The sequence below is a fragment of the Pongo pygmaeus genome, chromosome 8 (genome assembly GCF_028885625.2).
Source record: "Pongo pygmaeus isolate AG05252 chromosome 8, NHGRI_mPonPyg2-v2.0_pri, whole genome shotgun sequence".
NCBI classification, from domain to species: Eukaryota; Metazoa; Chordata; class Mammalia; order Primates; family Hominidae; genus Pongo; species Pongo pygmaeus.
In genome coordinates, this window is record NC_072381.2 from 138822486 (window position 1) to 138885388 (window position 62903).

Here is a 62903-nt window from a genome sequence, read left to right on the forward strand (position 1 = left end):
CGGGGCTAGCGCGGTCTCCTCAGCGCATCGCAGCGAAGTCGTCTTGGGCGCGGGTTTCTGGATCGGATCGTCTGCCCGCGGGAGGGGCGGGACTGCTTAGTTACGGGGGGAGGGCCTGAGAAATCCAGGGAGAAAGGAAGGTGGCTTGACCTCATCTATTCGTGTCTGCATTTTACCAAGCGCCGACCCTTGTATCTCGTGAACTGAAACGCACCATCCTTCCCCGCTGATCTAACAAGAATCTACAGAACTCGGTCAATAACTTATTAGTAAAATATACATTTCTCATTATTAAAGAATAAAAGCTTTCAGCCCTGCTGAACACACATCTGAGATCTCAAGAAAACCAGACAAGACAGCTGACTCTCCCACATAGTCCTTTCCATAAAGGCGATTCCTAAGCTTAAACACACACAAAGCTGGGGCTGTCCCTCTTGAATCCCATGGGAAACAGGCCCCAAGATCAGGGAACCTGGAGTCGGGAGCTTGGGGTGCAGTCCGCTCACTGACACCCTCTCGAAGAGCACGCAGGGGAACCTGGTCCTGGGATGGAGTCTTTCTGGGGATGCCCCACGTATGCGCTGCCTGGAACCGGGTGCCCAGGGCAGCCAGCTCAGCAGGCCCCAGAGCAGGGGCAGGTGTGGCTGCAAGGGGCTGTGTATGTGGCCTCCTGAACACAGGGGGAGACCAGTGGCCACCTAGAGACACGTACACACACACGCACCCACAGGCACACAGCTCATCCCAGCCTGGTGCCTGCAGACAGCTGGGGCTACGCGTGGCCAAGGCAGGGAGAAGGAAGTGGCTGAGGGCATGGACAGCAGGAGCCTCTCAGGTAGACGCATTCCTGAGGTCAGAACAGCAGCTGAGCCTGCAAAGTCAGGGTCTAGGGCTGAGTGGCGCTAGCTGGACTGTGGAATGCTGGAACGCATGGGTTCTCTGCTGCAACTTCTCCAAATTTCCATACAGGCACAGGTGCCCCACCTAGGGTGCTGTGGGAGCTCCGGCTCCTTGCTTCCTCTGGATGGGGGGCTTCAGGGCAACCTTTGGGCCAACAGCACCCTGGGAGGAGGAAAAGATAACCGATGTTGAAAAACTACCTGCTATAAAAGGTATATAAAGGGTACAACTAAATTTTACGTCCTTTAACATTTCTTAAAATGTGGATTCTTGGTTCATCCACCAACAGCATGGCCCATCCACACAATGGCAAGTGTGGCAGTCACAGTATATACGGCTCACAGAGGACAGACTTTCTTCCCTGCGGTTGCTGGGGGAAAGTCAGGCACCACTGACAGCCGGGGTGAGCGTCTGCTGAGAAGTCCCCTGATCGCAGCACAGATGCCACAGTATACCCACTGCCGATGCCTTTCCCTTTTCTTTCAGACAGTCACCCAAGTTTATCCACAGATAATCAGAAAAAAACCCCACCCTCCAGGGCAGTGCCACTGTCAGCCCCATGGGGAGGCCGTGCCGTCTGCTGCACAGTGGACTCCGCCTGCTGTGTGCTGGGGCCTCACCTCAGCTGGACCAGGGTTGGCCACACCAGCCCCGGGTTTGACTGGGGGCACTGGGGGCGCGAACGTCGGCTTGATGACCTGGGAGGAAACAGACACAGCTGACATGGGTCCCCCAGGCAGTCCCGGCCCTAGCCTGGACATCACCTTCCCTGGACCGGGAACGAAGCTCCCCACAGGCCTCGCTCTGCCCCCCAGGGGGCCTGCAGGCTCCGCCCCCACTGAGCTCGCTACAGAAAAACCCTCCTGGCTGCTACTGCCCACAGAATAAAGCCCATCAGTGGCAGAATGCCATCCTGGGCCCACCTGCCCAGTCCAGCTCCGGCCACACCTTCTACATCCCCTAACCAACCCCCATATTACCCTCAAAGAGCTTTTTTCCTTTCCTTTTTTTTTTTTTGATTCAGGGTCTCCCTCTGTCACCCAGGCTGGAGGGCAGTGGCATGATGTTGGCTCATTGCAGCTTCCTCTTCCTGGGTTCAAGCGATCCTCCCGCCTCAGCCTCCTGAGTAGCTGGGACGACAGGCACAAGCCACCACACCCAGCTAATTTTTTATTTTTTATAGAGACGGGGTCTCCCTATGTTGCCCAGGCTGGTCTTGAACTCCTGGGCTCAAGTGATCCTCCTGCCCCAGCCTCCCAAAGTGCTGGGATTACAGGCATGAGCCAACGTGCCTGGCCTGAAGAGCTCTACAAATTGCCTGAATGTGGGGTTTTGGAAGCTCAAAGGCCAATAATTAGCTACTAAAACACGTGTTTCTTTGCATTTCAGCTTTCCCAGGGTAGGGAGGCTGGATGTCCACCACACAGAGCTTGGAGCTCACTCCTGGCTGTGTCACACGGAGCCTGGGTGGGCTGAGCATTTGCAGTTTTCAGCAGCTTCCAAAGGACCCTACTGAGCAGCCAGGGGAGGCCCGTGAGAGTGAAGAGTGAGTGACTTCCCTCCTGCACAGTTCTGCAGCCTCTGCCCCATCTACCTCCACGCCTGGTTCCTGCTGCAGCCTCTGCCCCATCTACCGCCACGCCTGTTCCTGCTGCAGCCTCTGCCCCATCTACCTCCACGCCTGGTTCCTGCTGCAGCCTCTGCCCCATCTACCGCCATGCCTGTTCCTGCTGCAGCCTCTGCCCCATCTACCCCCACACCCAGCTCCTGCTGCAGCCTCTCCCCCATCTACCGCCACACCTGTTCCTGCTGCAGCCTCTGCCCCATCTACCTCCACGCCTGTTCCTGCTGCAGCCTCTGCCCCATTTACCGCCATGCCCGGCTCCTGCTGCAGCCTCTGCCCCATCTACTATCACGCCTGTTCCTGCTGCAGCCTCTGCCCCATCTACCTCCACGCCCGGCTCCTGCTGCAGTCTCTGCCCCATCTACCTCCACGCCTGTTCCTGCTGCAGCCTCTGCCCCATCTACCTCCACGCCCGTTCCTGCTGCAGCCTCTGCCCCATTTACCGCCACGACCGGCTCCTGCTGCAGCCTCTGCCCCATCTACCTCCATGCCTGTTCCTGCTGCAGCCTCTGCCCCATCTACTTCCACGCCTGTTCCTGCTGCAGCCTCTGCCCCATCTACCTCCACGCCTGTTTCCTGCTGCAGCCTCTGCCCCATCTACCGCCATACCTGTTCCTGCTGCAGCCTCTGCCCCATCTACCCCCACACCCAGCTCCTGCTGCAGCCTCTGCCCCATCTACCTCCATGCCTGTTCCTGCTGCAGCCTCTGCCCCATCTACTGCCACGTCCGGCTCCTGCTGCAGCCTCTGCCCCATCTACCTCCACGCCTGTTCTGCTGCAGCCTCTGTCCCATCTACCTCCATGCCTGTTCCTGCTACAGCCTCTGCCCGATCTACCGCCACGCCTGTTCCTGCTGCAGCCTCTGCCCCATCTACCGCCACGCCTGTTCCTGCTGCAGCCTCTGCCCCATCTACCTCCACGCCTGTTCCTGCTGCAGCCTCTGCCCCATCTACCTCCACGCCTGTTCCTGCTGCAGCCTCTGCCCCATCTACCTCCACGCCTGTTCCTGCTGCAGCCTCTGCCCCATCTACCTCCACGCCTGTACCGCCACGCCCAGCTCCTGCTGCAGCCTCTGCCCCATTTACCTCCACGCCTGTTCCTGCTGCAGCCTCTGCCCCATCTACCTCCACGCCTGTTCCTGCTGCAGCCTCTGCCCCATCTACTGCCACGCCTGTTCCTGCTGCAGCCTCTGTCCCATCTACCGCCATGCCTGGTGACCATCACTTCCTTGGCCAAAAATCTCTCTGCCCCCTCCAGGCCCCCGTTTTGCCTGTCCAGACCCCTTCTAGGACTATTTCTGCAACTCACGTACAAGTCTGAAGTTAGACTATTTCTGCAACTCACATACAAGTCTGAAGTTAGACTATTTCTGCAACTCACATACAAGTCTGAAGTTAGTTCAAATAAAAAGTTAAAAAGGAAAGAGAGAAATAGAAAATCACTATTAGGGCTGGGCACAGTGGCTCACGTCTGTAATCCCAGCACTTTGGGAGGCCAAGGCAGGCAGATGACGAGGTCAAGAGATCAAGACCATCTTGGCTAACACAGTGAAACCCCGTCTCTACTAAAAAAAAAAAAAATACAAAAATTTAGCCAGGCGTGGTGGTGGGTGCCTGTAGTCTCAGCTACATTGGGAGGCTGAGGCAGGAGAATGGCGTGAACCTGAGAGGTAGAGCTTGCAGTGAGCTGAGATTGCGCCACTGCACTCCAGCCTGGGCAACAGAACGAGACTCCATCTCAGAAAAAAAAGAGAGAAAATCACTATTAGGCAAACAGCACAGAACAACTGTTGCAGCCAATATTCACCAATGGATGTCAAAACTAGTGGGTCCAAGCTTAAGGTTCAAAGAGTCTCAAGGTATCTCCCCCAGGCATCTGCTCACTATAAACAGAAGACAGGGGCTTTCTAAGGAAAAATCCGTGGACGCTGCTCCAACTAGGCGCTGTGTCAACATCACCCGTGACGGAAGCTGCATGTGGGCCAGGCCTGGGCTGTGCCCTGGGAAGGACATGTCCAGTGCTGCCCCCACCAACAGTTCACGGCCCTCATGCACACGAGGAAAGACGGGACAAACCCAGGCTGAGGGACTCTGAAAACACTGCTGGCCACACTGCCAAAGTGCAAGCTGAGGAAAGGCAGAGGGGCCGGGGGCTGAGTGCCTGGGGGGACCATGGCCGGAGAAGGGCGTCCGGAGGGAGCGGGCAGTACCGACTGGGTCGCACCGGTGACTTGGCGCCTCGGCTGTGCGCCCACACTGTGGCCATACGGGAGCTGACCTGGGATGTGGCACCACAGCCGTGCGCCCACACTGTGGCCATTTGGGAGCTGACCTGGGATGTGGCACCACAGCCGTGCGCCCACACTGTGGCCATTCGGGAGCAGGCCGGGCGAAGGGCATGCAGGATTCTCTAGGCTATTTTTGCAACTTTTCTGTAAGTCTAAAATTTGTTTAAAATTAAATGTTAACCAAAAAAAAAGCCTCTACCCAGAGGGCAGGGGCTCTCCTGCCCCAGGTCTTCCCTGCACAGCCCAGTCCTAGGGCTGACCACAAACCTCTGTGGAGGGGGTCCCCGGAGATGCACCGTGGGACCTCTTCACACAGGCACCTCCCCAGCCCCGGACTGCCCGCCACCGTCCTGCCCTCTCTGAGGACAGAGGTTGCTCACAATGTCCAGCAATGCCAAGTGGGCCTTGATGGTACCACTGGGGCCCCGTGCCAGGCCCCAGAGAGAAAGCCTGGCCCTTTCTGCTGCCCTAGCTGAGTCAGGGGCCCCAGGAAGGGAGCTCAAGGGCCCTTCTCCACCCACTGCCAGAGCGGTTTCCCAGGGCTGAGGCCAATGAGCTGCCCCCACGGGGTCCAAAAAGGGTTCCAAGGTTAGCCCAGAGGTGGGAGCCAGGGCACAGGGACAGGACCCCAACCCTGGGGGGACACAGAGGCCTGGGAGTTAACCCTCAGCATGCCAGGGCTCCAGTGATTCAGGTTTTGAGAGATCTTTTCAAAACCCCCAAAGCCCCCAAACCCAAGGGAAGCGCGGAACGTGTCCCGGCCCTGAGCCCACCCACCCATCTGTCCTGCAGGGCCCCAGAGAGTCCTCTTCTCTGCCAGAGCTTCAGCTCTGGGAGGGGCTTGGTGGGTGGAGCAGGTCTGAGTGGAAGGAGAAGGAGCCAGGACCCCCAAACCAGCTCCAACGCAGGGCAGGACTGAGCTCCTGCCTTCCTGTGGCCTTGCTGACCTACCTTTCAGTCTGATGTCCTCACGAGGCCGGGCTAACCAGCCTTCTGTGTATAGCAGGGGCCACCTGGGGATCCTTAGCCCCCGGTGCAGTGCACAGACCCCAATCCCATCAGGAAGGCCTGGACACCCTCAGACGGCTTGGCCGCCCAATCACCACTGCTCACCTGCTTTGGTGCCTGCCGGGTATAGACAGGAACTGGGAAGGGTGGGCTGGACACAGTGACTGGAGGCTGGAGGAGATAGGGCCGAGAGCCTGGGTCAGAGCTGGGACCACACCCTGTGCCCCTCCAGCACCCCCAGCTCCAGGATCCAAGGTTCCTGCCTCTTGTGTGTGCTGGAGGGGTCTGCGCGGCCATAGGGCCCCACCCCAGATGAGAAGCCCCACCCCATTCCTCCCCTCAGCTGTGTGATCCCGAGCTGGGGGCCGGAGAGCATTTGCGTCTCGACACTGTCCTCAGATGGGCTCTGTTGAGGCCAGGAAGCTTCCCTGGCCTTGGAGCCCCCAAGTTTAAGTTCAAGCTCAGATGCTGTCATGGCTCAAAGGGGTCTGGGAAGTGCCCACTCCCGAAGCCTCAGTGTTCCCAGCAGCTGCTCTGGGCCTCGGGGCCACCGACGGCCTGTGCGTGAATTTAATGAAAGGGCTCTGCTGGCCTCGGGCTGCACTTGGGGTCACAGGATGGGGCCTGGGCACTGCTTTCAGCCTCATGAACCCGCCAGGGGTGGTGCTTACAGCAGGGGGCGGCCTCTTAGGAGCCACCGAGGAGGCCCGGTGTCCGGCGGGCTGGCCCGGGTAGGTGGTGGGGACCGGCTCTTGGGGGCCCCTAGATGGGGCCGGAGCCCCGCCCTTGGCCGGCATGCAGCTGGCAGCCTGGTGGAACAGGGGGTTGGAGCGCCCCATGGTGGTCTTGGGAGCCATGTTCCTGGGGAGGAAGCACAGGATGCGTGGTCAGTGTCCGGCCATGGGGCCCCAGCACCACACCCGAGTCTGTCCCTCCCAGCTCCAGCCGACCCGAGAGGCTTCAGGGCGAGAGGTCGTGGCCATGAGACACAGACGGGCCCAGGAGACGGGGAGGATCCTGAAGAGGCAGGGACGCCCGCTCCATGTCCTGGGGGCCCCAGTCAGGTGGGCGGGAGATGCTTGGAGGCTGTGGGGCCAGTGTGTCCTGCTGTGTGGGGGTCTCCTGCTGTGTGGGGGTCCAGGTCCCTAGAGCAGGGCTCAGCAGGAAACTGGCGGGGTGCTCACGGGGCTGGGTCAGGGTATGGGGGACCACACTGGGCCTCTCTGGATTTGCCCCAAGCCCAACTTGCCACCAAAACCATGCCCTGCCCCAGCTTCGGGGGAAAGCGGAGTCCAGAGCGGCACCGGCTGAGTGGAGCCAGGAAGGGCCTTCAAGCTCAGCCCAAGCGGGCGGGGGCATCACGATGTCGGGCACAGAGGAGCCTGGGTGTCCATGCTGTCCACCGCGGGCCCGTGCTGGGCGCTCCTTCCTCCGGCAGCTGAGCACGGGAAGCACTCGCCATCCTCCATCATAGCCCCTGCCACCCTCTGTCACAGCCCCGCCACCCTCACCTGCTCCGGGTGCGGCTCCGGGCTTTGCGGTAGACGATGATGCCTGCCAGGGTGACCAGCACAATTGCCAGGAGCACCACAACCACCACCACGAAGATGAGGAGGCTCCCGGACGCTGTGGGACACACGGCCCCACATCAGGCAGGCAGGCCGCGACCTCAGGCAGGAGTCAGGGAGGTTCCCAGAAACACGGTCTTTCTCAGCACCCCCAGGCCGTGCCCTGTGGACCCCTCAGGGAGGACCCGGTACCTTACACCGGCACTCCCAGCTCACCAGTGACAGGTTGGAGAGCTTGGCAGGGTGGCCCTGGGCCACAGTGCTGTGGGCACGGCTGTGCCTTTGAGGCCTGATGCTCTGGACGACCACGTGCTCAGTGGCCGCCAGGGAGGAAATGCTGAGTGGCCTCAGGGCCCTGGGCCGAGGAGGGGCTGGAAGACACAGGCTGAGAACACTAGAGTCTCAGCTTACCGCCGTGCCCTGCCCTCGGCCGCTGCCTCCCTCTGGGACAGGGCTCTCCCCTCCTCACATCGGCCTGGGGGCAGACAGGCTCTGCCTACACCTGTGTGCCGACGCCTGTGGTAGCAAACTGGCACCATGAACACCACCAGCTTCCCGGGTCCGCAGCTTCTGCCTGGGCTCTGTTGGGGCCCTCTGAGCTTGCACCCCAGCCCCACCCACGCTGGCCAGGGAGGCCTACCCGCGTGCACCTCAGTCAGCAGCTTCGCGCAGTGGGGCGGGGCCCAGCCCGCGTGGCAGTGGCACTCCTGCTTGTGGTTGCACACCTGCGTGGACGGCTGGGCTCAGGGCCAATCCTGGCGTGGACCCCAAGGGGCCGTGGGGTCCGCGCCTCCAGCATGAGGGCCCCGGGCCAGCCCCACCCCCGAGGGCCCCTCGGTCCCCGCCCACGTGCGCCGACGGCAAGGCCCCTCCATGTAGCCCCCGCCCATTGCCCAGTGACCATGCAGGTTCCATCCATGGAGGCCACCCAGGCCGGGCCTCAGCCGACATGGGCTCCACAGAGACCCCCACGGACAGGACACGCCGGGCTCCCCCAGCTTCAGGCTCCTATGTCCAGAGCTGTCCCCAGCACCAGCTCCCTCAGAGCGGCAGCCTCTGTGCAGGGACCCCGTCCCGAGAGGCCACACATACCCCGTGGTTGTGGCACTGGGCGGAGCAGTTTCTGGATCTGTAAACGTGTAAGTCCTGGCAACGTCCTTTCCAGCAAACCTGGGGGTAGGAGGCATCTCTCAGGCAGCCGCTGTGGACCCCTGCCCCACCAGTGTCCCTTGAAACTATGGGGTAAGCTGGGGGTGGGCTGTGGTCACCACGTCCAAGGTGGCTGTGCTTCAGCCCATCTGCCGGCTGCCTACCCCCAGAGCCCCTGGGAAATGGCCCTCCTGGGGCACGTGGCCGCCGGCGATGGCCATCAGATGAACTGAGAACCATGTCTCCCCCCACCCCCCGGCAACCTTTCAGTCTCTACTAGAAGCGCGGAGAGAACTCTGTTCCCACAGCCTCAGGCAGCTGCCAAGCTCAGAAACGCATCTGCACCCACGTGGGGCACATGCCCGGGATGCCTGGGGGGTGGCGCGGCCTCTGAGCCAGGGGCTCACCTTCTCTGGTCCGCACCGGGTGCCCTCGGGCACTGGTTCATAGGCAGTGCCATCCTCTGTGGTGAGGGCTCGGCACACAACGTTCTGGAAGCACATGCCACGCCCTGGGGGCTGCTGCCCGCCCTTGCACTGCAGAACGCCACACATGTCAGCCCTGTGGATGGAGGACAGGTCATGGGCCAGCTTGCCCAGGCACATGCTGGGGGGCCCAGGAACCACAGCAGGCTGGGGCCACAGTGACCCACCTCCCTCCCACAACACGGTGCGCTTGAGCCTGGGGTCCACGGGTCCAGAGCAGACCCTCATGGGAGCAGGACCCTTTGCGGAGGCCCTTCTGGGGCTGACCGCGCTGTGGGAACATCACACGTCCTGGGCCCAGGGGAATCTGGTCTCAGAAGCTCACCTGTACCGGCTGGTCTTGCAGCCTGGTAGGAAGTCGTAGGAGAAGCAGGACTCCTCGGCAGCCTGCCCACCTGCGGGACCAGGAGCGGGTTAGCCCTGGCAAGGCCTGCAGCCACCCTGCCGGGCCAGCTCTGTGCCCACTTCACCTGGCCCCCACAAGGCCTGGCACTGCTGGGCCAGTGTGGGGCAGGTCCCATTGTAGCAGTAGCCCCCGGAGCAGGGCGTGCCGTTCTCCTGGAAGGCGTCTTCCGGGCACTCAGGGTGCCGGCCGTCACAGAACTCCTCGAGGTCACACATGTCCTTCTTGGGACGGCACGGCTCAGCAGCCGGCTTCACCTGGCCCAGCAGAGAACAGCTCACCATGGGGACAGGTCCACGCAAGCTGCCTGGTCCCTAGCGCCTCAGGGTCCCTTCCCACCTGCCAGCCAGGGGTCCCCGGTGGGAGGCTGCACTCACCCTGCACTCCTGGCAGCAGGTACCGTGCGCACACTGGGCCCCCTCAGCCAGCTGGCAGGTGGTGGAGTTGCAGCAGCGGTTCTGGCAGTCCTGGGGTGACGGCAAAGGCCTTGGCAGGCTGCACTGGGGCGGGCTGGGCTCCAGGGCGGACCTGGCCGCCTCCCCTGACCACTGGGGTACCCTGCAGCCACTCCCTCCCTGTGACCGCTCTGGACACCAGCGGAGCCCCCAGTTCCACGTGTGGCTGTGCAGTGGTCACCCTGACCTGAAGGGACAGAAGTTGTGGCACCCCATGCTGACGGGAGCAGGTGTGGGGCATGGACGCACCTCGGGGGGGCCGCAGTCGCACTGCTCCCCACGCTCCACAAACAGGTTCCCGCACACAGGGCCGCCCACCAGGTGGCTGAGGTCAGGGGCGTTGGCGAGGCAGGCCGACTGCGGCCGCTCCAAAAAGCTCTCCAGGTAGGCCTGGCTGCAGTCACTGAACATCCTGGGGAAACTGGAGCTGGGGAGGCGGGGCAGCATTGCGGGAGGCGGCCCGGCCCCTTCCCCACCCACCTGGCACCTCCAGCATACCCTAGCTCTGCAGGGCCCAGCCGCCTCACCCAATGCTGCCCGCCATGATGCAGCGGCCGGCCTGGGAGCGTTCCCGGCAGCGGCACCCCTGGACGTTCTCATCGTGGTCCATGCCCAGGTTGTGGCCCATCTCGTGGGCCATGGTGCAGGCCACACCCACGGGGTTCTTGCTGTGGTCCTGCAGGAGGGTCCGTGCTCTCAGGAACCACGGGGCCAACTCCCCACGCCTGCCACCCTCACCCCATCAGGGCCCAGGACTTGGCACAGGTTCCCCCAACACCACCTTAAAACATAAAATCAGGCATTAAACCTGGCCTGAGGGGAGGTGGCCTGCTCCAGAGACCTGGACCGAGGCTTCCCCTCCCCTATCCAGCTCTGGCCTCAGCCTGGCAAACCCGGGCAGGAGCCCCCTCACCTGGTTCACAGCCCCTGAGCTGTGGGAGCACATGGCAGACACCCTGGCAAACCCCACTGTGGTCCCGGTGAAGTCGACACCCCTGGAAGTGGGAGTGACACAGATGCCCTGGACGCAGCTCCCTCCCCACTTCCCTCCCACCCTAGCCCTGCTCTCCCTTCCACCCCAGCCCTCCCCACCCGCCCGCCCTCCCTCCCCAGCCCTCCCCACCCTGCCCGCTCCGCCAGCTCACGTGATGAGCTGCACGTTGTCATGCAGGTGCCGCCGTGTCACGTGCTGCGCCTGCCAGGCCAGGAGGTTCTCCAGTGTGACATTGGGGTCGGGGCTGACGTGGAACCTGTCCTGACTATTCCAAATCTCCAGGCCCACCAGGACCACACGGAAGTTGAGTTTCTGATATAGCTGGAGAGACGGTGGAGTCCTGGGGGTCAGGCGGGGTGGCGGAAGGTGCAGCAGGGAGGGTGGGTGGCGGAGGATGCACCTGTCCCACTGTGAGGTGGGGCCAGGCACAGGTGCCGGGCAGAGCTGGAGCAGGTGGAATGAACCCCATGGCAACACCCCCCCACCTCCTGCCAGGGGCTCCAGCACCTCTGCAGCCAGGACTGCTGCCCACCTTGTCCACATGATTCACTACCTCCAGCACCCGATGGCGGACGGCTGCTTCACTCCCCAGCATCTGGAACTGGGGACACGAGACCCTCAGGCTGGAGCCCACACACCCCCCATGCCCCCCCCACCGGCCGCTCTCCCACCTTCCCCACCCCCAGCACACCTCTGCATTGTCCACGACCACATACAGCTCCACGTAGCGGGTCTCTCGGGATGGCAGAGAGTCCTGGGGAACAGCCACAAGAAGCCAGTCAGACTTCTCAGCCCCAGGGCCTGGACCCTCCCTCAGGGACCCGGGGCCACTGTCCAGCCCCTGCCCAGTGCTGGGGGAGCATGGCCAGGCCCGGTCCAGGCTGCAGATGATGGGCAGCACCCAGCGCATGGGGAGCCAGGAGGACTCACAGGCCAGGCAAGCGGACACCAGCAGGACCGGCCAAACACGGGAGACAAGGGTGCTCACCCCAGGCCGAGGCCTGAAGACGGCTGCCATCCGGGGCCCCAGGAGGCTGCCCAGGCTTTCGTCGCTGACCCCGCAGGTCCCGGCCGTCTGCAGCAGGTGCTCGGCCTGGTACACGGCGTGCCGCCCGCTCTCACCACCTTCATCCAGGGGCTCGATCAGGTGCAGATCTGAGCCCACCTGGAAGAAACCCCTGAGGGGAGTGGGAGCCGGGTGTGCCGTGGGCTTCAGAGCGGCCTGGTCCTGCCCTGAAGGACCAGAGGCTCCAGTTTGCTGCCTATAGCTCCCCCTACCCTGCCACCAGCAGCCCCCCGCAGGTGACTTCAGGCCCCAGGGTACAGGAGGGTGAGCCTCTTGGGCTTGGGGTCCCCTGAGCAGACCCCCCTGAGAGACAGCAAAAGCCTGAGTGGGAGGGGGAGGCACCCTCTCTGCCTCCCTTCCCCACCCCCGCCCCAGGCTTAGGCCTTCCTCTCCAACAGCAGGAGCCCTGGTGTTCTTCCACCGCACCCACCTGAGGCCGGCACAGGTGCTGAGGCTGGCGGCTGAGTCCGGGTACCCCTCCACGTGGCCCTGGTAGAAGCAGTGGTCCTACAGGGAAGCAGGAGAGGGGTCCACAGGCTGTACCCCCATGGCCCCACAGGCTCGGGGAGGGCTGCCCAGCCCCTACCTGTCCGCCCAGCTGCTCCGCCCGACCCATACCTGCCCGCGAGGCTGCTCCGTCACCTCGGAGCCATTGGCAGCTGTGTAGGTCTCTGTGTAGCCGGAGCCCAGCAGGTCCCTGGAAAAGAAGTGCTGTGGCTGCCTCGGCCCCCTTGGTGCAGAGACGCTGGCCCAGAGGCTGGACGCCAGGGACACCAGTGTGCTGGAGCCAGGCCCAGGCAGGGGGGCCAACCCGAGACCCACTCACCTGTTCTTCCGCAGGTGCAGGGTGAAGTTGTGCCCTGTGGCCCCAAGGACATAGCTCACCTTCTCTGGGTGCAGGCCCTGAGCAAGGAGGGAAGGGATCAGGGTGAGCAGCCTGCCCGGGCTGTGCCCACCTCAATCCTGGCAGCCAGAGAAGCTCAGCTGGGGAGGAAGGGGTGCCGGCCTCCAGCCCCAGGTCAAGGCTCCATCCTGGAGGGTCCACAGCCTCAGGCAGGGTAGAGGGTGGAGGGTGGAGGGTGGAGGGTGGAGGGTGGAGGGTGGAGGGTGGAAGGTGGAGGGTGGCGGGTTGGGGTTGGAGGATTGCGGTTGGATGGTGGAGGGTGGGGGGTGGCGGATGGGGGTTGGAGGGTAGAGGGTAGGGGGCGGGACTGTGCTGAAGGTGACCGGCAGAGCCCAGCACTTGGGTAGACAGGAAGGACACGATGCTCCTCGGTCCTCCCAGGCCTGAGTTTCCCCATCTGACCATGCATGGGTAATGACAATGCCCTTTCCCCGAGAAAGCATAGGGTGGGGGAGGCATAGCCTCAGCCAGGCAGCAAAGGAGGTGGGTGGCGGGGATAGCACGCACAGGCCCCTCCAGCGACAGCTGCCTGCGTCCAGGACCCGTCCCTCCCAGCAGCTGCTGGACCTGGTGGTGCCTGCAGAGCCTCCTCCTCCACCACTGCGTCTCCAGCCCCCATGTGCAGGCTGGGGCTCAGCCTGCTGAGCCCCGGGACAGCCTTAGCTGTGCCATCGGCTGGATGAGCCCAGGGCAGCAGGCAGGTCAGTAGTAGGTTCCCCAGATGCTGAGGTAAGGACAGGGCTGGGGCCGGAACTGCCCTCCCTGGAAACAGGCACACAAATGCATGCCGTGCACATGTGTGCACACCCACCCACTCAGGCTTCAGGAATCACCCTCGGGCAGCCCCGGTCGGGGAGGGGGGCCATTCTCAGTTCCCAGCCCTGGGAAACCCCCACCAGGCCCCCCCATACACAGGAAGGTGTGTCAACTCTGCGGTGAGCCAGCGTCACTTCTCAAAGAGGAATTTGGCTCATCAGCCTTGCCAAGTGAAACTGGGGAGGGGCTCGGGGCCAGCACAACCTGCCCCTGCTCCCTTCCAGAGGCCCATAGAGTTCCTGAAGGAACGAGGAGGCTGTGAGCCCCCAGGCAGTGCTGGAGGGAGGAACGGAGATGGGCCCCAGGGGGCTAGAGCTGTAGAGGGCAGCCCCAGACGCCCACCTGGCCTCTCACCAGTTTCCGTAAGCTAAAGCTCCTTTCACAGAAATAGGCTCAGGGGCCAGCCAGGGACCCTCCCCAGGCCAGCTTAGACTCACCAAGTGGGAGGGCAGAGCTCGGCGGACTCGGGGTCCCGGCAGACGCCGTGGCAGCACCACCTCATACTGCTCCATGAGGACCCAGGGCCGGCTGGGGGTGATCGCTGTGGGAGGGAGGGTCAGCAGGCATGAGGGGCCGGGGGGCAGGGAGTTTCCTTCCCAGAGGCCTCCTGGGCCCTCAGATTCTGCCCCTTGCTGGGCTTGACCCTCCCCTGGGGAACTCACCAGATAGCTCGGGGACAAAGACTCAAGTGAGGGTTCTGTGCCTAAAAGACCCCAGGAGCATCCCCAGGCATGGTCGCTGGGCCTGTGTCCTGCAGCACCCACACACAGTGCTCAGAGAGCCTGTGGGTGCCAACGGGTGCCAGCGACTCCACAGGCCTCCAGGCTGTCTCAGATCTCTGGAGGGGCCCGAGGGCAAGGATGAACCTTCCCCCCAGGGAGGAGGACTCGGGCTGCCGACCTGCCCGTTTCCATCTCCTCCTCCATTCTTCCGATCATCTGATCGCATCTAACTGGGGAGCAGGAAGGGCCTCCCAGAGGCTGTTCACCTCCCAAGAACTGGAAACTCCCTGGTATCCGAGAGCAGAGGGCAGGGACCCAGCACGCAATGGGCAGGGTTTCAGAGACCACCAACCCCAAGACCCTTTGCTCCCGTTAAACACAATAGTGGACGTGTCTCCATGACCACATCTCCAACCTGGAGAGGCAGCAGGGGAGCAGCCAGCCCCCATCTGCCCAGGAAACTGGCGGGAAGCAACCCGGCCTCCAGCCTGAAGCTCCTCAGCACACCCCAGCCCAAGTCCCTCCAGGAGCAGGGGTGGGATCCAGGGGCAGCAGCCCCATGTCCTCCCCCAGGCAGGAGACGGGTGCCCTCAGCCCACACCCCTGCACTCCAGGCCCCAGCTTCGCTGCCCTCCCTTCCCTCCTTGGGTAAATAGTGGGGGTGGGTAGCCCCACAGGTGAGTCCCAGGAACCCAGGGCGCCTCGCGCAGCAGGTGAAGCGTCCTGCTTGGCCTGGCCCCGACCCCACTAACAAGCTCAGAGGCGGGACTTCCCTCTCACAGTTCACCTTTGAAGGTTCCCTCCGACCTCCCCAGCCTCCCCGGCCCGGGGCTCTCCACCCAGAGACCACTGTGCACCTGACGGCCCGCTCCCAGGGACCAGCCCGAAGCCGGGCCAGGGTGCGGGGCGCGGGCAGGCCAGGGGCTCGGGGCCCGCGTCACGCCCTGCAGGGAGAGCCACCCTGCCCCGCGCCGCGCCCGGGACGGTTCCCTGGAACCACTCACCAGGCAGCATCATCGTGCCCAGCAGCCAGAGTCCGAGGCCGCGCATGGCCGGGTCGGGGCGCGGAGGCGGAGGTGACAGCCCCGCGGGACACGGTCTAGTTACTGCGCTCCTGGCCGGAGGCTCTTTTCCGCTCGCCCCGCCCCGGCGCCCCGGCGCCCCGCAGCCAATGGGCCCCTCGGCCGGTGGGAGGGGCGGGGCGCGCGGCACCTGGGGCGGGGTCCGTTTCCCCTCCCCCCACAATCCAGCCTCCTCCCTTGCACAGGTGAGGAAACTGAGCCACAGCCTGTCCCAAGTCCGGCCAGCGCCCTGAGAGGGGGCCTCTCGGCGGACCGGGCGGCTGGAAGGAGGTGGCGCCAGGCAGGTCCTGGAGGGGAAGGGACTTGTGAGGGCCGCCTGGCGGTTTCAGGAGACGGGGGCTCTGACTTCCTGGGGAACAGAAAGCCCCAGGCAGGGGCAAGTCATGGCTTTATGGGCATAGGTTCAGCCCTGTGGGAAGCTCTGCCACCCGCCCCCTCAAGCCTGCGCCCTGTCCACCAGGCTGAGGCCTCACTGGAGTGGGAGAGGCATGGGCCCGCAGGTGTCCAAGTCGGGAGGGGGAGCCCTAGGTGGGGGGCCCAGCCCAGGTGATGGCAGGTGCAGGGGCCATCCCCAGCCTAAGATCCCCAGACAGCAGCTGACGCTGGCTGACGTGGACCAAAGCCTGCAGCAGCCCACCGTGGCTTGGCTCCGGCTTCTCCAGGCCTGCGGCCAAGCGTGCTTGCCCTTGGTAGCCACATTCCCCGTGGTGGGCTCAGCCTCGAGGGTGCAGGTTCAGGCTGACCCCACAGCTCCACAGACGGTCCACCCAGGACCCCTCCCTGGGGCTTTCACAGCCAGGCTTCCCTCCTGGGGTGGGAACAGTGGTGGTGGCAGGAATGGCAGCTCAGATGACCACACGAGGCGCTGCTCGACAGATCACATGGTGGTGGGGCCCTCAGGGCCTCCCTGGGGAGAGGCAGGGCAGGGCCAGCAAGGGGCTGGAGGGAGTCCTGCCTGGAGAGAGGGCACCGGGGCAGGGCAAGTCAGGCACCTGCACAGGCCTAAGGGCAGAGGACAGAGGTCAAGGGGCAGTGGCAAGAAGAGGCCGGGGCCTCAGAGGTTATCCTGGGAGGACAGGGAACCCTGAGGATCTAAGCTGGCCTGAGTGATGCTGTCACATTTTGTCTCAAAGCCATTCTTACCCTAATGTGAATGGCATGAAACGCAAGAAAGCAGGGGCTGGCACTGGGCCACAGGTGACTTCTGCTACCTGGGGGTGTGTCCGCTTGCCTGTGTGGTACAGGACGAGGCCCCCCAGGCTGCTGAGAGGCTCCCAGGTAGGGCTGGGGATGCTGGCCTGTGCCTGAGCTCATGCAGGTGACCCCGTTATTATAGAACAATGGCCAGCCAGCAATCACCCTTCCGTTCCTTGACCTTGTGGTACAAGTTACTCAACAGCAAAGTGCAAAGGCGGCATGCCGGTCACATCAGAGGCACAGCAAGGCCCCTGCCGATGCTGAGCTACCAGGGATTTATTCCTAAAAAGACAGGACCAGCTCGGGCCAGAACAGACTCCTCCCACGCTGAGGAAGTTCCACCCAGTCCCACAGAACACAGCTCTCGTCTCCAGCAGGCGCCGGGGGGGTCTGGGAGCCTGAACCCCACAGCCCTGGAGGCTTCCCTCCCCTCCTCCTGTCACCACCTGCAAACCCCACTTCTCAAGGCCCAGGGCTTCCCAGAGCCCAGGACACAAGACCAGAGGTTTCTGGGCCTCAGGGCCAGGCAGGAAAGCTAGCAGGCTCCTCTGCTCACGGGTCTGGCATTTGCACAACACTGAGACTATGACAATTTGGGTTGCTGATAAATGTGTTTACTCACAGGCCAAACCTGCACAGGCTGCAGACAAGGAGGAAGCAGTTTGTGGCTGGAGAGTTGGACACCCCCACACCCCCGCTCTGCGGTGCTCTCAGCGAGGCAGCCCCGGGCGAGAGCAGCCCACACCCTTGTTCCCGACAGGATCCTGTTCTAGCTATCCTTCCTCCCAACCTCGCCTCCAGGGCCCTTCCTCACTGCCCAAGGGGGCCGAAGTGCTGAGAGCTGAAGGTGACAATACATATGCAGGTCGGCAGGAAGGGGCAGCTTGGCCAGAATGTAGCCAGAGCAGACCAACCTGGCCGGGGCAGCCCTGAGGCTCCCAGGGCCCTGTCACACTGGGGATGGCTGTGCTGCCCACTGTAGCCCTGGAGGTGGGAAGACAGAGGGCAGACGACCGCCCGAGGGGGACTGGGTAGGGTGTCAGTCTGAGTAACTTCTACGTAACAAGGCGGTACCGGATAGGGCGGGGTGGGGGTTAGCCAGCAGCAGAGCCTGCCCCTCAACCACTCTTCAGTGGGTGCGTCCCACGGAGTGGGAGGTGTGGGCTCCCAGGGAGCCTGAGGGCTCTGTCTGTGGCCTCCTGCCCCGGACCAGTTGGAGCAGCAGCAGGAGGAGGGGTGTGGAGGCGGGTGAGTCCTCAGGAGAAGGAACGGGGCTGCCTCTGGGGCCGAAGCAAACCTGACACCCGATGCCCGGTGGGTTTCTGCAACTCCCTGACCGTTTCCAGAGGCTTGTCCCGGTTCCAACAGACCTCAGGGAGCCCGGCCCCAGCTCACCTGGAAGGATGTGGACACCAGGCCTGGATCTTACCCCGCATGCATCTTTGCTTGCTCCTGGCTTAAACACCATGTATTTCTACTTTGAGGCCAAAAACACCCAAAAAGGTGATAGTGTAATTTCAAAAAGAAAACAGATTAGCAAATCCAGGGAGACATCCACCCTGCCTGGGCAGCTTCTATAAAACAAAACCCAGCGCCTTGAGAAACAAAATGAGCTGAGGCGGTCATTCCTGCTTTATATTTAAACTGCAAAGACAGAACACAGAGCATTCGATTTGAAAATTCTGGACCCATTTGCACCAGTCCCTGCTGACCCCACACCCTTACTTCCTGTCGCAGCCAGGGCTCACTGTGCGGTGACTGCGACCCTGGGTGCAGGAGCCGGGGGCCCCCGCAGGACAGGCACTTGGGGGGCGGCCTTCTGGCTCCTCTCCGCAGACAGGCGCTCCAGGCGCTCCGTGTAGAAACCATTGAAGTCAAGCCTGTGAGGAAGGACAGTGGAGCTGGGGCGCACACCCCTTTTGCGGGTGCATGCTGGGCAGCAGGGGTGTGGAAGGACGGTGCAGCTGGGGTGCACACCCCTTCTGCGGGTGCATCCTGAGCAGCCCTGCTCCTACCATGGGGAAGTGTTCAGCTACAAAGACCATAAGAGGCCCTGCAGGGGTGAGGGTGAGGCACGCTCCTAACTAATGTTTCCACAGGAAGGTTTTCAGTCCTGTTCCGTCCTGCTCAAAGGCACAAACACAGGTTTCTTCTCTCCTGGCCCCAGAAAGTTGGGGCTCCCGTCACCCCAGCAGGGCCTGGCAATGGGGTCTGAGGTGTCAGGGGCTTGGAGAACCAAGCAGTGGTTCTCAATGCAGGGTGGCCTCAGAAACCCCTGCTCAGAAAATCAGAACATTTGTGGGGGGCACAGGGCACAGGGTGGTCCAAAAGCACAAATAGGCACCTTCCCAAGGACAGCACCCCCAAGGGCACCACCCCTTCCAGGATGGCAGCTTGGCCACCTGGCCCTTTCCCCCAGGCTAGGTGTTAGTGCAGCATGAGGGAAGCTGACCCAGGCCTGACCAGCCCCACAGGACACACACAGCTGCAGGGTTGCCAATGGGGCAGCCCAGTTGCACAGAATGTCACACCCCAGGGAGAGCCGCGCTAGCCTGACTTCAGGGAGTGGCACATGACCAGCACTAGCACCAGGACACAGACCTGCCCCACCTTCCGAAGGAGGCTACACCAGGTGGACCAGGGGAGGGTGCAGGGCAGATGAGGCCTGGATGCAGGGGCAGGTGCTGAGCTGGGGTGGCGCTGGGCTGGGGCAGGTGCTGGGTTGGGGCAGGTGCTCGGCTGAGCCGGGGGAAGGCTGAGCCGGGGCAGGCGCTGGGCCGGGGTGGTGCCCACCCACCTGGAGATGACGCTGGCCATGCCGTGCTCACAGTCACTGGTGCTATAGATGCTCAGCCGCGCCAGGAGGTCCAGCAGGTGGGCTGAGAAGTTCTTGTCAAACTTGTTGATGGTGGCCTCGAAGCCAGACACCAGCTGCGCAGCGTCCGCGTGCTCAGCCAGGTGCTGGAAAGCAAGCCGGGGCGCGTGAGCCATGCCCATCCCCACCGCGGGCCTTCCTGGCTCCACACCGTTCCCAGCAGGCTGGTGTCCTTTCCCTTCCTCTTTTCTTAAATAGAGAACATGGGTTCCATGATGTTTTCAGGGGACTCAAGGTAAAAAAGACATCAAAAAACATTCCTGAGAACCCAGCACTCAGAGAAAACACTCCAGGTCTCGTGGGATGAGGTGGTCAAGGCTCAGACCCCACAGGGCTGTGCCTCGAGCTCTCCTTTGGGGTCAGATCTACAAGCAAAGCACAAGCTTTCCCAGCCGCTTCTCAGCAAGGAGGTCGGGGCGCCTCTCAGTGTCCCTCACCTGCAGCCCCCACATGCTTCCAAACCCAACTCCTCTCTGCCAGCTCCAGCTCCAGCGTGTGAACACGGGACTGCCCACCCCACCACGCCACCCCGGAGCCGGTGCCGCAGGGCCATGCCTCCGAGGACATGCGGCCTGTCCGTGCCTGCTGAGAGCCTGACGGTTCTAACTCAGGACCGCACTCAGCAGGGACAGTGGGTGTGGTCCCTGCCCTCACCCGGGGGTCCCTGCACAGCGCTCTCTCTGAAGATCTGTGGGGGTTCCCTCGAGCCCGACTGGCTGAAGTGGGGACCAGAGAGCTGAGAAGGTTGTGAGAGGCTCTTGTGCTTGTGCTTGGAAGCTAATTTTAAGTCTTTTCTTCAATCCGAGGGGAGATGTAAATAAAAGGGGGGAGGTTTGTTCTCCCTGCATCAGGACGCTCAGGCTGCCGCCCCAGCCGGGAGGAAGCATCTCTCTCTGGCCAACCCTGGAGGCCACGCACCTTCCTGGCGAGCTCCTTCCGGGCCCGGTCCTCGGCCCCTGCGGGCAGCCCCGGGACGGTGCCATGCTCCAGCGTCTGCCCGCCCAGCTCACCGTCTAATTTCATGCTCTGTGTAAATTTCTAGGGGGTGGAGAGTCGCAAGGAAATGCTTCCGTTAGTTACAACCACAACGCTTTGCAGAAAAAACAAGTCCTGCAGGTACGTCACCCTCTGCACCTCTGTTGTAGCCTGCGGCTGGAGGAACACACAAGCATTTCTGAGGCTGCAGGGAAAATGACTTATCTGTGCCGACAGAATTCCTGGGTCTGCCTTCCACGGTAACCAACTGATTTTCCTGAGAACAGTTATTTTGGTGTTTCCCTATTTGGGACCCCGAAGTGGCTCTTACGTGTCAGCAATGGCTCGCAATAGCTCGCAGTGCCCGTGCCCTCCTCCACCTCCCCACTCGCCCTCCTCCGGACCCTCCCCATGGCACTGCCTGGAGAGCCTGATTCTCAGACCCCTGCTTCTGCCACTAGACGCTCAGGTTCTGCACCATCGCCAGTCGGCAGCTGCTTGTGACTAGTGCCTGCAGGTCCTTAAGGGAATCAAATTACTCAAGTGCTGACGAAAAGAGCGTGCAAGGGCCACGAGCAAAGGCCCCGGACAGAGACCAGCACCACAGAGGCTGAGGGATGGTTCGGGAGGAACACAGCCCTACCCACGCTGCCAGGGCAGGGGCTCCAGGAGAGAACCACCCGGCCAGGAAGACCAGGAGTTCTGGAAACACTCATCCCAGCGGCTCCTCCACGAACACGAGGGCAGGAAAAGGCGAGCAGGCTGCGTGCGGCCACGGTCGGGACACAGTCTGCCCACCCACGCCTGCCCACTCGATGGTGCTACCCACACCGCGCACCTGCATGCAGTTGGTGAACATGACGCACACGGACATGAGCTTGGAGAAGACCTTCAGCAGCTCGGGGTTGGTGAGCATGCAGTCCTTCAGGCAGGTGTCCAGGAAGCCCGTGTGGTAGCCAAGGACGTCGTCAATGTTGGAGGCCTGCGGGGAACAGGCCGAGCCCCTTCTCAGAAAGACGTGGCCGACAGACGGGCCCTGCGTGTGCACGTGCTCAGTCTGGCTTTGCGCATTCCTGTTTACACACTTCCACCTCTTAAACGGGCCTTGGGCTTTTAGGGGAAAACTTCCAAATATCACTAAAAAAATGATGGGCACACCCCGAAGGGGTTTCAGTTTTTAAGGCACGAGACAGGAAGGGAGGCTGCGGCTGCTTCTGGAATTTGGTACTAACAGATTCTGCCTTCAGGCCCCTCAGCCTCAGATGCGCAATGTGGGAGGGACAACCTGGGGGGAAAGATGGCTCAGAGTCTCCAGAGGACGGCAGGCAGCAGGGGGTCCCGTGTGTGGCCAGCAATGTGGGTGCAGCCCCGCCCTGGGGGGATCCCTGCCTCTCCCCTCGCCCTGCCTCTCCCGCACCTCCCGCCTCTCCCCTCGCCCTGCCTCTCCCACACTCCCCGCCTCCCACACTCCCCGCCTCCCTGTGAAAGGAAAGTGGCTTTCAAACGTTATGATCTGTGGAGCTAAAACTCACGGATTTCAGGTTTTTCTCCAGGATGTGCCAGGTCGGTTCCATCACTTCGAACATCATGTAGTATTGAATATTCTGGACGAAGTTGAGCATTCGCTGCCGCAGAGTGAAAGCCCCAGCAAACCTGAGTGACACAGAGGACGGAGGACAGCCATGGAGGACGCAGCCCCGATGGCACCGAGTGACACAGAGGACGGAGGACAGCCATGGAGGACGTGGCCCCGACGGCACCGAGTGACACAGGACAGAGGACAGCCATGGAGGGCATTCTCTGGACGTGGCTATTTCCTCTGCAGAGCAGGCGCCCCTCCCAGCACACCAGACACTCACGGCTGCTGCTCCTGCATCTGCCCAGCACAAGCTGTCACCGTCTACCAACCTATGCCCTGCAGGGACACCCCCAGCCAGGTGGACGGTGGAGACTGGGACGTGGGCTTCTTGGTGGATGGACCCCTCGGAGCCCCAGAAGCCCACGCCAGGAAGGTGCCACACAACAGATGCATATTTGTGCTTCATCATCGAGATGAGTTCTTTTTCTTCTAATTTCTTTTTTTTTTTCGAGAGACAGGGTCTTGCCGTCGCTCAGGCTGTAGTGCAGTGGCACGATCTTGGCTCACTGCAGCCTTGATCTCCTGGGCTCAAGCAACCCTCCCACCTCAGCCTCCTGAGTTGCTGGAACTACAGGCATTCCCGGCTAATTAAAATAATTTTCTTTTTTTTTTTTTAAGAGATGAGCTCTTGTTACATTGTCCAGGCGGGTCTCGAACTTGTGGGCTCAAGCAGTCCTCCCACCTCGGCTTCCCAAAGTGCTGAGATTACAGGCATGAGCCACCGCACCCGACTGGACAAATTCTTAAGAAGCTCTGCCATCGACCCCTTTTTTCAACACCCTAGAGCCACAGACCGGCTGCAAAGCACCTCTGGTTCCAGCAAGATGTGGCTGCCTGCTCTCGGGAGGAGCTCGTGTCCTGCACACTGACCTGGGCAGTCTCCATGCCCGTGCAGTCACCACAAGGCTCCAGAGAGGGCTGAGGGACAGAGCCAGCATCCCCTGTGGGGTGGACGGCAGCGCCGCGCAGCTCCAAGACAGGAAAATGAAGCATTATAGATCTAAAGCTACCAACATGCACTTCTAGATGACACTTCCAGAAGCCTAGAAAGCTATCTACCAGGAGGGCACACGGGGGGGCGCTGCACCACTGGGCGGAGTGCAGCCAGTGCTGCTTCAGGAGGGCACACGGGGATGGGGGGGGCGCTGCACCACTGGGCGGAGTGCAGCGAGTGCTGCTTCAGGAGAGCACACGGGGGGGGCACTGCACCACTGGGCGGAGTGCAGCGAGTGCTGCTTCAGGAGGGCACACGGGGGCAGGGGAAGAACGCACCACTGGGCGGAGGGCAGCGAGTGCTGCTTGGCGGTTTTGTTGCTGATCCAGACGCTGCAGAGCTGCCGCTCCACATGCTTGCAGTAGAACATGTGCCTGAAGAGCATCTGGTAACGAGTGAGGGCTTTCCTGCAAGAGAGGTGGCGGCACCTCAGGCGGGCCTCCGTGACCAGCGGCGTTGTGGACGTGGCGTCCGTACTCCACAGTCTGCACGGTGGCCCCCGGACAGCCCGTGAATCCCCCGGACACTGAAGGCCGGGGAGAGCCGCCTTGGGTCCTCTGTGGGACAAGATGGCCACTGCATGGCACAGTTCTCGCTTCTGCCAAACCTGAGTGAAGATCTAGCAAGTGCCCGAGCAGCCGACCCGCACCTGTTGATGATAAGCGAAAGGGGCCACTTGACGATGTAGTCGAAAGAGAAGGCCTCCAGGCCACTCAGCGTCAGCTCCGTGGGGTCGGCGTGGGCCATCGCCTTCTCCTGCTTGGTCTCGATGGCCAGAACGCGCAAGAGCTGAGTGATGAGGTCATGGGGCATCAGGTCGATCTTAGAGGGAAGGAAATGAAACAAAGCATCCAGTTTTAAGGAAAAGACCCGAAGTCCCGTCCTGATCGCCATCCTCGCTCACATACCCAGCGCTGACGTTAAGGTTCCCTACATTCCGATTATAAATATCAGAGGCTTTTCGAAAACCCAAACATCTACTGATAAATTCAAAACTGAACCACTTCCCATCAGAAGAAAACAAGAAAAATTCAGATGAATTACTTTGTAAATACCCACTGCTGTGGGTGGTATAAGGGAAAAACCACTAGGGACGGTCAAAGAAACGTGATTCCTTAGGACGAAAACCTTTGTACCATGATAAGCACCAGGCCCAGGTTGAAAAATAAAGCGTATTTGATGAGGGACATAACAGTTATTATAAGCAAGTAATACTGTCCTCACATTAATCATTCAAGTATTTGCTAAGTTCCAACCACTCGCGACAGAGTTCCTATAAAACCATCGCACAACGACAGGACAGAAAATGAAGGGCAGAGGATAAAGCAAGAAGAAACAAGCAGCGGACAGACGAAATAGTGACCATCACGAACGCAGAAATGAGCCCCTGACATCACTTCTCCATCGAGTAGCCAAGATGGGAGCTTTCGCAGGTGTGCAGACAGCAGCGTCCTGAGACTGGACTCCACCAACTCCAGCAAGGTCAGCCTAGTCATACAAGGGCCATGTATTGTGACCCAACAATTTCACTACCAGGAATTTTTCCTACGAAAATATTCCTGCTCCTAACAAGAGACCCCAAAATATCTGAATCAAGAATAGACAGAATGACAAGGAGAAAAGCAGTTCTTCAGTGACAGGGAGACTCGGTGCCCTACTTCTAACCACGGAGAGAACCGCCGGACAGATCAGTGAGGAAAGACAGGGCCTCAGGACCTACCTGCAGAACACCACCCCAACAGCACTGAGGGCGCGTCCTCCTCCCGCGCGCACGGAACCGAGGGCGCGTCCTCCTCCCGCGCGCACGGAACCAAGGGCGCGTCCTCCTCCCGTGCGCACGGAACACTCTCCAAGATGGATGTGGGGCCACTACACAAATCAATACATTTCACAAAACTGAAATCACAAAAAGTCTGTTCTCTAAGAAGGAGATAAAGTTAGAAACAAGCAACAGAAGGAAAACCAGAAACTTCACAAACATGTGGAAGTTAAACATAAACCACCCACGGCTCCAACAAGAAATCAGAGGGAATCAGAAACACCTCCAGACAAACAGAAATGACGACGCTGGGGGATCAGCAAAGGCTGCGCTCGGAGGGATGTTTACAGCTATAAACTAACTTTGCAAATTAAGAAACTAGAAAAAAGAAGACCACACTGAACCCCTAAGCAGCAGACAGGAGTAACAAAGATGACAGAAGAGAGAAACAAAACAGACAAATACAGTCAACAAACCCAACAGTTGGTTCTTTGAAAAGATCAATGAAATCAACAAATTTCTAGCTACATCAGCTAAAAAAAGATGAAAGAAGATTCAAATTACTAAAATCAGAAAAAGAAGGGCTATAACTACTAATCTTACAGAAATAAAAAGCAGATACTAGAAACCCATGAACTGTGCACTAGACAAGATGCAAGAAGGACGGCCGACCAAGAGGAAAGGGACTGAGCAGACCTGTGGCCAGCAAGGGGCCAAGTCCCCCTCAAAAGTCTCCAACAAAGACAAGCTCAGGGCCCAAGAGCTCCCGGGCAAACCCTGCCAAACATCTGAAGAATCAACACCCTCCTGGGGATGCGCAAGCGAAGGCTCACTTGAGCCCAGGGGTTCAACCAGCCTGGGCAACATAGTGAGACCCCCATCTCTATTAAAAATAACAAGTAAAAAACAGACAAAATATATATATATTTTAAAAAACGGCTGGGCACGGTGGCTCATGCCTGTAATCCCACCCAGCACTTTGGGAGGCCAAGGGGGGGTGGATCACCTGAGGTCAGGAGTTCAAGACCAGCCTGGGAAACATGGTGAAACTCCATCTCTACTAAAAATACAAAAATTAGCTGGGCATGGTGGTGCACACCTGTAATCCCAGCTACTTGGGAGGCTGAGGCAGGAGCATCACTTGAACCCAGGAGGCGGAGGCTGCAGTGAGCCGAGATCATGCCACTGCACTCCAGCCTGGGCGACAAGAGTGAAACTCCGTCTCAAAAAAATAAACAACAACAACAAAACAACAACAACAAAAAGGCAAAAACAAGAAGAATTAACACCACTCCTGAAACCCTTTCAAAAGACCTGAAACCCTTTCAAAAGACAGGTGGAGGGACACGTAAAAACAATTCCACGAGGCCAGCATGACCTGAAAGCCAGGCCGGACGAGGGCACTGTGGGTCTCGGACGAGGGACCCGAGACCCGCGCCCCTCCTGAGCACAGGCGCAAAGACCCCCGATCCCGGCAAGCCGGCCCCCATAGCTGAGAGTGAAGGAAACAGACCCTGCGGTCGCCTCACCGGGGCGGGGAGTGGGGGACAGGGCTGGCCTCTGCTGTGCTCTCCTCCCAGCCCCTCCGAGGCCCCTGGCACCCCCGCCCACCTTGAGGTCGTCCTTGAAGGGGTCAGTGTTGGCCGTGCTCATGCGCAGCGCCAGCTCCAGGAGCGCCTCCAGGCGGGGGGGCGTGATGTCCTCCACCGGCTTCCGGAGCTCCTCCTCCGCGAGGTCCATGAAGTGCACGAAGAAGTCGCCCTGGTCCATGAGGAAGTAGCGCTTGATGGACCTGCGCCAGGGAGCGGGCATGAGCAGGTGCCCACCCGCAGGTGCTCGCCACAGCCAGGGAGCAGGCGTGAGCACGTGCCCACCCACAGATGCTCGCCATAGCCATCACCCTAAAACACACTACAACAGGCTAAGCGCTTGGCTCTCAGGCAGGGGCTGCGCGACCACCACGCAGGCTGTGGCAGGAGGAGCCGAGAAGGGGCTGGTGGGCCCTGGGCAAGAAGGGGAGCTGGGGCCCCTGGGCAAGGTGACCCGGGGCCTACACCACCCACTGTGAGTGCCAGGTCCTTGAGCTAGAGACCATCCGGCAGTGCCCACTTTCAAAAAGACAAGGCGGAGCTGCCAGAAGAAACCCAGCGATCTCAGCCCCACGTCCCACAACCTCCGGTTTCAGAGGGAGGCGAGCGCCCGCACAGGGACAGGGCACGGAATCACCTGCTGCGGTTTCAGAGGGAGGCGAGCGCCCGCACAGGGACAGGGCACGGAATCACCTGCTGCGGTTTCAGAGGGAGGTGAGCGCCCGCACAGGGACAGGGCACGGAATCACCTGCTGCGGTTTCAGAGGGAGACGAGTGCCTGCACAGGGACAGGGCACGGAATCACCTGAGGTGAGCCACCAGCTCCTTTTCCTCCATCAGGAAGTCCAGCAGCACCTTGCTGGCATAGTTAAACGCCTTCTCGATCTGCTCCACATACGCCCGCTCTTTTAACGTGTAGATGATCTCTTTAGCCACCGGGCAGGTGACGTCATGGCCACACTCTCTGACCACATTTAGATATTTTCCTGAAAACAGATATTCAAAATTTTATTCTCCACATGGTCGATCTCAGGCCCCAGCTGTCTTTGTCTACACAGGAGGCAGTGGAATGGAAACTGGGCTGCATGAGGCGGCTCCACACCCTTGCTCCTTCCCGGTAAATCACTGTCAGCGGCTACAGACTGAGCTGGTGGTGGCAGGGCTTTGCCGTGGCTCTGCACATCTGGAATTTTCTAACCAAGGGCACAGACGTAATTTCGAACAGGCATTATGAGAACCGGATGGCTAATCGCTTCCCAACCCTTTCGTGACGGCCCCGATGTGCCGAGTCCAAGTCCCCGCACCACTGCCCCGGGTCCAGGTCAGGCCCTAATCTCTGTGGTCAGAGATTGGAAACACTGCCGGCCGGCAGGCGTGTGTCTTTGCTGGTTTTTCCTGTCATGCTAGCGGAGTTTTAGAAATCAGAAACAGAAATAGAGAAGGCACCTGTGAGAGAGCCTCGCAGGGTCAGAGACAAAGTCCTGGCGATGGAAGCCTGATGGAACCTGGCAACAGAGACCATCTCAAGGCCTAACTCAGCGCCACAGCCCAGCCCATGGACCAGTCCTGACCTCGGCCCCGCATTCACGGACACCCGGGCTCAGGGCGCCCACAGGGTGAGGCGCAGGCTCCCGGCGGGAGGGCCTGGGCTGCAGGAGACTCTCCAGGCAGAGCTGCGCTGCGGTCCCCACTTCCCCACCGTGTGCGCCGCACCTGTGCTGAGGATCTTGTCCGCCATTTTCTGCAGGAAGGACGGGATCTGCTGCTGGACGATGGTGTACCGCTGGTCCCAGTACTTGTCGTTGTAATCCTCCTGGATCCTCTCCTTCCGCAGCTCGTGCTCCTCGACCATAAACTCACTACAACCACAGGGAGCGCTTCGGTCACAAGCAAAGCAAGGGCCCCTGTGAGGCAGGCGACACACTTCTCCAGGCCGGCAGCGCGGAGGGACATTGACAGAGGCCAGCACACTGCCAAGTAACGTTCCCCAAGGGCCTAATCTACCAGTTACTTCCAGTTACTTCTCAACTGTGGGCTAAAACGAACCTAGGGGCCGGGCGCGGTGGCTCACGCCTGTAACCGCAGCACTTTGGGAGGCAGAGGTGGGCAGATCACGAAGTCAAGAGATCAAGACCATCCTAGCCACCATAGTGAAACCCCGTCTCTACTAAAATACAAAAAATCAGCTGGGCGTGGTGGTATGCACCTGTAGTCCCAGCTACTTGGGAGGTTGAGGCAGGGGAATCTCTTGAACCTGGGAGGTGGAGGTTGCAACGAGCCGAGATCATGCCATTGCACTCCAGCCTGGCAACGGAGCGAGACTCCGCCTCAAAAAAAAAGAAAACCAACAAACCTACAAACCTCACTCTGGAACAGAGTATTTAACCTGAGCTCAGGGAGAATGTACGGTCCGCAGAGCTATAGGTGGGAAACTGATTTGTCTTTATCTGCACCCGCCTCTTTTTGGAATTTAGCATTTCCTTCCATGATGAGCTCAGGCGACAAAATGATGCTCATGTGGGATGCGTGGGGCCCTGACACCCAAAATGATGCTCGTGTGGGGTAGGCGGGGCCAACATTGACAGAAACCAGACATCTCCATGTCATCTGAACAACCTCAAACATCATTTACACACTTCAAGTGTGAAGGTGCTTTCTTTAAAGGTGCCCATTATACCAGATTTTATTTGGTCCATTAATAAAGAAATAATATTTCCACATCACAAATGTATTTTTTGAAAATATTTCAACAACGGTATCTTGACATAATAGAAATAATACAATTCTTTGAGAACTAACATATTTTTATGCATTTAAATATATCTCACTGAAGAGAAGCCAACAGACCCTACCAGATCAGGAAATCCAAGCACCAAAGAGGCTGAAGGACCTAATTGGAGGCAATTTAATGTTCTGGACACAAAAGAATAAGGCCATAAGCAGCTGGGCCATTCCTGCCCTGGGCCGCATGGGCAGCAGGCGGACATCTGCCCGGTGTGTGCTTTCCTGAGACCACAAGCAAAGGAAGGCCAGAGCCCCCAGAGAGGGTAGCACGCACCCTCCATGTCCCTGTGTCCCGGGGAGCCCTACCTGTATGGGAGAGGGCAGCACGCGCCCTCCGTGTCCCCGTGTCCCAGGGAGCCCTACCTATATGGGAGAGAGCAGCATGCACCCTCCGTGTCCCCCGTGTCCCGGGGAGCCCTACCTGTACGGGTCGTGGATGATGCCCCTGTAGATCCACTTCTCCAGAACCTCGAAGTAGGGAGCGCTGGCCGCCTTGGTCAGATACAGGCATAGCTCCTGCGCCTGGCTGTCCCCTGTGTAGCTGAAGCTCCTGTCGTGGAGCAGGCTCAGCGTGGACCCCCCAAGACACTCGCCTTTGTCCACCGAGGTGGCTGCAGGGAGAAAGGAGGGCTCACTGCCGAGAAGAAAGCGCACGCCCAGCCTGCCAACAACACCGCTGGGGCCCCTCATGCTTCTCCAACCTTCTTCCTGGGACGGTGCTGCTTCTTTGGGATACGTATGAACTGTAAGGTTGTAGTTGCTGATTTAAGCTGACCAGTAAGAGCTTCCAGGGCTTTCCTCTTGCAAGTTAATAGCACATGGAGCAACATGGGCTTTGGCTGCACGCCCCTGCCCTGGGCAGCTGCTCCACGGCCCCTGCAGAGTCTCTCCTCACACTGGGGCTATGTTCAACACCTGCCACCCAGTGCCCCATGCCCCCCAGGCGGGCACGCACCGAGGGAGGCCAGGATGTCCATGGTGCGCATGGCCGGTTGGATGTAGAACCAGAGCTTCTGCAGCGAAAGGAGGCCCTGCCTGTGCAGCTGCTCCAGCTGTGACACCAGAATCAGGTGCTCCTTCACCAGGGTACGCATGGCAGCCGCCAGGGCGTGGTTCACCTGCCCGTACTCGAAAGAAGACTTCTCTTCAATGAACCTATGAGAAAAGCTGTCAGACTTCCTCAAAAAGACAAGCTGCAGGCACATACAACGTCCAATATTCTGAGTCTCATCCCAAACAGGAAGCAAATGACTCACTCGAACCCCACATCCCAGAGGGGAACTTTTGCCCCAGGAGATGAGTCAGGACCCTGGACGGTGACTCACAGACCCTCCAAAACTGAGTCGGGCACGGAGTTGTCACCAAGGCGGGCGCTCTCTTTAGAAGCGATGCAGATGTCCCCATGGTCATCAGGATGGGACCTAACCCCTCCCCACAACAGTGCAGGCCCCCAGGGACCGTGCCCGGTACCCACCTGGTCACAGTGGAGTAGCTGGCAGCCACCGGGAGGATCCTGTTCACCAGCTCCCTGATGGACAGGTCCAGGTTGGGGTCCACGAGGAAGGTCCGGCTCTGCCTCCCAGCCAGGGGCTGAGCAGTGACGTACCTCCCGTCCACGCCCACCAGCACGTACAGCAGGTCCTCCACCACGGCCGACTCCTGCGAGGCCAGGGGCAGCGTGCCTGCGGGCACAGACAGCGCTGTGGCTCTGCCGCCCCCATTCCCACGCCCCCACAGCCACGTGCCCTCATTCGAGGGTGAGTCTCACTCTTGCTCATCTTTGTTTATGGGTATAAAAGGTCAGCCACTGCACTTGGCTTTGACTGACCCCACTGGGGAGCCACAGGCTGAGTTCCGACCGCTGCAGGACGGGGCCGGCCTGGGAGGCGCAGTGGCTCGTGTCAAGATCTCACCACACTGGGCTCCGCAATGCTCAGATACATGGCTGACATTTGAAAAGATGAAGTTAGAAGTTGAAAAGGCGACTCCAGCAGAAGCTGCACTTTCAACATTGGTAAGTACAACTTGGTAAGTCTGGGTTACTCTGGGACAAAAAACCTTGTCTTTAAAAAGCTATCACTTAAACGTTAAGAAACTCTGATAATTTCTATCCAGAGAGTATGAGACAGCTGCAGGACACACAGCTAAGATTCCTCAAGAGGACGGCCACGGGCCATCACCTACCAAACCCCTCACATCCCAGGACCAAGTTCTGTCCACAGCCTCAGGCGGGCCATGCCCGGGGGAACAGGAGGAGCACCAGAGGAAAGCAGGATGTTGAAACTGTCCCCACGAGGGCCTGACAGAGCCCCATGCCAGCCAGACCACACCCAAACCAGGCCCTGGCAGCTCAGGAAGGCTCCGTACAATACGCTTGCGGTTTACAAAATCACTCTTTGTCAGCCTCACACATCTGCTGGGAAGTGTCCTGTGACTGCAGGCCTCAAGACTCTGAGTGCAGCTGCAATCCGTCACCAACGCAAGCCCTTCAGCAAAAGCCTCAATCCTGATGCAGATCCACACTGTCCTTGTTTTTTTTTTCCTTTTTTTATTTTTGAGACAAATCTCGCTCTGTCACCCAGTCTGGAGTGCAGTGGTGCGATCTCAGCTCACTGCAGCCTTGAGCACCCAGGCTCAAACGATCCTGCACTCTTAGCCTCCCTCGGAGCTGGGAGCACAGGCGTGTGCCACCATTCCTGGCTAATTTTTAAATTTTTTGTAAAGGTGGGGACTTGCCGTGTTGCCCAGGCTGGCAGATCTACACTTTTCAACTTCAAGTTCCATTTCTTTCTATTACTCCAGTGGCCTTCTCAGGATGACCAATAAAACCGACACCCCGATGTCTGGCATTCCTAAAGCAGTGGGTGTGGCTTGGCGTTTCGAGAACAGCAAGTGCATCTTCCAGGAACTGCCTCTGACTGTGCATCACTTACTTTCCACCATGTTGGCCTCATTCATCCACAGCCACGAAGCCTCGGCCAATGTCCTTGTGGGGAGAAGCCTCATGGTGGGGTGGGGGTGCCGTGGGGTGGGGGTTAGTGTGGATCCAGCCACCTGACTGTGGAGGGACCTCAAGGGTTGCTTCAGGCCGGGCACGGTGGCTCACACCTGTAATCCCATCACTTCAGGAGGCCAAGGTGGACAGATCACTTGACTCCAGGAGTTCAAGACCAGCCCAGGCAACACGGCGAATCCCCATCTCTACTAAAAATACAGAAATCAGCTGCGTGTGATGGTGCACGCCTGCAGTCCCAGCTACTCGGAAGGCTGAGGTGGGAGAATCACCTGAGCTTGGGAGGTTGAGGCTGCAGTGAGCTGAGATTGTGCGACTGTATTCCAGCCTAGGCAATGAAATGAGACCCTGTCTCAAGAAAAAAAAAAGTCAGTTGCTTCACCTCCCCAATATTCAACAACCTCAGTGTCATCTCAACACCTGCAACGTCGCCTGCAAATCACCACATCTGAACGACCACCGACCAAGTGGCTCCTCCGTGCCGGTGTGGGGAAAAGGCAGGACGCGGGCAGGGAAACACCTTCGCATGCTGCACAGAAGCGGCGAGAGGGAGGGGCACTGCTGAGGCGGCGCTGGCCAGGTGGATGCCCACACGGTGTGGAGAGGCATGGCGGGAACATGGAGTGCTGGCAGCCGTCTCATGCTCACAAGATCCCGATGCTTTCCAAGGCACCTGTCCTCATCACACCACTCCAGGGGTGTTTTCCAGAGGACGCTGGCCTGAGGTCACACAAGGTCCCGTGGTGCGGCACTGGTCAAATCGTGGGGTGAGGGGCTAGACAGGCCCCGGCACGAACACCACAGTGAGCTCCATTCTCGAGTCTGCACAGGCAGCACGAGGGGACAGGGACAGTGCGGACAAAGGGAGGCGAGGCAGCCTCGATGCCGGAGGCACCCCTGGGACCTGTGGCATGTGGCCGTGGGAGGGAGGTGGGGTGAGGCCGCCCCTTTCCTGGGATGCTGAGTGTGCTGAGGGCACTTGCACCCTGACCTGAGAGCCGGCTGCAGGGTTCACAGCCGAGTCTCACATACTTGCTGCCAATCACCGCCACGCTCAGAGCTGCCCACGGTGCCGCAGCGTTATTGGACAGTGTGTTCCTCTTTTGTACAACCCCTTCCCTGAATGGGGAAACATGGGGGAAAAACGTGAACACCCCCTCAGTGCTTCCTGCTCCAAAAAGCCGGCTCCACTTCTGGGATCCCAAGCACCAGGGCCCCGCGCTTCCTTCTCTGAAGCCTGCCTGGGCATCATCAGGAGCTCTCAGATGCCCACCGCCGCCCCGGCCGCCCGCTGAATACCTGCTAAGGGAGCGGCTCTCTCTCCCTAAGTCTTCACAGTTGGGTTTTCACAGTTGGATTATTACTGAAAACACACTGCACAAAGCAGTTTTGTTTGTTTGTTTTTGAAACAGGGTTTCGCTCTGTTGCCCAGGCTGGAGTGCAGTGGCACGATCACAGCTCATTGCGGCCCCGACCTCTGAGGCTCAAGTGATCCTCCCACCTCAGCCTCCTGAGTAGCTGGGATTACCGGTGCACGCTACCACACTCGGCTGATTTTTATATTTTTTGTAGAGGCTAGTCTCATCCTGTTGCCCAGGCTGGTCTCAAATTCCTGGGCTCAAGTGATCTACCCACCTCACCCTCCCTAAGTGCTGGGATTACAGGTGTGAGCCACCATGCCTGGCCAAAGTAGACTGTTTTCTATACTTTTCATTAACTTACAGCAGGGTTCTGTTTGCTTGGGGATGAGGAAAACAGGTGGATTTCACGTCACCGTTCTCCAGGGTTTCTGGCAAAGGCAAGGGTTGGCCTCTTGGTGCCCACTGCCTCTTGAGTTTGGACTAACGGGGATGGGGCAAGATAAGCAGGTATGCTCTGTCCTTAGTTTGTGAAATCTCATTTTTCAATCTAAAAATGTACTTGACTAGGCGTGGCAGCTCACGCCTGTAATCCCAGCACTTTGGGAGGCCAAGGCGGGCAGATCACCAGAGGTCAGGAGTTTGAGACCAGTCTGGCCAACATGGCAAAACCCCGTCTCTACTAAAAATATAAAAATTAGCCGGGCGTGGTGGTGCCTGCAGTCCCAGCTACTTGGGAGGCTGAGGCAGGAGAATCGCTTGAACCTGGGAGGTGGAGGTTGCAGTGTGCTGAGATCGCACCACTGCACTCCAGCCTGGGCGACAGAGCGAGATTCCATCTCAAAAGAATTGAAAATAAAAATAAAAATGTACCCATGAACTGTGACAGATGAACACATCCCAGGTCCCCAATAACAACGTCTTGAAATGACTGTGTGGTCTCACCCGCATCTCGTTTACACGGACACTACTTAAGAGGCCTCTGAGAACACTGCTGTAACAGAATCTGTGGGAGTTATGAATCGTTGTTCAGAAATAAGTGCTGCACACAATTCTGGTGCCTGCAGGTCTGCACCAGGGCACCAGGATGCCGGCTGGGGAGGGGCCTGCTGCAGGCTGGCAGAAGGGACAGGAGAAGAACCCTCAAGGACCCGGGTGAGCCGCTCTCTGCTGCCACCCTGGGATGGGAATATGGAGGCGGCAGCCAGTCAGCATTGAGCCTCACAACCTGAGGAAGGACAGGCCCAGGGGAGGGCTGGGCCTGCAAAGTGTCCTGCCCAGAGGCCAGAAATAAACACATGACATACCTATCAGCAGAGCCCGGAAATCAACGCATCACGTTCCTAGCGGCAGAGCCCGGAAATCAACGCATCACGTACCTATTGACAGAGCCCGGAAATCAATGCATCACGTACCTATCGGCAAAGCGGTGTCTGTGCTGATGCCAGCACCAATCAGGAAATCCCCGATCAGGGCAGGTCTCTCATACACCCACGCTGGGAAGATGGGGAGGTGCTGGCCTGAATTTTTTTTGTTCTGCTTGTCTCGAAGCATCTTTCTTTTAAGTTCCAGAGACTAGCAAGGACATTTTAAAAAACAAAACCAGAAAAATACACTTTAGCACAAACATTCAAGACACGCATAGGACCTAGCATCTACAGCAAAGATATTAGTCAATTCAACACCCACAAAGAGTCAACCACATAGAAATGAAATATGCCTCGACATCGCTGCCTGCCACAATGTGAGGGGCTGGGGAGAACAGGGCAGATGGGGAGCCCTAGCCCCTCTTCTCAGGAGTCCAGGTCCAGCAAGGGCCCCCCGGGAAAACATGAGCACCAGCAGTGGGGACCACGGGAGAGGGTGCACCTAGGCACAGAGTCGCTGTTTCAAAGGAGGGCACCCCGTGAACAAGCTGAATTGCTTCTTCCTGGCAGTGACTAGGTCTGAACACCACTTGCTGGGTGAAGACAGGCTTCAGCAACAGATATGCATCCTCACCCTGCCGGAAAAGGGCCCCAGCACGACAGGATGGCTCCCGACGTGGTCAGGAGAGCCTGCCATCCTGCACCAGTGGCCGCCAGAGGCTGATGGGGTCGACCTGGGCTGGCCCAGCTTTCGGAAGCACTGACTCCCACTCAGGGCTGGGCAGGGACAGGGGCAGGTGCAAACTGTCTCTGCACGTGGCAGTAAGACCCAGTCTCCTGCCAGGGCCGAGGGAGACGTGGACAGAGGCCTAGCACCATGTCCAGCACAGAATGTGCCCAGCAAGAACCGGCCAGGTCCTTGGGAGCTGCTGCACTCAACACGCACCCACGAGGCTAGGACGCCTCAGGGACACAACTCCAAAGGGAGTTTAAAGGGCACAGAGGCAGGAACGTGGCAGCTCTAATGAGAGAGACTGGGAGATGACTTACATCAAAAGACCAGGGTAGGACATAAAATCAAAACCAACAGCAAGTAGCAAATACAGAAGGAATAATAAAAATTACTGTATTTTCAAGAATCTTGAAAATATAATAATCTGAAAGCATTCCCTCAAAATTGTCAAAAATTAGAGGAGGGAAATGGGGAGTCAGGATTGGGTAGGCTCAGAGTCACATGGCCACCTGGCAGCACAACTCCCACGTGGGTCAGAATCTTGTTGCTATTAATTCTTGTGATCCAGAATTCTTGGTTAAAAAAAAAAAAAACTAAACATATAGAGCTAGGTCATGATCAAGCGTTAAGCTTTGGCCTCTCTAAGGGATTCATTTTCAATAAATGACAGAGACATGTCCTTCCAGCAGGGGCCCGGCACAGCACTGAGTGTGGGTGCCTGTGGACAGCCACAGACACGGTACCTGCTGCAGCGTGGAGCCCGTGGACAGCCACGGACGCAGTACCTGCTGCAGCGTGGATCCTGTGGATAGCCATGCACATAGTACCTGCTGCAGAGTGGAGCCTGTGGCCACGCTGCCAAGCTGCTTCCTCAGCTCCTCAAGCTCCTGCATGGAGATCTTGGAGGCCGCAGCAGGGACGTTGACGCTGGTGGTACTACTGCCCACAGCAGCAGCTGCAAGCTCAGCTCTTTCTTTTGCATTCTGTTGTAAGTACTGCAGAGTCTGAAGACATGTAAAACTGTGTGTTCACACTGGGCCAGCACCTCTTTGGCCATGGGGGAGGGTAGGGACAACACCACCAGTATGGCTCCTCCACCCTGACAGGCACCCTGTTAACAGCAAAGCGACGTGTGCAACAGGCAGGAACTGATCGTGACACATGCGGGAAGCTCAAAGTGCCCCAGAGGCTGCTTCTCACGTTTACATCCATCATAGGGGAAGCTCAAAGTGCCCCCAGCCCCGGAGGCTGCTTCTCATGTTTACACCCAACATGGGTTATCTTTCATTCTGATTCACCAAAAATGTCCTACATGGCCTAGAAGCGTTACTGGTGTGAGGGAGGAAGAGCTGACGGGAAGGTGGCGTGGAGTGAGCAGGAGACGTGACCCCACTCCCAACACGGGCCGTACGGGCACGGTGTGGCACGCGGCATGGGCACCTACCTCTTTGTCTTCCGTGAGCTTTGACAACAGGTATACCAGCGGGTCAAGGTTCCTTGTATTTTTAGATTTCAGTTCATCATATTTCTTTAGAAAGTCTTCCGGAGTACGAGAAAACTCTGCAATTTTAACCTCAAAAGCACAAACATGAGTGATTTAATGACAGTAATTAATAAAGCACTGTAAAAAAAAACCTTTAAGAAAATAAACATAATAAGCCAATAGAGTTATATTGGGTAGGTTAAATAATCATCCCTCTGAAATAAACTAAGAAAACTCATCTCCATATTGTGCTAAACTTATCCATATTTTGAGCTAGGCAGTGGCTCACGCCTGTAATCCCAGCACTTTGGGAGGCCGAGGCAGGTAGATTGCTTGAGTCCAGGAGTTCAAGACCAACCTGGCCAAAATAACAAAACCCCATTTCTACAAAAAGATTCAAAAATTAGCGAGGCGTGGTGGCACTCGCCTGCGGTCACTACTCGGGAAGCTGAGATGGGAGGATCACATCAGCCTGGGAGGTTGAGACTGCAATAAGACAAGATCGTGCCATATGCATTCCAGCCTGGGTGACAGAGTGAGACTCTGTCTCAAAACAAAACAAAACAAACCTTATCCGTATTTCCCATTATGGTTCCTTTCCTTTTGTGCTTCTTCGTATTATTTTAATTTTTTGTAGAGACAGGATTTCACCATGTTGCCCAGACAGCTCTCAAACTCCCGGGCTCAAGCCATCCATCTGCCTCGGCCTCCCAAAGTGCTGGCATTACAGGTGTGAGCCCCTGCGCCCGGCCCTTTTATGCTTTTTCAGGTTTGTACTGGAGAGTGGTGACTTACATTTCCTCCCAGTAGTTTATGCGTTCGTTGTATACAGTTCACTGTATTCCCTCTGGAATTTATTATTATGCGCAAGCCTAGGGGTTGTGCTTTTTCTTTTGGACGGAGTTTCGCTCTTGTTCCCCAGGCTGGAGTGCAATGGCGCGACCTAGGCTCACCGCAACCTCCACCTCCCTGGTTCAAGTGATTCTCCTGCCTCAGCCTCCCGAGTAGCTGCATTACTGGCACGCACCACCATGCCCTGATAATTTTTGTATTTTTAGTAGCGATGGGGTTTCTCCATGTTGGCCAGGCTGGTCTCGAACTCCCAACCTCAGGTGATCCACCCGCCTTGGCCTCCCAAAGGGCTGGGATTACAGGTGTCAGCCACCGCGCCCGGCAGGGGTTATGTTTTACTCAGTGATTTACAATGCTTCCCTCAGAATGAACTAAACATGGGTATCCCTAAGCTCTCTATTCCACTTGGCTAATTTGCCTAATTATCCTTGTGCCATTGTTAACCTGTTTAAATAACTGAAGCTTCATAATGTATTTTAAAAAATAGACTTCAAATTCAAAATCATTTTTTACTGAAAATCTATAATTCTGAATTACATATTATTTGAATAAAGAAATAATACTTTAAAGGGATTTCAACATGGTTAATACCAGTCCCTCCCTTTTTTCTTTTCTTTTTTTTGTTTTTGAGATGGAGTCTCACTCCGTCGCCCAGGCTGGAGTGCAGTGGCGCGATCTCGGCTCACTGCAAGCTCTGCCTCCCGGGTTCACGCCATTCTCCTGCCTCAGCCTCCTGAGTAGCTGTGACTACAGGTGCCCGCCACCACACCCGGCTAATTTTTTGTATTTTTTAGTAGAGACGGGGTTTCACTGTGTTAGCCAGGATGGTCTCGATCTCCTGACCTCGTGATCCACCTGCCTCAGCCTCCCAAAGTGCTGGGATTACAGGTGTGAGCCACCGTGCCTGGCCCAGTCCCTCCCTTTCTGTCCACAGGAATGCACATGTCAGGACTCTCCTGCCTCATGGCTGCAGGGGACAGAGTGGGGAAGAGGTAAGGTTCTAGGCCCAGCTTTCTCCACAGGCCTCCATTTACTCATCTGCAGAGTGGGGTGAATCACAGGAGCTGCTGGGAGGAGTCAGCAGAATCAGAGCTGAACACACACACAGACCAAGTGCTCTCTGCCACCGTTGCCGGTACCATTGACGCCACCCAGGAATGGGCACTCACCCTGCATCTTGCACAGCACACAGCCCTGCACAGGGGTGGCGCTCACCCTGCACCATCCTGACCCCAGGGTGGCGCTCACCCTCCACCCTGCACAGCCCTGGACCAGAGGCGCTCACCCTGCACCATCCTGACCCTGGGGCGGCACTCACCCTGCACCCTGCACCAGGGGTGGCGCTCACCCTGCACCCTGCACAGCCCTGTGCCAGAGGTGGTGCTCACCCTGCACCCTGCAGCAGAGGCGGCGCTCACCCTGCACCCTGACCCAGGGGCGGTGCTCATCATGTACCCTGACCCAGGGGTGGGCTCACCCTACACCCTGACCCAGGGACGGGGCTCACCCTGCACCTGGACCGAGGGGTGGGTTCACCCCGCACCATCCTGACCCAGGAACAGTGTTCATCCTGCACCCTGACCCAGGAATGGCACTCATCCTGCACCACCCTGACCCAGGAACGGCGCTCATCCTGCACCCTGACCCAGGAACGGCGCTCACCCTGCACAGCGCTACACCCAGGGCAGTGCTCACCTTGGCACTGTGAGCAGAGACAGTGGTAGTGACGTACGGGGTCCTGTTCTTTTGAAGCAGGTCAATGTAGACCTCAGCCCCATCTCCTCCGTGGACACGCAGCAGGCTAAGCAGTTCATTGACGTCATGGTGAATCCGAAATTCACTCATAGTTTTAGCTCTGAGGCACCAACATCACAATATGTTCTCCTATAGGTAAGAGGGCAGCTATTCATAAAATTTAAACTGTAGAAATAAACAAAAAAATTTAAACACTCAAGACTGGCCAATGTCAGGCCTTTGACAAACCAAGTTATCACCCGGCCTGCCTGGCCTAGGGCCCCTCCCCCGACACCCCAGCAGCCTCTTAGAGGGTCCTCTGGACAGGACTGGGATTAGAGCCCCTCCCCAACACCCCAGCAGCCTCTCAGAGGGTACACTGGACGGGACTGGGATTAGGGCCCCTCCCCAACACCCCAGCAGCCTCTCAGAGGGTACTCTGGACGGGACTGGGATTAGGGCCCCCCCCCAACACCCCAGCAGCCTCTCAGAGGGTCCTCTGGATGGGACTGGGATTAGGGCCCCCCCCCAACACCCCAGCAGCCTCTCAGAGGGTACTCTGGACGGGACTGGGATTAGGGCCTCTCCCCAACACCCCAGCAGCCTCTCAGAGGGTCCTCTGGATGGGACTGGGATTAGGGCCCCTCCCCAACACCCCAGCAGCCTCTCAGAGGGTACTCTGGACGGGACTGGGATTAGGGCCCCCCCCCAACACCCCAGCAACCTCTCAGAGGGTACTCTGGACGGGACTGGGATTAGGGCCCCTCCCCAACACCCCAGCAGCCTCTCAGAGGGTCCTCTGCATGGGTCTGGGATTAGGGCCCCTCCCTGACACTCCAGCAGCCTCTCAGAGGGTCCTTTGGATGGGACTGGGATTAGGGCCCCTCCCTGACACTCCAGCAGCCACTCAGAGGGTCCTCTGCATGGGTCTGGGATTAGGGCCCCTCCTCGACACTCCAGCAGCCTCTCAGAGGGTCCTCTGCATGAGCCTGGGATTCACCTGCCTCCAGCTTCCAGGCAGCCTCCACAGCTCCGGGAGCCAGCCCTGTGGGCAGCATGAATGGGGCCTGAGACCCGGGTTCTCTTTCCCCTGCACCTCCCTCCACACATGGGTTTGGGCCCGCAGGGAATGCTCTGCTGCTCGCCTCGGCTGGTGGGCAGAGCTTTCTGGTCCCAGGTGTGCAGACGTGAGGCCGTGCCTGTGGAGCTACACAGGTAAGGCCATGCCTGCAGTCTACACAGGTGAGGCCGTGCCTGTGGAGTCTACACAGGGACCTCTACACAGGTCTGAGCCACTGACATTGTGCCAGCTCCCGGCACACACAGCAACATCCCAGCTTCCACCCGAGAGGCCCACACTGGTTCTCAGACCCCTCGGTGCTCAGCCGCAGCTCCATTCCCTTGGCCGGCTCTGCGTTCCTTCTTCACCCTGGTACCCGTGACATCTCCTTTTCTTGCCCAAGCATGGCTACCGACAGAGATGCTTCTGGTAGGATTTCTACACGTTCCCTACATGTTTGAGCTAGGTGAGGTTCCACTGCAGCTCCAGCTGCCCCAGGGGCTCACCAGGAGACACACAACACATACGAGATCGAAGCCATCAGAGACACACCCAAGCGGGCAGCAGAACACTGCGTGGGGTCAGGGCGCAGGGTGAGTGCCGCCCCTACTCTCCCACCAGTGGCTGGTCGTTAGCCTCTGTCATCGAGAGTTCTGATACAAAGCCATTAAGACAAACACATGGCTGTGTGCAGTGGCTCTCGCCTGGAATCCCAGCATTTTGGGAAGCTGAGTCAGGTGAGTCGCTCAAGGCCAAGAGTCAAGACAGCCTGGGCCACATAGTGAGACTCTGTCTCTACAAAAAATACAAAAATTAACTGGGCATGGTAGCATATGCCTGTAGTCTCAGCTACTCGGGAGGCTGAGGTGGGAGGATCGCTTGAGCCACTCCAGCCTGGGCGACAGAGGGAGACCCTGTCTCAACAAAAAACAAAACAAAACAAAAAACACACACAGGCAAGGCAACTGGCTATAGATTACAAAACAAATACAAGCAAACTTTACACACTTCACAAACATTTCAATTCATCTACACAAGGGTTCTTAAGCCGGTATCCATGAGTAATCAATAACAGATGAGCCCTTGAAAGTTATGGGCAAAATAATTTGTGAATTTTCTGAGGAGATGGTCATTCAACAAATTCTCAAAGGCTCTATGACCCAAAAAGATAAACAACCACTCTGCTGACAGCTTCAGGGAGACAAGGATGAGTTCAACAAAACATCGAGTGTGGGCAGCAAGCCACCCAGGTGCCGAGACAAGAGACGGAGGGCACGAGCTGTTCCATTGTAATAAAATATATAAAACAACAAGAGTTATGCTGGATCTAGATCATAGATATGATCATATATGAATATCATTAATCATTAATTTGTAGCAATTACTCTTTATTCCAATATTATAATAATCCTTGCTCTACAATTACAACCTAGGAAAAACCAGGCCATACAGAGATAGGAGCTGAAGGGACACAGTGAGAAGTGACCAGAAGACAAGCGTGTGAGCTTTCTGTTATGCCTCGACAGGGCCACTAGAGGGCTCCTTGGTCCAGCGGTAACACCAGCGTCTGGGAAGACGCTCGTTGCCAAGCGGACCGTGGTCTAGCGGTAGTGTCAGTGTCAAGGAAAAACACCCGCTACTTAGCAGACCGGGAAAGGGGGTCTCCCTTTCCCTGGGGGAGTTTAAAGAAGACTCTACTCCTCCACCTTTTGTGGAGGGCCTGACATCAGTCAGGGCTGCCCACAGTTACCCGGAGGCCTAACTGTCTCTCTGTGATGCTGTGCTTCAGTGGTCACACTCCTGGTCCGCTCTCAAGTTCCACTCCGTACACCTGGCTCCGCCCTCTAGATAGCAGTAGCAAATTAGTGAAAGTATTAAAGTCTTTGATATTTCTGAAAAGAGCATAAAAGAAATAATGACATAAGCTGTCCTCTCTCTCTCCGCCTCGGCTACCTAACAGGGAAGGGCCCCCTGTCCGGTGGACACGTAACTCATGTGACCTTATCAATCACTGGAGACGACTCACTCTTTACCCTGCCCCTTTTACTTTGTATTCAATAAATAACAGCACAGCCAGGCATTCGGGGCCACTACCGGTCTCTGCGTCTTGGTGGTAGCGGTCCCCCGGGCCCAGCTGTCTTTTATCTCTTTGACTTGCATCTTTATTTTTACAATCTCTCGTCTCTGCACACAAGGAGAAAAACCCACTGACCCTGTGGGGCTGGTCCCTACAATAGAGTACAGAAGACTCGGCACACACTCCCACAATATGCTAATTCACTAATGACTATTAGCACGGGACATGACACGGGACATGACACCGAGATTCTAATCCTGTGTGATGGAAGACAGTTTATCTGTAGATGAACATCAAATACTGGTCACAGACAGAGGGTATCTCCAAAAATTGAGGGAGAGCGATAATGAGTCATGGTGCTGAGTTGCTCACACACATGCTTTTGACTCAGGAGGCGCTCACAGTAACTACAGTTCAAGCACAAGGCCAGTAGGGCATGCGCCATGGAGCCTCATGCAGTCTGGACACTGACGTGGCTACTTCTAGGCTGTGGGACCCTGAACAAGGACACGTCCTCTCCACGCTTCTTCTGAAAAGGGGAAGCCCTAGGTCCTGCCTAGAGCTGTGGTGGAGAGAAGTGAAATCATCCTGAGAAAGCACAGAAGGGCCTATACGTGGTAAGTTCTTACACTGTTGTTACCAGGAAAGCAGAAACAAACACACGGCACCGTTACTACCTGGAGGTGTTAACTCTGCTATCTGGGAAATGGTTAGGTTTACAAAGGAAAATTGGGTCCCAATCACTGACAACATCTTAAACTACCAGATGCTTTAACAGTCATGGAAGCCCTGGATGAGGCCCTGCAAACTACTTGCCAGGCAGAAAAGACAGCCCAAAACTTCCCGGCCAGTGGCCCCTTCGAATCCAAGGGCAGCCTGTTTCACCCACATTCTACTCGGCTCCCCGAGGACTGCAGGTTGTCTTGTAACTGCTGGACTGAGAAACACTTTGGTCATGCTAGGTGGCAAGAAAACCATTTGCCACCAAAACAAAGCACTCCCCCACCAGACACAAGTCAGGAGACAAAGCTACCTCTAAAGAAAAATCATCTGGGTATTTATTTAAAAACTACATGCTGGGCACGGTGGCTCATGCCTGTAATCTCAGCACTTTGGGAGGCTGAGGTGGGCGGATCACGAGGTCAGGAGATCGAGACCATCCTGGCTAACATGGTGAAACTCCATCTCTACTAAAAATACAAAAAATTAGCCAGGTGTGGTGGCGGGCACCTGTAGTCCCAGCTCCTCCAGAGGCTGGGGAAAGAGAATGGCATGAACCCGAGAGGCGGAGCTTGCAGTGAGCCAAGATCACGCCACTGCATTCCAGCCTGGGCAACAGAGCGAGACTCTGTCTCAAAAAATAATAATAATAAAAATAAAAACTACCTTCAGGAAACTTCATATCTCTTCTAGAAATAGAAGCACAGATGCCCGCACGTCATGAGTGTTCATCCTGTGAGGAGCCTGCTGCTCTCCCTGAATGTGGGGACCAGGCCTCCAAAAGGGCAGCCTGCATCCGCACAGAGTCCCTCCCCCCAGGAGACCTTTGGAAAAGTCCTAGGGCAACTCTGGGGTGTCACGGTCACAGAAGGGTGCTCTTGGTACTTAAAGAGCAAGGGCCAGGGACGCTAATCATCAACAGAGCTGTCCCGCCAGGAACGTGCAGTGTCCCACTGAAAGCATAACTCTGAGGAACATTTAGCCGTGGCCGCTTACTTGGTCTTCTTGATGCTCCTGAATTCTTAATATTAATCACACAAACTGACAGGCCCAGCGTCTGTGACTGGGCGGGACTGAAGTCCTCCTCACAGAGGCTGTGAGCTACTGCAGGCACGCGTGCTGAGAAAGCAAGGCACGCAGATCACACTCCACCACGGACAAGCGGGGCACACACTCCTAGTGAGCAAGTGATTAAAGCACAGAGGGACGTGAAAAAGAGCCTCTGTTGAGAGCTCAAAGCTAACTGTACAAATTGGTTTGAAAAATGTTATTTTACAACTTGTGGAAAATGTCAAGAGCCCAAAGGCTTTTACAGAGACAGAAAGTACAGTCATGCATCACTCAACATTCTGAGAAATGCCTGGCCAACATGGTGAAAACCAGTCTCTACCAAAAATACAAAAATTGGCCAAGCCTGGTGGCGCACACTTGTAATCGCAGCTACCTGGGAAGCTGAGGCACGAGAACTGCTTGAACCCAGGAGGCAGAGGTTGCAGTAAGCCCAGATCGCGCCACTGCACTCCAGTCTGCGCGACAGAGAGAGACACTATCTCCAAAAGAAAAAAAGAGAAACGTATGGTTACATGATTTCTTTCTGTGCGATCATCACAGTCACTCGCAGACCTAGATGGTGTACGGCCTGCGATGCACCTAAACCACCTAGTGGAGTCTCTTGCTCGTGGGCTACAAACCCGCCCAGCAGGTGGCTGTGCTGAACACTATAGACAACTGTAGCACAGAGGTATTTGTGTATCTAAACATGGAAAAAGTACGGGGCAGGCATGGTGGCTCACGCCTGCAGTTCCAGCTCTTTGGAAGGTTGAGGCAGGAGGACCACTTGAGCCCAAGAGTTTGAGGCCGCAGCGATCTATGAGCTATGACCGCACCATTGCACTCAAGCCTGGGTGACAGACGAGAAAGCTAAAGCCTCTATCCGCCACCGGGCCCATTCTCTGCAGTAGATCTGAAGCGTCCACTGCTTCCCGCGTGTGTTGTCAATCACCATTTTAATTAGGTGACTCTACTCTGACGTCTGTCTCTCCTACTAGGCTGCCGCGCTCTCCTGTGATGCCTTGCCCCACACGCCCTGAGCACCTAGCACAGGTCCTGTGTTTCACCGGAGCTGCGGGGACTGGAGAGGTCGACAAGACCCCGACAAACCAGGAAAGGGCCTTTGAACTAAAGTAACGGGAAATCACCCAAGGGCTTTAAGTTAAAAACGGTTACAATAAAACCGGAGCCACTTTGGCTCCAGTTCGCGACTGGTTTAACGGGAACAAGATCCAGGGGCTGCAGCGGTCCGACAGGCGAGAGACGACAGCCGGGACAAGGCGGACGGGAGAGGGCGTGCGAGAGGGGGACCTGCGACCCGGCTTCCCAGGGCTGGGACACCAGGGACGACCGGGAGGCCCGCTCCGCCCCGCCCGAGAGTCGGGCCGCGGGGCAAGACGCTGGCCTGGCCGGTGCAGGCCCGAAGGCCTTCGGCCCAGAGTTCGGGGACCGCTGCACAGCCAGAGGGAGCGCGCGGGAAGAGCCGCGTCCTGCCAGCCCCGTCGCCTCGTGGGCCCCCGGGCCCAGCAGTCCCCTAACCCCTTCATCACGCCAGCGCCCGCGCTCGGCCGGGACTCACCGCAGTCCCGGAGCCACAGCGCCCGCGCAGCCCCCGACGACGGCGGAAGTGCGTGTGACGTCACGTCCGGCTCGGATCGCGGACGGTGGCCGACAGGCTGCGCCCGCCCGCGCCCGGGGTGATGCAGCTACCCCCCGCGCTGTGCGCCCGCCTGGCTGCGGGGCCTGGGGCGGCGGAGCCACTGCCTGTAGAGCGGGACCCCGCGGCTGGGGCCGCGCCGTTTCGCTTCGTTGCGCGCCCCGTGCGCTTCCCGCGGGAGCACGAGTTCTTCGAGGTGCGTGAGCAAAAGAGGGAAAAAGTAGTTGTAGGATCCAGCGGGGCCTACAGCTGCGGGGCGGGGCCAGAGCCTGGAGTGGGCGGAGCCTGAGGCTGCAGGGCGGTGCCGGAAGCTGGGGCAGGCGGGGCCAGAGCCTGGAGTGGGCGGTGCCGGAACGGGGAGTGGGTGGGGCTTGAGGCTGCCGGGCGGAGCCAAAGCCTGGGACAGGCGGGGCCTATGATTGTGGGGCGGGGCCGAGCCGGGAGGGTGGAGCCTACGGCTGTGGGGCTGGACCGGAGCTCGGGATGACTGGGGCCACGGGTGTGGGCGAGGCCTGACACGGTGGGCGTGCCGCGAGTCACCTGGCCCCGCCCACGGCGCACTTTTCCTGCAGGATGGGGACGTGCAGCGCCACCTCTACCTCCAGGACGTGCTCATGCAGGTGGCCGACGCGCCTGAGAAGCCCAGGTAAGCGGATGGGCAGTGCCTAGCCAGTGCTACTCCTGCGCCGCCTCCCTGACCGGTGCCTGGTCCCTGGGGCTGTGCTGCCGCCCCTTCCTGTGCGGCCGCCCCACCAAGGCACTGTGCCTGTCCAGCTTTGGCGTGGCCAACTCTTCCACCACCTAGCCTGTTTGTGAAACTTAATTCGTAAAAAGAGGGTTTGGGATTGCAAAAGATGCATGGGGGCTTTATTGGACGTCTCAAAGGGAAACTGTGCAGAAAGTCCAGCTTGGTTCCTCGCACTGGAGGAAGGGCCCCTGAAGCAGGTCTCCTTGGCAGGGTGCCTGCGTTTGCCTGCCAAGTGGCCGGCTGCTGCCAGGTGTTCGATGTCCTGGACGACTACGAGCACCACTACCACACGCTGCACGGAAATGTTTGCTCCTTTTGCAAGCGGGCCTTCCCTTCCGGACACCTGCTGGATGCCCACATCCTGGAGTGGCACGATTCGCTCTTCCAGATCCTGTCTGAGAGGCAGGACATGGTGGGTGACGTCTGCACAGCCACCGAGGCCACCCCCCAGTGGTGATGGGCTCAGAGTGCTGCCCCCAGCTCTCGGGTGCACAGGCAAGGCCGGGGACACCTTTCTGTCCTTGGCAGCCCTGCTAGGGTGGCATGGCGGTGGGGGAGGGCCAGGGGTCAGAGGAAGGTGACTCGGTCTCCATTTCAGTATCAGTGCTTGGTAGAAGGCTGCACAGAGAAGTTCAAGACCAGCAGAGACCGGAAGGATCACATGGTGAGGATGCACCTGTACCCCGCGGACTTCCGGTTTGATAAGCCAAAGAAAAGCAGAAGGTAGGGAGCCGCCAGGCTCAGCACGTGTCTGCTTTTGATTTTAAGAAAAGGCTTCCAACTAGCCAGAATGCATAGATGGTCAGACTTATTAAGCACTTGTGTGTCACCTAATGGGGTGTTCACCTGCAGGTACCTGAAGCCCTGGCAGCACAGCTACAGGTGGTTGTGCCAGCGGCCACCCTGCCGAAGGGAGGCTGGAGGGGAGCCCCTGGCTGCCCAGCTCTGTGCCGGTGGAGGCAGCAGAGGGGGTGTGGGAATGAGCAGACACAGCGCCTCCGCACTCACACCCCTCGGGGCCATGCCTGTACCTCCTGCAACAGTCGGCCGTGTGCTCACACATCATGCAGCCCTGGCTTTCCCTTTGTCCTGGTTGGTTGTGCGCATATGAACTTGATGACAACGCCATTGATTAACATGTTCCTGCCTAGAGTGCACTCTGGGAAATACTTCTAGGAACAATCTTTTTTTTTTGAGACAGGGTCTTGCTCTGACACCCAGGCTGGAGTGGAGTGGTGTGATCTAGGTTCACTGCAACCTCCACTTCTCAGGCTCAAGCGATTCTCCCACTTCAGCCTCCTAAAGTGCTAGGACTACCAACACGCATCACGACACTCGGCAAAATTTTCTATTTTTTTTTAGAGACAGGATCTTGCTATGTTGCCCAGTCTGGTCGTGAACTCCTGGGCTCAAGCAATCCACCTGCCTCAGCCTCCCAAAGTGCTGAGATTACAGGTATGAGCTACCACGTCCAGCCGGAACAATTTTTAAATTGTGTTATATTTCTTCTTTTTTTAACTGATTATTTTAGGTGAACCTTCATAATCATCTAAAATTTTATTGATCAAAGTTTTTCAGACTACATTTTCTCAAGTAGTAATTTGCTCTTTAAAATAAAATAATTGGGACAACCCACTGCAACATGGGAGGCTTTACAAAGACTTACGTGTAAAGTAATTGTCTCCTTTCCGAGGGATCATTTTAAGGAGAAAAACCGTGCAATGCTGGATTGAGACATTCGTATTATGGAAGAGACTAGTTTATAGTCTCTGGTTAACTTTAGCAAATTTCTCACACTCATAAAAAGACCCGTGGCACCGTTGGCACCATAAAAATACTGTTTTCAAAAAAAAAGTATGATTGTTACCGTTAAGTTTATGAGATGCAGGCTCTATTATATAAACAGTGACCTTGCTGTAATCATTCTCCTTTTCCCAGTATCCTGAAAACCATGCTATAAAATTAGACTATGCCAAAATAGTAAGAAAATATGCTACTTGCAAGGAAATCCATAGTTTCTTTCTTGCACATTCATTTCTGGGGAACACGGGGGCTGTAGGAGCCATGCAGGGCTGTTGCTCACTGCTCTGTCCCGGCAGCCCAGCCTCAGCGGAAGCCCCAGGGGACAGTGGAGAGCGGTCAGAAGGGGAGGCCATGGAAATCTGCTCCGAGCCTGTGGCAGCCTCCCCTGCACCGGCGGGTGAGAGGCGGATCTACAGTCATAGGTCAGTGTCTGAGCTCTTTCTGAAACCCGTTCTCAACGTGTGTTCAGTGCTGAGGATTCTGGGCTGCACCTGGGCCCAGTATTTCTCATACTGAATTCAGAAAGGTAATGCTGGGTAAGAAAATCGGCTTCCGCCGGAGAAGAAAGTCCATATATTTCAGGTCCTGTGAATAACTTAGTTTCTCTCGCATACTCTGTTTTTGAGCTGCTGAAGCGCAGGAATGCCAAGCACCACTCACTTTTCCTCATTGTCTGAGTGCGATGGAAAGAGTCTCACTTGTAGTTGCTTCAGTCACAACCCAGGCATCTGCCTTTCTAGCATCACCTGTGCCGTCTGCGCCATCTGCCTTTCTAGTGTCGCTTGTGCCGTCTGCCTTTCTAGCATCACCTGTACCGTCTGCCTTTCTAGCATCACCTGTACCGTCTGCCTTTCTAGCATCACCTGTACCGTCTGCCTTTCTAGCATCACCTGTGCCGTCTGCCTTTCTAGCATCACCTGTACCGTCTGCCTTTGTAGCATCACCTGTGCCGTCTGCACCATCTGCCTTTCTAGTGTCGCCTGTGCCGTCTGCCTTTGTAGCGTCACCTGTGCCGTCTGCCTTTGTAGCGTCACCTGTGCCGTCTGCCTTTGTAGCGTCACCTGTGCCGTCTGCCTTTGTAGCGTCACCTGTGCCGTCTGCCTTTGTAGCGTCACCTGTGCCGTCTGCCTTTCTAGCGTCACCTGTGCCGTCTGCCTTTCTAGCGTCACCTGTGCCGTCTGCCTTTCTAGCGTCACCTGTGCCGTCTGCCTTTCTAGCGTCACCTGTGCCGTCTGCCTTTCTAGCGTCACCTGTGCCGTCTGCCTTTCTAGCGTCACCTGTGCCGTCTGCCTTTCTAGCGTCACCTGTGCCGTCTGCCTTTGTAGCGTCACCTGTGCCGTCTGCCTTTCTAGCGTCACCTGTGCCGTCTGCCTTTCTAGTTAAAGTTGATTTTAAATTAATTTGGGGAAAACAGTGAACAATTGGGGAAAAACATCACCAAAGACTCCAAACAGGTGGAACGATGAACTTAACATTCCCTGTACCCTCCTTACAGATGCCTGGACTTTGGCCTGTGAATGAGCCCCAGGGGGCTGGGACAGTAGGGGTTTTCATGGGACGGACATGGGGTAGCAGGAAGTCTCAGCCCCAGAGGGCTTGGCAGGAGCCACCCTCTCCACTGAGTTCTTCCCAGCGGGTGTGCGTTGGTGGCTGGCGGGGATCTCCCACAGGAAGTAGGTCTCAGGCTGTGGAAAGGGAGCCGCCCCAGGGCCCAGGAGGGCCGGCTCTGCATCCCACGTGTTCCCAGAGTGAAAGAGAATGAGAAGGAGACACACGACTGCTGTTATGACTTGGGTTGTTGGTTGGCAAATACAGCGTCTAATAGAAACTTTCTTCCATCCCAGAATACCCTCTACCATCTGCTTTGGTCAGGGTGCCGCTCGAGGATTTAAAAGCAACAAGAAGAAAACCAAACAGTGCTGATAGACTCAGAAAAGGAGTGGGGGGCAGTCGCCACTGCTGGGAGTGGCATCCGCTGTGGGCCTTTCTCTGACCTTCTGGTGTGGCCGCCCTGGGGCCAGGCCCTCGCCATCCTCCCAATCCTTGTCCCTCAGCAGATGGCATCAGCAGCTGTCATCAGAAGCTGTGAGGGACCCACAGATTTTGGAAACGACCTGGACACACTATTGGGAAGGAGATGTGGACAGCATGTCTCCTCCTGCAGGGCCCACCCTAAGAATGTATTTTTAAATACATGAAATAAGTATTTTTCACTGATGGTCTTGAGTCTTCATTTCTGTGTTGAGTCAGGTGCAGAGTGGTTATTGTTACCCATGGGTATTCTGTTTTCCACCCTTGGTTTTCAGGAAGATTTATAAAGTCCTGGCACCCCTCAGAGGTGGGTGATGGGGTAGGATACAGCACTCCACCTCATCCCGGACCTCCGGGCTTTGGGAGCCACACCCAGTTTTCCCTGCCACACCACTCAGGGAGTAGACCTGGTGGGGGTAGGATCTGATGCCCACAGGGAGGGGCACAGTGGCTGTGGGGGTGTGGGGTGCTGGGGGTGTGTGGGGTGCTGGGGGAGTGTGGGGTGCTGCCCCAGAGGGTGCAGGATCCATCACTAGTGCCAGCCGGGACCACAGAGCCTGCATCAGGAAATGCAGGCCAGGAGATTGGGGCTGGCATTGGATTGCAGAGATACACTGGGGGCAGTGTGTCCTGGAGAAATCACTCTGTTTTGATAAAATTAGGGCTCTCGGGGACTCCTGACCACGTCTTCCTCCAGCGGCCCTGTTCCCACAGCATGTGATATGGACAGCAAGCCACCCAGGTGCCAAGGCAAGAGAACGAGGGCACGAGCTGTTCCAGTATAATAAAATATATAAAATAACGAGTTCTACTAGATATACATCATAGATATGATTATATATGTATCACTAATCATTAGTTTGTAGTAATTACTCTTTATTCCAATATTATAATAATTCTCGCTCTACAATCATAACCTAGGAAAAACCAGGCCATACAGAGATAGGAACTGAAGGGACATGGTGAGAAGTGACCAGAAGACGAGTGTGAGCCTTCTGTCATGCCCGGACAGGCCACCAGGGGGCTCCTTGGTCTAGCGGTAACGCCAGCGTCTGGGAAGACGCTCGTTGCCAAGCGGACAGTGGTCTAGTGGTAGCGTCAGTGCCAAGGAAAAGCACCTGCTACATAGCAGACCCGGAAAGGGAGTCTCCCTTTCCCTGGGGGAGTTTAGAGAAGACTCTACTCCTCCACCTCTTGTGGAGGGCCTGACTGATGGAGGGCCTGACGTTAGTCAGGCTTGCCCGCAGCCATCTGGAGGCCTAACGGTCTCCCTGTGATGCTGTGCTTCAGTGGTCACACTCCTAGTCTGCTTTCATGTTCCATCCTGTACACCTGGCTCTGCCTTCTAGATAGCAGTAGCAAATTAGTGAAAGTACTAAAAGTCTCTGACATGCAGAAATAATGGCGTAAGCTGTCTCCTCTCTCTCCTTGCCTTGGCTGCCAAATGGGGAAGGGCCCCCTGTCCAGTGGACACATGACCCACGTGACCTTACCTATCACTGGAGATGGCCCACACTCCTTACCCTGCCCCCTTGTCTTGTATCCAATAAACATCAGCGCAGCCAGGCATTTGGGGCTGCTACCGGTCTCCACGTCTTGGTGGTAGTGGTCCCTCGGGCCCAGCTGTCTTTTCTTTTATCTCTTTGTCTTGCGTCTTTATTTCTACGATCTCTTGTCTCTGCACACAGGGAGAAAAACCCACAGACCCTGGGGGGCTGGTCCCTTCATGTGACTGGGGTGCTCCTGGCCCCCCGCCCCTGGCATTGCCTCACAGCCCACTCCTTTTGGGGCTCTGGGTCTGGCTGGAGGCAGTGGGTGGTCATCTGCAGCTGCTGCCCGGCTCCACAGGGTGATGCTGAGAGCTCTCCAGCGACCTGGAGTCAGGGAATCTCAAGGGCCTCAGGTTCAGAGCTGACATCGCACAGTGCTTCCTGCTCTGAAAACTAAAGGCAGGTTCCCAAGTACTCAAGGGAAGACACTAAAGCCTGAAGCCCAGGCCTGGATGCATCGGTGAAGAGAGGTTTGACACGCACATGTGTGGGGTGGGAGATGCACACTGGCCGAGGGTAGCTTTGGTGGGGCTGCCCAGGGCCTGTCTGCTGCTTGAGAAAGCACAACACAAGAAAAATGCAAACACGCACATTTACTGCTGGTTCTCCATCTCCCTGAGGAGATCCTGTCCCAGCCCGTTGAGTCCTCTGGCTCCTGCGTGAGCTCGCTGCACAAGGCCGGCAGCACAGCCCTGGCGGCAGCGCTCCACGGGATGTATTAGCCCTTTCCACAACAGCAGATTCTGCTAAAACTCTTTTGTTCACAGCAGGACTGTTTTATACTCTTTGGGGACTGTTGGTCCTGGGTTCCAATCCTGGCTTCATCTCTGCCTGGAAGCTATTTGTTTGTTCTGTCTCAGTTTTTCTTCTGACAAGTGAGGAGTGTAAAACTTCAGTATGAAGAATGTTACTGATTTTTTTTGAAAGCCAGCATCATAACTGTACGTGGGCTGCATCCATTTCTAAGAAGGTGCTCATGTTTCTTTTCTTTCTTTTTTTTCTTTTTTTTTGAGACAGGCTCGCTCTTCTTGCCCAGGCTGGAGTGCAGTGGCATCATCCTGGCTCACTACAACCTCTGCCCCCCGAGTTCAAGGGATTCTCCTGCCTCAGCCTCCTGAGTAGCTGGAATTACAGATGCACACCACTGTACCCGGCTACTTTTTGTATTTTTTGTAGATACAGGGTTTCACTATGTTGGCCAGGCTGGTCTCGAACTCCTGACCTAAGGTGATCCAACTGCCTCGGCCTCCCAAAGTGCTGGGATTACAGTCATGAGCCACCATGCCTGGCAGAGATGCTCATCTTTCTGCTGCAAGACCTGTGAGAGCTGAAGCCAGCTGGACTTCCTGGGTCTAGTGGGGACTTGGAGAACTTTTGTGTAGCTAGCTAGAGGTTTGTAAAATGCACCAATCAGGGCTCTGTTAAAATGCACCAATCAATGCTCTGTAGCTAGCTAGAAGTTTTTAAAATGGGCCAATCAGCACCCTGTAAAATGGACCAATCAACACCCTGTAAAATGGACCAATCAGCAGGACATGGGAGGGGACAAATAAGGGAATAAAAGCTGCCCCCCCTCAACACACACACACACAACCCCCTCCCCCACCCAGCCAGCAGTGGCAACCCTCTGCTGTTCACAATAACTCTTGCTGCTGCTCACTCTTTGGGTCCATGCCATCTTTAAGAGCTGTAACACTCTCCATGAAGATCCACAGCTCCATTCTTGAAGAGACTACAAACCCACTGGAAGGAACCAACTCCAGACACACCTGGACGTGGCTTCCAGATTGCAGCTGTCAAGGGAAGACTCAGACAAGACACAGGATGGAACAACCACACCCCCTGGACACAGATGGAAAGGCTGCACCCCCATTCAAGACACAGAGATGGAGGGGCTGCACCCCCCAGACACAGAGATGGAAAGGCCACACACCCCCAAGACATAGAGATGGAAAGGTCGCACCCCCCTCCCTGGACACAGAGATGGAAAGGTCGCACTCCCCTACCAAACACAGAGATGGAAAGGCCACACCCCCGCTTAGGACACAGAGATAGGAAGGCCGCAGCCCCGCTAACACAGAGATGGAAAGACCGCACCCCTCCCCGAGACACAGAGATTGAAAAACCACACCCCACCCGGACACAGAGATGGAAAGACCATACACCCCCGCAGACACAGAGATGGAAAGACTGCACCCCCCCAGGACACAGAGATGGAAAGACCCCCCCCCCCCACACACACACACTCACACAGAGATGGAAAGACTGCACCCCGCCACAGGACACAGAGATGGAAAGACCACACCTCCCCCCCAGACACAGAGATGGAAAGACCGCACCCCTCCTCCCCCAGGATACAGAGATGAAAAGACCGCACCCCCCCAGACACAGAGATGGAAAGACCGCACCCCCCACCGACACAGAGATGGAAAGACCGCACCCCCCCAGACACAGAGATGGAAAGACCGCACCCCCCCAGACACAGAAATGGAAAGACCGCACCCCCCCAGACACAGAGATGGAAAGACCGCACCCCCCCAGACACAGAGATGGAAAGACCGCACCCCCCCAGACGCAGAGATGGAAAGACCACAACCCCCCCAGACACAGAGATGGAAAGACCGCACCCCCCCAGGACACAGAGATGGAAAGACCGCATCCCCCCCAAACAAAGAGATGGAAAGACTGCACCCTCCACCAACACAGAGATGGAAAGACTGTACCCCCAAACACAGAGATGGAAGGACTGTACCCCCAAACACAGAGATGGAAAGACCGCACCCCCCCAGACACAGAGATGGAAAGACCGCACCCCTCCACACACACAGATGTAAAGACCATACCCCCCCCAGACACAGATGGAAAGACCGCACCCCCCTCCCCCAGGACACAGAGATGGAAAGACCGCACCCCCGGGAACACGCACAGGTGGAGAGGCCAGGGCCCAACTGTGCATGGACCACTCCGGGCTGAAGTGCAGCCGTGGGTGCCAGTGCGGGTCTCCGTCCTCCTTCACAGGAAACAGGGAGGCCGGGGCCGCCAACCCCGGTCCCTTCACCCTCTGGCCCCTGCGCCCGCTCCTCACACGGACAGGCTGTGCCTGTGTCTGCTCCACTGGCAGCCGGTCGATAGCCCCGGGCGTGCGGAGACGAAGACCTCAGGCGACCGACCGCCGTCCTCCCCTTTCCCCGCGGCCCGGGTCGGCGTGTCTGGCTGCAGCGCCACCTCCTGGAGGCGTCCGCACCCCTCCCCGCTGGGTGTCAGTTCGGACACTGTGGAGGGGCGCGCTTGGAGGATGTGGGCGGCCCCGCGGGGAGCGGCGCAGAATCGGCGGTTGCGGTGGTCCTGGCCCAGCATCCAGGCCTCCCATTGCCAGGCGCAGGCAGCTGGGAGCCTGTGAGAGGAGGTGTGGGAGCAGGCAGGGGTCCCCAGAGATCCTCCCGGTTCCAGCCACCCTGCGCGAAGGTAAGGCCTCTGCTGCGGGCCTCAGTTTACCCGTCTGTAGATGAGCAGGTGACGGGTGAGCTCCAAGAATTAGCCAGATTTGAAGCCCAGTGCTGGGAACACGGTGGACACATTCCTTGACTCCTACTGTCCCCCTTGCCCCTCTCTGCCTCTCACGCTCATACACGTGCACACTCAGACGATCCACTCCCCCTCTTTGTATGTGCGTCCCTGCTCACACACACACGCTCACACTCATACAATCCACGCCCCTCCTCTCTGTATGTGCGTCCGTGCTCACACTCGCACTCACATGCTCACACTAGCACTCTCACACACACACTCCACACCCCTCTTCTCTGTGTGTGCGTCCGTGCTCACACACACACGCTCACACTCACACAATCCACTCCCCTTCTGTCTGTATGTGCATCTGTGCTCACACTCACACACTTATACGCTCACACACACACAATCCATGCACCACCTCTATGTGCGTCGGTACTCACGCTCACACTAACACAATCCACACCCCTTCTCTTTGTGTATGCATCTGTGCTCACACCCTCACACTAACACACACACACACAATCCACACCCTCTCCTCTGTGTGCGTCTGTGCTCACACACTCACATGCTCACACTAACACACGCTAACACACAATGCACACCCCCTCCTGTCTGTGTGTCCGTGCTCACACGCTCACACACACACATAATCCACACTCCCTCCTCTCTGTACGTCTGTGCTCATACACTCACACGCTCACACTAACACACGCACTCTCACACACACAATCCATGCCTCCTCCTCTCTGTACGTGCGTCCGTGCTCGCACACAGGGAAGCCAGAGGCCCCTCCACCCGCATCCTGTTGGCTCTCATGTGGGCTGTGTGGATCTGCAAACCTAAATTCCTGATTTTGATCATTGCATGAAGGTTGCGTAAGAAGACGCCCTTGTTTGCGGGGAATCCACACTCAAGTATTTATGGATAAAGAGGTCACTTCCTCTGAATCCAAGGAGTTGCCAGGCCAGGTGGGGAGGGTGGGACTTACGGCAGCTCCAGGAGCCCCTGGGCACTTCTCATCTCCCATCTGGCTCCAGGGAAATGGGAGATGCCCGTCCCCGGGGCAGAGCTCACCCCTCCTCAGGCCCCACTCCCCACTCAGATGCCCCATTCACTCATTGGCTCAGAAAAAAAGGTAGGTAGGTAGCAGCTAAAGAGATGACAGATTATTGATAGATGATAGATAATAGACGATAGGTGATAGATGATCGATAATAGATAATAGACTATAGACAGTGGGTGATAGATAATAGACGATAGGTGATAGATGATAGATAATAGACAATAGATAGTAGGTGATAGATAGTGGACGACAGGTGATAGATGATAGATGATAGATAATAGACAATAGACAGTAGGTGATAGATAGTAGACCATAGGTGATAGATGATAGATAATAGATAATAGACAATAGATAGTAGGTGATCGATAGTAGACGATAGGTGAAAGATGATAGATAATAGACAATAGACAGTTGGTGATAGATAATAGACAATAGGTGATAGGTGAAAGATAATAGATAATAGACAATAGACAGTAGGTGATAGATAATATTCGATAGGTGATAGGTGATAGATAATAGATAATAGACAATAGACAGTAGGTGATAGATAGTGGACGATAGGTGATAGATGATAGATAATAGGTAATAGACAATAGATAGTAGGTGATTGATAGTAGACGATAGGTGAAAGATGATAGATAATAGACAATAGACAGTTGGTGATAGATAATAGACAATAGGTGATAGGTGAAAGATGATAGATAATAGACAATAGACAGTTGGTGATAGATAATAGACAATAGGTGATAGGTGAAAGATAATAGATAATAGACAATAGACAGTGGGTGATAGATAGTGGACGATAGGTGATAGATGATAGATAATAGATAATAGACAATAGATAGTAGGTGATAGATAATAGACGATAGGTGATAGATGATAGAGGATAATAGGTGATAGACAATAGATGATAGATTATAGACAATAGGTGATCAATGATAGATAATAGGCCATAGACAGTAGGTGACAGATGATTGATAGGCTGGTAGGTGCATAGACGAGGTGGTGGAATGTGATAGAGCGGATGGGATGGAATGCCAACTGCTGGAGTTGGGATGTTAACATTTGATCCCCAGGGTTCGAGGTGGGGCCTGATGGGAGGTGGTTGGGTCATGGGGCAGATCATGAATGGCTTGGTGCCACCCTCAAGGTAATGAGTGAGTTCTTGCTTGATTACTTCCTGTGAGGAATTTTTTTTTTTTTTTGAGTCTCACTCTGTCGCCCAGGCAGGAGTGCAGTGGCACAATCTTGGCTCACTGCAAGCTTTGCCTCCCGGGTTCACGCTGTTCTCCTGCCTCAGCCTCCTGAGTAGCTGGGACTACAGGCACCCACCACCACACCTGGCTAATTTTTGTATTTTTAGTAGAGACGGTGTGTAGTGTGTCTGGAGTTGGTTCCTTCTGGTGGGTTCATGGTCTCGCTGACTTCAAGAATGAAGCTGCGAAACTTTGCGGCGAGTGTTACAGCTCTTAAATGTGGCATGGACCCAAAGTGTGTGCAGCTGCAAGATTTATTGTGAAGTGTGAAAGAACAAAGCTTCCACACTGTGGAAGGGGACCCAAGCGGGTTGCCGCTGCTGGCTGGGGGTATGGGGGGCGGGTGGCCAGCTTTTATTCCCTTGTTTGTCCCTGCCCATGTCCTGCTGATTGGTCCATTTTACAGAGCACTGATTGGTGTATTTTACAAACCTCTAGCTAGTGACACAGTGCTGATTGGTGCATTTTTACAGAGCACTGATTGGTGCATTTTACAAACCTCTAGCTAGCTACAGAGCGCTGATTGGTGCATTTTTACAGAGCACTGATTGGTGCATTTTACAAATCTCTAGCTAGCTACAGAGCACTGATCTATGTGTTTTTACAGAGCACTGATTGGTGCATTTTACAAACCTCTAGCTAGCTACAGAGTGCTGATTGGTGCATTTTACAATCCTCTTGTAAGACAGAAAAGTTCTCCAAGTCCCCACTCAACCCAGGAAGTCCAACTGGCTTCATCTCTCAAAGGGGTTTCACCATATTAGCCAGGATGATCTTCTTTGCCTGACCGCGTGATCCGCCCATCTTGGCCTCCCAAAGTGCTGGGATTACAGACGTGAGACACCGCACCTGGCCCGAGAATTGATTTTTTTTTTGACAAGAGTCTTGCTCTGTCGCCCAGGCTGGAGTATAGCCACGCGATCTCGGCTCACTGCAAGCTCTGCCTCCCAGGTTCATGCCATTCTCCTGCCTCAGCCTCCTGAGTAGCTGGGACTATAGGCGCCCACTAATTTTTTGTATTTTTTTTTAGTAGAGACGGGGTTTCACTGTGTTAGCCAGGATGGTCTCGATCTCCTGACCTTCTGATCTGTGGGCAAAGGATTACCCAGGTGCCGAGGCAAGAGACTGAAGGCACAAACTGTAGCAGTATAATAAAGAAAATAGTTAGAATAAAGAATAGTTATAATACAAATTAGATATAGAGATGATCATGGACATTATCAATCATTAGTATAAACATTATTAATCATTAGCTTTTAATATTACTCTTTGTTGTATTACTAATATAACCAAGAAATAACTGGCGAGTATAGGGTCAGGTGCTGAAGGGACATTGTGAGAAGTGAATAGAAGGCAAGATGTGAGCCCTCTGTCATGCCCACATAAGGGCTGCTTGAGGGCTCCTTGGTCAAGCGGTAACGCCAGTGTCTGGGAAGGTACCCGTTACTTAGCAGACCGCGAAAGGAAGTCTCCTTTCCTTGGAGGAGTCAGGGAACGCTCTGCTCCAGCAGCTTCTTGTGGGAGGCGGGATGTTATCCAGGCCTGCCCGCAGTCATCCGGAGGCCTAACCCCCTCCCTGTGGTGCTTCAATGATCACGCTCCTTGTCCACTTTCATGCTCCTCCCGTACTCCTGGTTCCTCTTTGAAGTTCGTAGCAGATAGCGGAAGAAGAAATAGTGAAAGTCTTAAAGTCTTTGATCTTTCTTGTAAGTTCATAGAAGAAAATGCTGACGTATGCTGCCTTCTCTCTCTGCTTCCGCTACCTAAGAGGGAAGGGCCCCATCCCATGATCACGTGACTTGCTTCACCTTGTCAATCACTTGGATGACTCGCTCTCCTTACCCTGCCCGCTTTGTCTTGTATGCAATAAATATCAGCGCGCCCAGCCATTCGGGGCCACTACCGGTCTCCGCCTCTTGATGGTAGTGGTCCCCCGGGCCCAGCTGTTTTCTCTTTCTTTGTCTTCTGTCTTTATTTCTTACAATCTCTCATCTCCGCACATTGGGAGAACACCCGCTAAGGCCCGTAGGACTGGACCCTACAGTGACCTGCCCACCTTGGCCTCCCAAAGTGCTGGGATGACAGGCGTGAGCCATCGCGCCCAGCTGAGAATTGATTGTTAAAAAGAGTCTGGTATGGCCAGGTGCAATGGCTCACACCTGTCATCCCAGCACTTTGGGAGGCCAAGGCGGGTGGATCACTTGAGTTCAAGACCAGCCTGGGCAACATTTCAAAACCCTGTCTCTACAAAAGAGATGATATGATGAATGTCTGTAACCCCAGCTACTCAGGAGGCTGAGGTGGGAGGATCACTTGAGCCCAAGAGGTGGAGGCTACAGCAAGCTGTGATTATGCCACTGCACTCCAGCCTGGGCTAACAGAGCATACCCTGTCTCAAAAAAAGAAAAAGAACCTAGCACCTCCCTCCATCCTTTTCCTGCTTCCTCTCTGGCCCTGTGGTCTCCGCACACCAGGCCCACTTCCCCATCCAGCATATGTGGATGCAGCCTGAGGCCCCACCAAAAGCAGATGCTGATGCCATGCTTCTTGTACAGCCTCCAGAACTGTGAGCCAAATAAACCTCCTTTTTTTACAGCAACACTAAAGGGATTAGGGCATCAGCCACTGGGGAATCTCAGTAAAGGATGCGTGAGAGTTCTTTACATTATCACAGTTGTTCTCCAAATCTGAAATTATCTCAAAATGAAATGTTAAAAAATAAAATACAGGCCAGGCACGGTGGCTCACGCCTGTAATCCCAGTACTTTGGGAGGCCGACGCGGGCGGATCACGAGGTCAGGAGATCGAGACCATCCTGGCTATCATGGTGAAACCCCATCTCTACTAAAAATACAAAAAATTAGCCGGTCGCGATGGCGGGTGCCTGTAGTCCCAGCTACTCAGGAGGCTGAGGCAGGAGAATGGTGTGAACTCGGGAGGCGGAGCTTGCAGTGAGCCGAGACCGTGCCACTGCACTCCAGCCTGGGCGACAGAGTGAGACTCCGTCTCAAAATAATAATAATAAGGCTGGGCGCGGTGGCTCACATCTGTAATCCCAGCACTTTGGGAGGCCGACGCGGGTGGATCACGAGGTCAAGAGATGGAGACCATCCTGGCTAACATGGTGAAACCCCGTCTCTACTAAAAACACAAAAAATTAGCTGGGCGTAGTGGTGGGCGCCTGTAAGTCCCAGATACTCGGGAAGCTGAGGCAGGAGAAGGGCGGGAACCCGGGAGGCAGAGCTTGCAGTGAGCCGAGACCGCGTCACTGCGCTCCAGTCTGGGCAACAGAGCTAGACTCCATCTCAAAATAATAATAATAATAATAATAATATACAGGGGGAAAGCTGTATTTTAATTCAAACATCAGCCATGTAGAGACTCCCTGCCCCCATATATCCCAGCTGACGCCCCAGGCCCCGGGCCCCCCGCCCTTGCAGGCCATCAGTGCCAATTCAGTTCTGTGTGTGCCTGTTTATCTGGCCAATGCCCTTAGAAGCCCAGCAGTGAAGTGTGTGGTGTGCATGGCCCTGCCTTCCCTGACCCCACCAGTTCACAGGCTTCCTGGGCACTGCCTGCTGTTCCAAAGCAGGCCAGTCCCACTGAGCTGGGAAGCTGCCTAGACCCGCACCTTGCCAGCAGGCCTGGGAGCCAATGGTGGGGGGCTTCCGTCCACCCTTGGTCTGAGCATCTAGCCCTGTGTTCACAACCAGGACCCCAGTGACCATCCAGTCCCCTAGCCCAGTGTCCAGGAACAGGTTAGATCCACTGACGCTGGCATTGGCAGCTCCCTTGATGCTGCAGAGGCTGCCCTGGGCTGTTCTCCAAGTCACTGGGCTCCATGCTGGGATCAAGGGAGGGCTTCCCAAGGGGATCCCACCTGTGTGTGAGGCCCCCACCCTCCACCACGCAGTGCAGGAAATGCCGGCCCCTCCTGCCTGAAGCTGCTTCCAGTGGCTCGCAGGGCCACCTAGGCTCTGTTGCTGTCCCTCACCCCCAAGCCCTTAGTCCCAAGGCCCGAACTCCCCTCCCACCAGATGGGGCGTCTGGGCCCCAGGCGAAAGGGATCCGAGGAGGACAGGTGCTGGGGTGGGCAGGGCTGCAGAGCTGCAACTGGCTGGGGTCGGGGGGGCTGCAGAGCTGCTGCTGGCTGGGGTGGGGGGGGTGCTTCAGAGCTGCAGCTGGCTGGGGTGGGCGGGGCTGCAGAGCTGCATCTGGCTGGGGTGGGGGGAGCTGCAGAGCTGCAGCTGGCTGAGGTGGGCGGGGCTGCAGAGCTGCAGCTGGCTGGGGTGGTGCAGGTGGTGGGTGAGATCTGCCGAAGTCCATTCCCTGTAGTGTTCAGTGCTGGGAGTTGGCTCGGGCTGTGGTGGGGATGCTGGGGTTGGGGTAGGGATGCTGGGGCTGGGGTGGGGATGCTGGAGTTGGGGTGGGGATGCTGGGGTTGGGGTAGGGATGCTGGGGCTGGGGTTGGGATGCTGGGGGAGACTCATGGCAGCTCCAGGCTCCCCTGGCCTTTCAGCCTTACCATCTTTCATCTGGCTCCAGGGACACGGGAGACCC

At 57.0% G+C, this 62903-nt stretch overlaps 3 protein-coding genes across 16 annotated transcripts; 1 reads left to right on the top strand and 2 right to left on the bottom strand.

The window, feature by feature from the left end:
- Positions 1-259: 259 nt before the first annotated feature.
- On the bottom strand, positions 260-18139 carry ADAM8 (ADAM metallopeptidase domain 8). Of its 5 annotated transcripts, none has more exons than XM_054435117.2 (23): positions 15386-18139; positions 14097-14200; positions 12766-12842; positions 12558-12636; positions 12370-12446; positions 11862-12051; positions 11565-11627; positions 11406-11474; positions 11025-11194; positions 10793-10874; positions 10407-10555; positions 10129-10306; positions 9802-9891; positions 9492-9681; positions 9347-9416; positions 8944-9097; positions 8480-8557; positions 8038-8112; positions 7331-7445; positions 6491-6680; positions 5925-5990; positions 1521-1598; positions 260-1062 (listed from the first exon to the last, which is right to left on the bottom strand). In XM_054435117.2, exons 1-23 carry the CDS (start codon positions 15429-15431, stop codon positions 1035-1037), a joined length of 2418 nt encoding a protein of 805 aa, XP_054291092.1. In that variant the 5' UTR covers positions 15432-18139; the 3' UTR covers positions 260-1034. The 5 variants fall into 5 exon arrangements, with proteins under 5 accessions (XP_054291092.1, XP_054291091.1, XP_063526494.1 ...); XM_054435116.2 differs by having other exon boundaries at positions 8028-8112; XM_063670424.1 differs by lacking the exon at positions 15386-18139 and adding an exon at positions 14322-15348 and having other exon boundaries at positions 8028-8112.
- A 142-nt stretch (positions 18140-18281) lies between these two features.
- TUBGCP2 (tubulin gamma complex component 2) lies at positions 18282-46429 on the bottom strand. 9 transcript variants are annotated; one of them, XM_063670420.1, is made up of 19 exons: positions 46302-46423; positions 40820-40860; positions 39777-39965; positions 37191-37319; positions 36574-36750; positions 35062-35221; positions 30750-30957; positions 30231-30430; positions 29697-29886; positions 28205-28350; positions 27297-27477; positions 26514-26694; positions 23793-23965; positions 23422-23550; positions 22043-22163; positions 21349-21492; positions 20454-20573; positions 19458-19621; positions 18282-18540 (listed from the first exon to the last, which is right to left on the bottom strand). In XM_063670420.1, exons 3-19 carry the CDS (start codon positions 39924-39926, stop codon positions 18405-18407), a joined length of 2709 nt encoding a protein of 902 aa, XP_063526490.1. In that variant the 5' UTR covers positions 39927-39965; positions 40820-40860; positions 46302-46423; the 3' UTR covers positions 18282-18404. The 9 variants fall into 9 exon arrangements, with proteins under 9 accessions (XP_063526490.1, XP_054291090.1, XP_054291080.1 ...); XM_054435115.2 differs by having other exon boundaries at positions 39777-40001; positions 46302-46409; XM_054435105.2 differs by having other exon boundaries at positions 39777-40001; positions 40816-40860; positions 46302-46385.
- On the top strand, positions 46346-51143 carry ZNF511 (zinc finger protein 511). 2 transcript variants are annotated; one of them, XM_054435121.2, is made up of 6 exons: positions 46346-46575; positions 46952-47025; positions 47338-47539; positions 47726-47850; positions 49227-49352; positions 50775-51143. In XM_054435121.2, exons 1-6 carry the CDS (start codon positions 46423-46425, stop codon positions 50851-50853), a joined length of 759 nt encoding a protein of 252 aa, XP_054291096.1. In that variant the 5' UTR covers positions 46346-46422; the 3' UTR covers positions 50854-51143. The 2 variants fall into 2 exon arrangements, with proteins under 2 accessions (XP_054291096.1, XP_054291095.1); XM_054435120.2 differs by having other exon boundaries at positions 46423-46575; positions 49227-51143.
- The last annotated feature ends 11760 nt before the right edge of the window (positions 51144-62903 follow it).

Excerpts from the sequence above, each read along its gene's own strand:
- ADAM8 (XM_054435116.2), bottom strand. The coding sequence starts at position 15,431 with ATGCGCGGCCTCGGACTCTGGCTGCTGGGCACGATGATGCTGCCTG. Across the intron at positions 9,682-9,801 it reads CCTGCTGCCAGGAGTGCAGG|GTGAAGCCGGCTGCTGAGCC; the intron begins GTGAGTGCAGCC and ends CTGCTGGGCCAG. Across the intron at positions 8,113-8,479 it reads CCCAGTGCCACAACCACGGG|GTGTGCAACCACAAGCAGGA; the intron begins GTATGTGTGGCC and ends CCGTCCACGCAG.
- ZNF511 (XM_054435120.2), top strand. The coding sequence starts at position 46,423 with ATGCAGCTACCCCCCGCGCTGTGCGCCCGCCTGGCTGCGGGGCCTGGG. Across the intron at positions 47,026-47,337 it reads GACGCGCCTGAGAAGCCCAG|GGTGCCTGCGTTTGCCTGCC; the intron begins GTAAGCGGATGG and ends TCTCCTTGGCAG. Across the intron at positions 47,540-47,725 it reads TGTCTGAGAGGCAGGACATG|TATCAGTGCTTGGTAGAAGG; the intron begins GTGGGTGACGTC and ends TCTCCATTTCAG.
- TUBGCP2 (XM_054435106.2), bottom strand. The coding sequence starts at position 39,926 with ATGAGTGAATTTCGGATTCACCATGACGTCAATGAACTGCTTAGCCTG. Across the intron at positions 35,222-36,573 it reads CAGGCTCCACTCTGCAGCAG|TCTCTGGAACTTAAAAGAAA; the intron begins GTACTATGTGCA and ends TGTCCTTGCTAG. Across the intron at positions 21,493-22,042 it reads TGGAGAAAAACCTGAAATCC|GCCTCCAACATTGACGACGT; the intron begins GTGAGTTTTAGC and ends TGTTCCCCGCAG.